Below are 72,089 nucleotides of genomic sequence, written 5' to 3'. Positions count from 1 at the left end.
CAAACCCATGTTTTCTGACTTAAAAAAAACAATTTTTCAACGAAAACCCTTGTTTTCCAAACACACATAAATCTATTTTTTTCTTCCTCGGAAACAATTTTTCTAACATCACTTTTTTCACCAAATAAATCATACTATTTAAAAACAAAATTTTCAAAACAATTTTCTAAACCCTCTCTCAACATTCTTAAAACTTATGAACATTTTTTAAATTCTTGCGTAACATGTTTTTCTATATAACCCTCTCCCTCAACTCAGCTCTCAACCCCAGCTCTGATACCATGTTGGATTTCATGGATCAAGAGAGGAGTGAGAGAGAGATTTGAACAAAACTCACACAAAGATTACATTGCTTAAATCACTCTACATTTTACATTAACTTGAAAGAACCTTTAAATAGGCATTACATAAAGATATAACCACTAATCCATTACTTATTCCACTAACATTTAATTCCTAACTTGTAGGTCTATATTTCCCACGTCTGTTAGTTCAACAATTACTAACCAATAATTATGTAAAAAACGTCTTATGATACCTAATTAATATGAGATCACATTTACCAAATCTAAACACACGTTTCCTTTTTTTCTTAAGCCTTGTTTGGATTATATCCAACAAGATCAATATTGAGTTTCAGATTCATGACATGACCCTGTGCATAACCTATTACACAACGTTTTAAGGTACCAATGACAATTTCATCTTTATGAAGAATGCCCTTGAGGGCATCATAGAGAGGGATGATCAAGTTTAAACTTTCTCTAAAGATATATGGATTACAGGTAAAGAAGTTGGCAAGTTCAATTCCAGAAAGCCCTTTGGAATTGAAACTTAGAAAAGATTTTTGGTGAATAATTTCCACACCTTAATCGTGTAGATAGCAGATATATTTATAGGCAATGTTTATCTCAATCTGTTACAATATGCTTAACAACCTAAAGAGATTACACGCCATTATTGTAGGCTACAGACTTTGACAGAATACTTGGTCAGGGTCTTTGGTCTTGAGACTTAATAGGCAAGTCTTATGGAGTCTTGCTAACATTCTCCCTCAAGTTGTACCGTAGATCGCGAAGTTTCAACTTGCTTCTTAGTATATGAAACCTTGGCGCCAGTAACCCCTTAGTGAAGATGTCTGCTATCTGATCTCTGGAACTGATGAACCTGACTTGAAGTTGCTTGGATGTTACACGCTCACGAACAAAGTGGTAGTCTATCTCAATGTGCTTTGTACGAGCATGAAAAAAAGGATTTGAGGTTAAATACGTTGCTCCTAAATTGTCACACCAAAGTATAGGTGGTGAGGTTTGAACACCAAGCTCTTGAAGTAACGATTGGATCCAAATTATCTCTGAAGTGGCAATAGCAATGCCACGATATTCTGCTTCTGTGCTGGGCGTCTGTCATCAAGCTAGCCCAATCCGCATCAGAATAGGCTTGTAAGGAAAAATCTCTTGATGGTCGGAGATGCAGGCCATAACCAACTGTGTTTTTGAGATATCGAATGATTCGTTTCACCAATTCCCAGTGCTCTTCATAAGGGTCATGCATATACTGAGAGACCTTGTTGACCGCAACTGAGATGTCCGGTCTTGTTAAATGCAAATACTGCAGCGCACCCACAAAGCTGCGATATAAACTCGAGTCATGAAATTTACTGGTACCTTGCTTCTAGATTTTAACATTTGCAGCCAATGGTGTGTTCACTGGTTTAACCCCATCCAGCTTTGTCTTTCGAAGAAGATCTGTGGCATACTTACGTTGCATGAGAATCAGCTCATCTCCATGCCTGAGCACTTCTACTCCCAGAAATAATGATAATTCACCCAAATCTTTCAGTGCAAAGACCGCACTGAGATCAGCAATTAATGCAGATATTTCATCTGCATGGGATCCCGTAACTATTATGTCATCTACATATACCAGAACATATAGAGCTGACCGTGATGGTTGGCGAATAAATAGTGAGTTGTCTGCAATAGACCCCTTGAAGCCAAATGAATTAGATAAGTGCTGAGCTTCGAAAACCAGGCCCTAGACGCCTGTTTGAGACCATAAAGAGATTTGTGCAACTTGCAGACATGTGTGGGATAGTTTGCATCTACATATCCTCGAGGTTGTTGCATGTATACATCCTCCTCCAATGTGCCACGCAAAAACGCATTTTCAACATCCAACTGCTTGATTGGCCAGTGATGCATAACCGCAATAGATAGCACAATACGGATGGTGCATGGTTTAACCACTGGGGAAAAAGTTTCACTACAATCGATACCCTGTTGTTGGTTGTAACCTTTGGCCACCAGACGGGCTTTCCTTTTGTTGATCGAACCATCTGGGTTCTGTTTAATTCTGTAATCCCATTTGGATCCCACAACATTTATACCTTGCTCATATTTGACAAGAGAGTAAGTTCCATTCTGAATCAGTGCATTAATATGAATATCCATTGCTTCCCTCCAATCTGGATCTTTACGTGCAGCTGAAAAGCAGGTAGGTTCCATGAAGGTTGCATCAGGCAAGGTATGTTTGGAGGCCATGAGACAGAGCTTTTGAATTGGCTTGTGGATGCCAGATTTCGCTCGTTTCATCATTGGGTGCACATGGCCTCCACTGTGGTCCTCCTCAGAAGCAAGAGCAGCTGGAATTGGCAATGTGGATTCATTAGTTGAAGATGGATTGGAATGTGATTCAGCAGTCGATGATGAATCCAGCTCCAAGTCAGGTGTATCAGCAGAGATAGAGGATGTAGCCTGAATTGGTGCAATTTCTGGAATTTGCTGAGCAGGCATTTGTTGTTGATTGACAACCTTTTGGACAGACACACTACTATTGCAAAAAGGATGCTTAAAGAAAATACATGTGCTAGAATGCACTATACCTGGATTTGGCATCGGTGACTGCTGCTTGAGGGATAAAAATGGGAATGTGTTTTCTTCAAATCTAACATGCCTATAAATATATACCCTGTTTGTTTCTTTGTGTAAGCACATGTAACCCTTATGGGAATTATTGTAACCGATGAAGACACAAGGAAGTGACCTAGTGTATAGTTTGTCACTGTTATATTTCCTTAAGCAAGGATATGCCAAGAAGCCAAAGACCTTGAGAAGGGAATGATTAGGTGGCTTGTTGAATAAAAGTTCAAGTGGTGTTTTTGAATCTGACAGTGATTTTGGAAGTCTGTTAATGAGATAGCATGCAGTAAGAAAAGCATCTGCCCAGAATGATTTAGGCATATATGCATGAAAAAGTAGAGCCAAACCAGACTCTGTGACATGTATGATTCGACGCTCAGCCAGTACATTTTGAGGAGACGTGTGAGGACATGAAAAGCGATGTTGGATGCCTGAGTCATTTAGATAAGAAGTGAACTTCTCGTATTCTAAAGCATTATCCGACTGAAAGATCTTTATTTTATTGTCTGTAAGGTTTTCGACCTACTTCCTAAATAGAATAAATGTTTGCAATGCATCAGAACGCTGTACTAGCGGGAAAATCCATGTATAATGGGAGAATACATCCATAAACAAGATATAATATCGAAAGCCAGTTCTTGACAATGATGGAGAGACCCAAATATCTGAGACAACTAAGCTCAAAGGTTTATTATAAGCAGTGTTACTAAGTGAGAAAGATAACTTCTTGCTTTTACTCACATGACAAGAGTGACAGAACTCAAATTTTTTATTGCTAACTGGAAGGGAAAACTGATGACAAATTTTCGACACAGTGTTAAGCATAGGATGACCTAAACGTTGATGCCATATTGGAAGAGTTGACGAAACCATTGTGGTTGGTTTTATTGAACACTCTGGCAAACTGACTCCATCAAACACATACAACCCATTTTTGTTGATCCGTTTTAGCAGCAGGGTCCCCGTGCACTTGTCCTTTACAACAAAAAAACCAGAGTGAAACTCAAAATATACATTGTTGTCTTTACAAAATTGTGAAACTGATAGGAGATTAGTTTTAATCTGAGGAACATGATAGATATTGTTCAACGAAAAAATACGGGAGTTTAGTGTAAAGGAACCATTACCAACTTTGGAAATATCCAGTGCATTACCATTTCCCACATGAACTTTCTCAGTACCATGGTATTCATGGGGAATGGACAAGTTGCGCATGTCAGCTGTAAGGTGGTGAGTTGCTCCTGTGTCTGTCACCCATTCATTGTTTAGATGACCACCAGGGAAGGCAACATAGGCAGCTGGAGAACGATTGGAGTTGTTACTGGATTTCTCATAACGAAACCAACATTTGTCTCTCAGATGTCCTTTCTTCTTACAAATCTGGCACTTCTCTACGATCTGTTGATTGTGTGGATACTGCTACGATCGAGTGTTTGATGAGTTGTTGTTATACTGATACCCCTGATTGTTAAATCTCCTTGGATCTCCTCTGCTGGATGACCCTGTGTGGGTTACAACCACATTTGCAACTGGGGTCTGCAATAATGATAACTGTTACTCTTGACGCATGTCAAAGGTAACTAGATGAGAGTAGAAGGTGTCGATATCCATGTCTTCTACAGTGCTTAAAGCTGTGACAATGGTATTATAACTCTGATTGAGGCCATTATTAATGGCTTGTTTTTTTTCATTTGTGGTAACAGCGCAGCCAGACTCTGCTAACTGAGCAAATAAGGATTTAGCATCATTCAAATAGGTTTTGAGTGTTTTGTTACCTTTGGACATGCTGTGAAGTTGTTTCATTAGATTCATCTGATGATGAAACGTCTTAGGTGCATACTCCGATTCGAGTTTCTCCAAAACCTCCATTGAAAATGTGATATGGGCGACATTGCTGAGAACTTCTGGAGTTAATGTTGAATTCAACCATCCAACAATTAAAGAGTCCTGATGTTCATATGCTGTAAACTCAGGATTAACAACATCACTGTTTGGTAATGTTCTTGCAGGAACTGGTTTGGTTCCATCTACAAATCCATTTAGGTCATACCCCTTTAGGATGGGTTTGAGATGTGCTTTCCACAGAATATGATTAGTTTCTGTATGTTTTAATGTTACTAGATGATGGATCTGGACCTGTCTGAGGGTATTTGTGGTGCCTGCCATTGATGGATTTCTGGGTTTTTTTTGTGTTTCTGGTTCTGTTGCGGAAGATGGCTTGGATCGCGAAGGCTGATACCAACTTAGAAAAGATTTTTGGTGAATAATTTCCACACCTTAATCGTGTAGATATCAGATATATTTATAGGCAATGTTTATCTCAATCTGTTACAATATGCTTAACAACCTAAAGAGATTACACGCCATTATTGTAGGATACAGACTTTGACAGAATACTTGGTCAGGGTCTTTGGTCTTGAGACTTAATAGGCAAGTCTTATGGAGTCTTGCTAACATTGAAAATTCCAATTTGGGTTTTAGGGTTTTGTATGGATTGATTAAGAGAATAGATGGAACTTTGGTAATGAGTTTAGAGATTTGAGATTTGTCAAATCCATAAGTTTGTAGTAAGGTTAGGGCATCATCTTGTTGTGATGAGAGTTTAAGTTTGATTTTCTTATTAGTAGTGATGGCTTTTTCTTTTGACAATCCACATGAATTTATCAAGTATGAAACCACATCTGAGGATGAAGAAGATGGAGAATCTTGATTTGTGACAGAAGAAATGAATCTAATGCCCTTAATTGGAACAACAAGGAGGAGGAGAGATTGATTTTTTTGAATGAATGAGTGATTAATTAAAGAAAAAGATCCATTGATGTTTACAGTGTGAAGAATTACAGTGTTGAGCAGGGAACGAAACCCCATTGCTGCAGAGAGTAGTTGGTAGAGACGAGTGAAAATGGAGACGACAAATGAACTTGACCTAGGAGGTTCCTCAGATATACTGGGAAAGGCCCAATATCTGATTTTGGAGCACAAAAGCGGTATACGAGGCCCATGTGGAATCCAATATTTAATCGGCCAATTTGCTAGCTAAGCTAGTAGTGAATTTACAAGTTAACAACTTAGAAGTCACACATCAAGGGCATCTTGGTAGTGAGCAAGACAATTTCCACAGTAGATTCCTGGAAATTAACTAGTGCTAAACAGGTTTGGTGTAGTGCTGCTTTGAGTTTGCAAGCCAAAAAAAATATTACTACTTTATACTTGCAACCCAAAAATAAAATTTGATTTGACTTGTGTTACGCAATAGAGCGTATAATGCATAAGAATGGTTCAGGAAAGAGAAAATATTATTCATTAGAAGAAACAAAAGTATGGACACGCAGTTTATACTAGACAGAGTATACGGTAAAACAAAAGGAAAAGAAACTGTTATAGCAAGCGTGACCAACACATGTGGTCAGTTACTTTTGTAAAGAACAACGACTTCTAACAACTCCGGATAATAAGGCATGTTTGGTTAATACCCCCAAAATATAAAGACGAGAGTAAAGTCGAAGCTTATGCTTGAAAAAATCAAAACGAGGTGTGGCAAGGCGTTTAGTGAAAAGATCTGCAGATTGATGAAGAGAAGATGTATAGACCACCTGAAGATGCCTGAACTGAACCAGTTCACGAAAAAAATGATAATCAATAGCCAAGTGCTTTATCCGGCTATGAAAAAGGATTAGAAGCTAAAGTAATAACAATTTTGTTGTCACAAGATATAGATACAGGATTAGGTAGAAACACATGAAGATCTTTGAACACTTGACAAATCCATAAAAATATTGTTGCAGTGGAAGTAAGAGATCTATATTATTCTTCAGTGCTTGATCGAGACACAGTTGGTTGTTTCTTGGATGACTAAGAAATAAGAGTATCCCCAAAAAAATACACAGTACCCACTGGTGTATCTTCTATCATCAGGAAACCCTTCCCAATCAGCATTAGTGAACCCTTGTAGATCTGTAAAACCTTTAATGAAGTAAAAACCATGTCTTATAGTGCCATTGACATCTCTGAGAACTCTCTTGGCTGCAGTGAGGTGATCAGATTTAGGAGCATGAATAAACTGACATATCTGGTTAATAACAAAATTAGTAGTATCATGAGGAGGTAAACTGGTGGAAATAGAAACTGTAGTTATGGAAGCGGATGAGGTGGAAATGACATGTGGAAAGCCATAAGTAATGACTGGATTAGTGGAGGATAGAGTATCAAGTAGAGCGACAAACATGTCAAAATTACAAGTGGAAAAACAGACTCATTAAATATGACATGTCTGGAAACAAGAATTTTTCCAGTTGAGGGATTGAAACATCTGTACCCCTTTTGAGCAACACTATTTCCTAAGAAGATACATTGAGCACTTCTAGGATCCAACTTAGTAGATGTAGAACGCCTAAGCCATGGGAAGCACAAACAACCAAAATTTTTATGAAAAGAGTAATTAGGTATCTTATTAAAAAGTTTCCCAAAAAAATATAAAGAAAGAAGTTGATTTTATACGAAGTTTGTTGATAGTGTAATTGGCAGTAGTTAAATCTTCATACCAAAAGAGATAGTTAGAGAAGGTTCTAGTTACATCTAAAATGTGTCTGTACATGGATTCAACAACACCCTTCTTTTTTGGTGTACGTAGACAAATAATTTCATAAGAAATACCAAAAAATGAGAGAAAGGATTTCAATTCATTGTTGAAAAATTCACCACCTCCACCGGTCCTAATTGTTTTGATAGTGCAAGACAATAGATTCTCACCATAGATTTGAGGTTAACAAAATTGACTTGAACTCAGACATCAAGTCAGACTTAGCTGTAAAAGGAAAAACTCAACAAAATTTTGAAAAATTATGAATGATCTTCACATAAAACTTGAAACCAGTTACAAAAGTGACAAGAACAGGACCTTGAACATCCACATGAAGAAGTTGTAAAGGTAAAGTAGACATAGAATTAGACATACTAAATGGTAATTTGTGACTCTTGCCTAATTGACAAGCAGAGTACAATGTATTGGCTTTGAGTGAGAAGTATCAAGCATTATAGACTTATAGACTCTACTAAAAGATTCAAAAGAAGGATATGCCAATATCCTCTGCGACACTTCAGATGAAATTTTAACACAAGATAGCTAGGGATGAAGCTGATGTAAGAGTTGTAGCTAAATTGCTAGGATAAACGCCCTGGAAAAGGATCCTCCCTAATTTTCGATCCTTGAAACAAAAATAAGTTGAGGTAAAGGTTGGAGAACAGTTGTTGTCTTTAGCAAATTTTTGAAATGGATCAAGGTATGAGAGGCTTTAAGAATAGACATACCTTCTCAACACTTTATTCTCATCGAGCTGAGATGAATCTTGATTTGTGGTGGAAGAAATGAATCTAGTACCTTTAATTGCAGGAGGAGGAGGAGGACGATGTTGATTTTGTTGAATTAGTGAGTGATGAAGGAAGGGTATGGTTGTAGAAGAAGAAGTTTCATTGATGTTTTCAGTGTGAAGAATTACAGTGTTGAGTAGAGAACGAAACCCCATTGTTGCACAGAGGAGGAACATGAGTGAAAATGGAATCGGCAACTGAACTTATGCCCTAGGAGGTGCCTCAGCTATACTGGGCAAGGCCCAATAGCTGATTTTGGGAGCACAAAAGTGGTATACTAGGCCCATGTAGAATCCAAAATTTAATTGGTGTATCTGATAGCGAAGCTAGTATAGTTAACTTACAAGTTACAACTTGCGGGTCACTCATCCGATGGAGCTAGAAGTGCACCAGTTAAAGCACTAGAGCCTGAAGAAGCGGAAGCATTGGCAGCTTTGGAAGGGATCAGATGGGCAGCAGATAAAGGGTTTAGGAAAATCCAGCTAGAGGGAGAAAACCAAAACGTAGTCAATGCCATTAATGAAAGGAAAGAGCAGTTGCTTGGTTAAACAATAATATTATTCAAGATTGTCAATTTTGTTAAAGAACTTTGAAGTTTTGAAATATAGTTTTGTTCATAGAGATGCAAACAATGTAGCTGACCTGCTAGCTAAGCATGCTCTATCTATATCAGAAGCTGAAGAATGGTTAGATATAAAACCATTTTGGTTGGAAACAGCCTTGGATGATGATAGACTATCTATGTAGTTTTTTCCAGATTAATAAAACTCCTTTCGTATTTAAAAATAAAAATAAAAAAATCTAGGGCATGTTGGTAGTGAGAAAGTCGATATCCACATTAGAATCCTGGAAATGAACTAATGCGAAACATGTCTGGTGTAGTGGTTGCTTTGATTCCTTTGAGTTTGCAAGCCAAAAAATCAATTTTGTTACTTCTTTGGGTTTGCAACCCAAAAATAAAGTTTGATTTGACTTGTGCTATTACGTAGTAGAGTGTATGATAATGATCTCTATATGGCGTCATTTTGCTATTTATCCTTTAGAGATGTGAACTATAACAACTTAGAAGTTCATACTAGATGTATGCAGTCGAGTGCCTGAGAGCATGATGCGCTAGATTGCTGTCACTGAAACGTTTACAGAAATTATCGACTTGCTAGGTAAGATTGGCTTGTTGGTGGCTGTTGTGCACGTCAAAGAGCTAGTTGTGAAGCATTGCCATTAGTTCATTCTTACTCTTCTTTTAAGCTCCCAGACAAAAGACCTGTCCAAGACTATAATCTTTAAATAGTATAAATTTGGCAGTTGGTCTTTTGGCTACTTGAAGAGTACATATTGATATTCCACGCTCTGCTATTCTCCGTTGAATAGAGCCTGTCGGTGTCCCATCTTTTTCTGTCAATTTATAATGATACTCTTAGTTTTACTTGCGTCGCCATTCAATTAAAAACGAGTTCACCAGCGACAGTAGCTCAATTAGTCTGATGAATGATATAGTGCTGATTTGAATTTGGTTATAATAATCACACATCAAACTAATCATGAAAAAGACATACTTCGAATCTTTGATTATGACTTAGCAGTGTAGAAAAAAATTCGTCCCTGATTCAGTCACTTACCCAAGAAGTTAATGTGTTTATACCAGAAAACCCAAGTCACTGTTTCGTTAGTTTATTGTTGTTCAAGCAAATTACTAAAAGCAGGCATACTGCCACCTTGACCACCTGTCGTTAGAAATTAACATACTTGACCACCTTGAGATCTTTCTGCTTCTGGGGTGGCCTTTGTAATCGAAAGAGAAAAGTAGAAGCATGAATGAAGTATTGATTTATGATCGATTTTCTTTTTCTTATTCAATGGCTTGTGCTTGGAAGAGAAGAAGAAAACGAGAATTCATAGATAAAAATTTATTTATTAATCGGAATATATGAATTCGTTATCTAGAAATGTACGACCAATATGCGCCGAGTACTAGACTATGTCTTTGTTGAAAGTCCTAAACAATCAAATATAGACCGATTCAAAGCCGGTTCGTAGGATCCTTTTCCCATTGAGACGGTGTCTAATTTTGAATAAAAAAATTTCCGAGTCAACCCATTTTAACTTTCCCTTTTGCAACTCGGTGTGTTGGTTTGAAACTCGTTCTACCTTGCGCCAGCATGACGTCGCCTTTATACTCACACGATTGACCAGTCAATCTTTTCTCCATGGTAGTAAGTACATTGCATTTGATATTGCATTTGATTTTTCGTGTTCCATAAATGCAACAGCACCGACCTCACCATCCACATGCATTGTGCTCACACCAGTCACCAAGATCAGCCAGTAGACAGCAGCAACGTGAAGTGTCATTCCCGGCTCCTCATTGGCCATTTTTCATGCTAATATCTCCACTTTCCTGTCATACGCGGTTAATCTCGAGGAAAATCTTAATTTTTGTATTTTAAATTATCCCAAATGGAATGTTTAGTTGGAGGTTTCATGATAATTTAAGGGAATATCTCGTTTTAGTAATCCTTATCCGTGACTCAGTACTTAGAGTTCGTAATCAAATTGAATAGTGTTAAGTGTGAAGGCTCTTTAAGGAGTAAAAAACGCGTAACATGATGATACTAGCACGTAGCTTGTAGCAATGTACTAGTTGAAAATATGCGTTTGTTCCCCCTAATATCTTCCTTGTTAGGTTAAGTCATCAAAATATATCACTGCAATCAGTAATATTGGAATGTGTCTGTTGGTAACATCTTAAAATAAAAGAAATATATTATTGTATAACTACAACGCATGCACACTGCACACGGACTACCTAAAATAAAAGTATTTTTCCTTTTACCAAATGAGGTGAAGTCAGTTATTTATTCATGAAGGTAAGATAAAATCAACAGCAACAGCAACGGAAACGCAAGATAATTGATTAATGCGATAATAACAGCTGTTCTTAAATTTCAATGAAGCAGTAATCACTCTAAAGTACAATCCCCACTTATATGGAACAGATTTTGCCACGAATAGTTCGAGTAAGTAAAACACTGTCATATGTCTATCTCAAATTGTACTTCGTTTACTTTGTTTGTAGTCATCCACATTTTGTTCATACTAGACAAGACAAGCTCAAACATGGAATCTTCTAGAAACAAGGACAAAAGATGCATTGAGTGGAAAAGAAGTTAGCAGCAAGTGTACTAGTTGCATCTTTCTCGCTACTCCATTAGTCACAGCCTTATCTTCAATAAAGTTACGTACACCATTACATCAATTGAATCAGTACTTGGCCAGAAAATCCCCACATGTTATTATAACTTTACACAAACCCTTTAAGGAACAGGGCCAACAAGCCACGTTAGTCATCATTGCCTAGTCAACACAAATATCTTCTTATTCCTTAGTCGACTATAACCACTTTCTCAAGTTTGAACATCCACAGCCGCAACCACTCTATAAATACACCTTCTCCTCTTTCTTTTCTCCATTCACAACAGCAACAGAAATTTCACACTTAGATTCGTTCTCTGCAAATACATTAGTTTCCAAAAAAAAAAAAGAAAACTCACCTTCATAATCACTTGAAACATACTATATTTTTCTAGTACTATACAAAAAAGTCATATATGATGATGAATGGTAAGAGATGTAGAGAAGAAATGGAAGATAACATGGCGACATGTTTGATGTTATTATCACGAAACGGAGGAGGAGATCAGATCGACTATCGACCGTTCATTCAGGCACAGACGATATCGACAAGTTCAAAAAGCCGTGTTTACGAGTGTAAAACATGCAGTAGACAGTTTCCGTCATTTCAAGCACTTGGGGGACATAGAGCGAGTCACAAGAAACCTAAATTGGCAGACCAAGTATCATCTGATGATCTAAGGAGCCAACAACAAGTGACGAAACCGAAGATTCATGAATGTTCAATTTGCGGGTTAGAGTTTGCGATTGGACAAGCTTTGGGTGGGCATATGAGAAGACATAGAGCTGCCATGCTTGAATCTTCATTGGCAACTACAAAAACAGCAGTATTATCACCCTCTTCATCAAATATTACAACTGATACCAGTGAAAAACAACAAGTACCTGTACCTGTATTCAAGAGGTCGAATAGTAGCAGGAGAATTTTGGGTCTGAACTTGGATCTGAATATATCTGATCCTCTGCCTACAACAACAACAAAAGATTGCAATGATTTTGAGTTCTCATCTCTTGTATCAGCAACCAAACAGATGTCGACGACACCCGTTATTTACAGTTTTATTTGATTATTATGTACACTATACCTCCTAGGTAAGTAGGTAGCTCTAGATTTTACATAGAATTCATCCTTGTACTGTTCCCACCAAATTCTCTGTATAAACGGTGTAACTATTTGATTTTGGTTAAAAAGAGAATTTTTATACTTTCATCTAGGATCTGATTTGACTGAATTTGTCCATACTTTAAACGTTTAATCCTCTAATGCATCAATCTCTAAAGCTGGTAAAATCAATAAATGGCGAAATCCACAATCTGAGTCTGAGTGTTAGATAACCAGCATCTAGTTACATTAGGGTAACAGTTATATTAAGTTGTGTTCGGTAGCTGTAAATTTTATGAAACGAATCGATTTTTTACAGAATACTAGCTTATGTTACCCTTTTTTTGTTCAACGAAGATTTAGGAAAAAATCAGCATCTATTAAAATATAGATGACCAAACATTTTAGGTTAATTTTCGAAGACCATTAAACTTGATCTTCCACACTTCTAACTGGTTTTTTTCATAGTTTGGATTCTTAAGTAAGACATATTCTATGAATTTTTTTCCAAAGAGATGTCGCATGACGTTACTGAATAATCTAGTACCGAATACAACCTTAGCAGAGTAAATACCGTGTACAACAAAATACAAAAATATTCTTTCATTTAATCTCACTTAGTTTGTCATGACATCGAAATGAGTTTCTTAATTATCAAATTAGTAGATATGATTATATAAAGGTCATAAAATATTAATAAGATTAGTATGATCTTAAATAGTCTTAATGTTAGCTTAGCAAGTGAACTGATCAGCGCGTTACGCAGATTGATTATCTAGAAACCTTAGACTGATACGAAGTCAACTAATACATAGCTAGCACTCTTCAGTGACCAAATCATACAATATTGCTCATGTCACGTAATTTGACTTAAGATTAGCCACCTATTCTAGCTCATGGTTTCCTTCACTAAAACTTTTAAATAAAGGCAACTTGGATAGAGATTCCGTACACAAAGGTTGACTCAGACCACAGTACTGAAATAGACTGCTGCAATTTGTCAAGTAAACTTGTGAATGTCTTGATGACTTTTAGACTTAATGGACTGCTCTGTGATTGGTTTTCCTAAAGAATACTGAAAAAAATAGTCTATACTTGTCTAAATCGGGTTGCCCAATTTGGGGACTACCTTTATTTAAGATAAAAACAAAGGAAGAATCTAGTTTTGAAAATGCAACCAACGGGGCATTAGTTGTTACTTGTCACTTGCTTGTTACTGCAAGTTACATTAACACAAAATTGGTCGATTAATTCAATAACGATAATTTCTGGGTGAAAAAGACATGTAAAATTTGAAATTGTTTAAATGGACGAGAATGTAAAAATATTTAGGATGTAACCAGTTTCATACTATCCATTTTTAAATATTTTTTCTTATTTTTAATTTACATCACGATGCATCCAGTTTCACCCTTGATATTTTTTAAGTTTGAGCCAGGATGAATTCAGATTCATTCCTACTATTTTTTTGTGTCCATTTCACCCATACTATTTTTACTCATCTATTAAAACCATATTTTGAAAATATTTGGACAATTCACCCAATTTCTCTTACATTAAAAGTTGAAGCAAGTTATAGTTCCCGTGATTAGTCCAAAGAAATTTCTAATTCAAACACTGTAAGTTACCACAATAGCATATATATATATATATTCACAGTTTCAGACAAGCAGTTGTTTGCAAGTTCACGTTTTTGCGGTACTTCACACTTATCATCTTACTGTGCAGCGGTCATATTAATTCATTAATGATATCAAATTTTTATAACTTGCCTGACTGTATTTAGGTTAGCGATTTCTTTTTTCTGTTACTCCTTGTAAGACCAAAGTTTGCAAAAATTTCAAAATTTCCATAAAAAAACCAGAATACAGATACAAAGATTGAGGTCATGCGAAAATCCGACTAATATGAAGTATGAACACTCTGCTGGAGAGTATCTTAATGGATAGCTTTTCAAAAATAATGAATTAACGCATTATAATGATAGAGGTGACACATGATATTTTGGAATCATTTTTCCATTTAGACTGGGGTTTAGTATTCAAACAAATTTGGATTTAAATCACTCAGTTTAACTTAGTTAAGTTAGGTATCACTTGCTTTGACTTTTGACTATTTCAAAAATAAACTGATTTTGTGAGACATCTGGAGCAAAAGATTGAAGTTCTTTACTTCATTTTGTTTCCAGAATATTAGTATAACTTTCCCATTTGTAACACATTGAATTCTAACATAGGTAGCTAGTTGCGCCAGCATGGCGTCGCCATTATATACTCACACACCAGTCAATCTTCAGAAATTGACCATCCAAACTTTTTATTTCCTCATGGATAAAAGCGCATTGCATTTGATTTTTCATGATCCATAAATGCAGCATCACCGACCTCCACATCCGTACAAGCATTATGCTCACACCAGTCACTAAGATAAATGTATCAAAGACATAAAGAAAGAACACAAAACTAAACTCAAACAAACTTTTTTTAATTGATGTGTTTCGACTCATGGCTCAACAATCTATTTATATGACTAATAAACTCGACTCTCAAGCAAAAAGACCTTCCTAACATAATCAAACTCTAACAAAGAAACTTCTAGACAATTCTCACGTAAACAAACTCTTAAAACCAGTAATACTTGCAACCCAAGTAAATTTCTAAATACCGTACCACCGTATCAGCAATACCAGTTGATCCATTCACATCGTGACAACTGTACCAGTTGATCGAACCTCATTCTGTCAACTTTCATAGTTCATCCATACTACTTATCAACAACACTTGTTGATCCCTTTTGTCTTCTTCATAGTATCTTGGTTTATTCTTCAATAATAAACACGCAGCCTGCCGCATTGTGAAGCGTCATCCCTGATTCCTGATTGGCTCTAATACCTCTATTTGCCTATCATACGTGTTCATGTTCAAGAAAGACCTTAGTTTTTGTATTTTCTAAATTATCCCAAATGGTGTTGGAAAACGACTAATAAAAAAATAATCTTTTAAAGTTTTAATAAAAAATTATAATTTATTGTTTTCTTTTGTGAATGAAACTTTTTAGTCCCACATTGTGGAGTTTCCAATTTTTAGTAGTTTTAAGAAACTATATAAACTTTTTAATTCCACATCGGGGAGTTTTTTTTCTTAAGTTGTATTTGTCAATTATATAAACAAATTCACTACTTTTGTAAAATTTATGGGAAAGGGGTTGCTCTATATTTAGAGGGACCCCAAGGGAAAAAAAATATTTTATATTGTTTTCTCAAGCGTTCGAGATTTTCCTTTATGGTTTTTTCGGAGTTGCCAAGCTCAAGTTGAGCATCTACTACATATGCTAGTAGTAGGTGTATTAGAGTGTTTTATCTTGGAGATATCCGTCCTGTGAGGGCTATAGCATCACTCTTGAGTGTATCCGGGCGCTAAAGTCTTAAGGGCAACGTGTTGAACACGTGACTCACTCTGTTTTTTCCAAAGTTTTGCCTTGTTGCTGTTGCGGAGATATGGGGAGCGCTCATTCTTTTCATCAAATCGATCACTTCCATTATAAAGGAGCTAAGTATCAATAACTTTTGATTATTTTATTTTTCCTTGTTTTTGATTATTGCACCCAACAATCTTAAGACATTAGTATTTGTAATAATCAAAAATGGTTGGTTGGTTTGTGAATCATGGATGTTAATTGTGGAGTGAAAAAAAAAAAACTTTTGGTCAGCTGTAGAGTTTCAAGTTTATCTCTTAACCTAGAAGGAATTTCGATGAACCCTTTTGACACAACGTAATAGACATCCTGATAGTTACCCACGTAAAATTTCAAAATTTTTAGAGTTGTAAAAGTATTTTTTTTATATTTTACAAAACTGAGAAACGTTCCTGAAAAAATCTGACGGGAAGAATTTTGTTGTTAACTAAAGTAGTTTTTATGGGGTAACCATGAGTTTTTTGATATGGTGGTTCAAACGAAGTTTATAAGTCTAGATATTATCTTCAAAACTCATATTTTATTTGAACTAAGGTTTGTGAGATATGGTGTATTAGGTGATTGGGAAATTACCGTGTCCGTGGCCAGAGTATAAACAAAGTTTGTGACATGAAATTGAAAAGGAACATGGCTACCAGGCGCATGTGGATGAACACAAGTCTTCCAAAGATAACAAAGGCGAGAATATCAAACACAAGTCTAAGCGTAGTCTTCATAAGAAAGGTATGTTTCGTAAAACTGAATCCGGCATTACTTTAATTAAGGGTGATTGTTATGTTTGCAAAATTCCTGGCCATATGGCAGTAAAGTGTAGACAACATAAAACCTTAATAAGTAGAATTAATGCTAATTTAGTTGAAACAAATATGAACGAGTTCATTGACATGATGTCGGAATTTATTTTAATAACCAATGTGAGAGACTGGTGGGTGGACTCTGGAGCCACTAAGTATGTTTGTTGAAACAAAGACATGTTCACCTCTTATCAGAGAATAAGGGATGTCGAGAAACTCTATATGAGTAACTCATCTGCGACATAGGTTGCATAAAAGAGAAAGTTCGAGCATAAGCTTATATCTGTAATATTCTCACACTGAATGAAGTTTTCATGTTCCGAGCATATGAAAGAATCTTGTATCTTGTTCTCTTGAAGATGGTAAAAGATTGAAGATCTTAATTAAATGTGGAAAACTTGTTATAACTAAGGGTATTGATTTTTTAGGAAAAAGTTATAGGACTTAGAGTCTATAAAAGTTTAAAGGAAAATATGATGAAGTGAACATAGTTGATTCTTGTGCTTTCCTTTGTGTGTGTTTGAATGTTTTGCATGGTATACTTGGAACCGTAAAATTATAAGTCAATGCATAGACTTCCTAGCATAGGCTTCGTACCCAAATTTAGTTTGGATCTTGAACACAAAAGTGAAATGAATATGCTATAAAATCTTTTAACACAAATATTCATAGTAATTTTAATCCCTTAGAATTAATTCAGTTAGGCCTAGTTGACATGAGTTCAACTCAAAACCACTATGGTAAAAGATGGTTTATAACTTCCGTAGATGATTGTACGAGGTACTATCTTGTATACTTGCTTAGGGATAAGGATGATGCCTTAGAAGCCTTAAGATGTATAAACTTGAAGTTGAAAACCAATTAGAAGCCTTGAACATAATAATTGTATCTTTAAGGAGATAATAATTTCCATGTTGATTAGTTCAGGATTACCTGCGGTCTTGTGAGAGGAGGCATCCCTTTTAACTAGTATATCCTGAATATAATACCCTTAAGGATCGGATTAAACTCCATATGATTTATGGAAAGGTAGATGACCTTATTATGAATATGTCAAAGTGTGGGGGTGTTTGACTAAGATTTTCATTCCTCTTTCTAAAAGAACTAGATAGAAAACAAAAATGTTGATTGTGTCTTCATATACTGAGTATACTTCTACATATAGATTTTTGGTTGTGTGCTCTGATTTTTCATACTTTAGTGTGATTTTTATGACTTTGTTGTGAATACTATTACATAATATACGGATTTTGAGTTCTTTGAACATGTTTATTCTTAAACCTGTACCTCATTAGAGATGTGTTGTTGATCCCCTAGATTTATTTTCAAATAGTCAGAACTTATCTTAATGGAAGATGAAGTTAAGGTTGATCCTAAGAGAAATAAAAGAATTAGACTTGACACTTCTTATGAAGACGACTTCATAACATACCTATCTTAGTCTAAGCCCTGGACTTGTAAAGAAGCCTTGATATCTACTGAAACCCCATTCTGGTAAGAAGCTTCATTCAGTGAAATGGACTCAGTCCGTCGAAACCTGACTTGGGAGGTTTATAGTTTACCTCCAGAGAGTAAGACCATGAGATGTAAATGAGTCTTTAAGAGGAAACATTAGGTACATGGAACTGTATAAAAATATTAGGCTAAGTTGGTAGCTAAAGGCTATAAACTAAAAGAAGGTGTATATTTCCTTGATTCTTATTCACATGTGACGAGATTTACTTCCGTTGAGATGCTAATTATTATTGTTGTCATACACAAATTAGAGATACATTAGATGGATGTTAAGACAACTTTTCTAAAATCGTGAATTAGATAAAGAAATTTACATCTACCAACCTGAGGACTTTGTAGTGAAAGGTTATGATGACAAAGTTTGTAACTTGAACAAAATTTTGTATGGTTTATAAAATAAGCACGTAAACAGTGACATGGAAAATTTGATCATGTAATAATGTGTAGTGGATTTAAGTTGATGAATCTGACAAGTATATTTACAAGTAACTTGTTAAGGATGCCTGTGTGATTGTATGCTTGTATGTCGATGATATGCTTATACTTGATAGAAACATAGATGTGATTAATTCCACTAAAAACATGCGCTGAATGAGAACGTTGACTTGAAAGACTTAGGCTCTGTTGACGTAATCTTAGAGATGAGGATTAGAAAATAATCTAACATATGTAGTCTTAGTCATTCTCATTATTTTGAATTTGTGCTTAAGAGATACAATCAGTGTGATTGTAAGCCTGCTTGTACTCCGTACCATTATTTTTGTAGACTCAACAAAAAAGGGTAATGGATTATCTTAACTTGAATATTCAAGAGTCATAGGATGTCTGATGAATTTAATGAACTGTAAGAGTCCAGAGCAATAGCATTCAGATGCACTGAGTAGAGTATTATGGTACCTAAAATACTCTATTACCTTTTATTTGATTAATCAAAGGTATCTTGCTGTCCTTGAGGGACTTTGTGATGTAAACTGGATAGTTGATTCAGAGGAGTCTAAGTCTATGAGTGGATATGTTTCACTCTAGCATCAGGGTTTGTTTTTGGAAGATTTACAAACAAACATATATTGCTCAATTCATTATGGAATCTGACAGTATTGAGTTAGATAAAGCACGAGAGGAGGCCGAGTGCCTAAGATGCTTTTTAGAAGACATTCCTCTCTGGCATAGGCCTGTGCCAGCTATATCTATACATTGTGTTATCCAAGCTATAATAGCTAATGCTTAAAATAACTAATCTCAATCGGCGTTATTTCCATTGATTGGATAAAGTCCAGGGAGAATATCGGCACAATATTTGACGAAAGGTTTATCCCAAGAGATAATTAGAAATGCATCGAAGGGGAAGGGTCTTAAGCTCATAAATTAAACCTTCCATGAAGGATACTCAACCTTGCTGACTGGAGATCCCAAGATCAAGGTTTCGAATGAGACAACTAATTTGTGATGGGTAAAGGTAAACACTATCAGAGAATTTTATTCTCTGTCCCTTCCCTATGGTGTAGACGTGATCGTGAGACTGTATGTGACGGATGACTTTTAAGAAGTCTTAATGAGTTTTATAGTTTTAATTTAAGATGGAAGTGGGTTGTAGCAGTAACACTCTTTATGGAAACTCACCTATCTGAATGAGGAAGTGGGCTGCTTCCTATGAGAATATGAGCTTTGATTCTCTAGAGCATTCTGAGAAACAGGATATGTCCAGGGCCAAATTGGACAAAACGACACGAGCTTGGCAACAATCTTGGAGATATCACCCGTGGTTGTTATCGCGAATTACATCAAATGCTAGCAGTTCAAGACATAGTTCACTGTCTTAGCAAGTAATTCCGGTAATATCTCACTAAGCAAAGGTTCAAGACCTCATGGACACCTCTGCCTAAAATGGTATTTCCTGCGCTTTTTATGTGATTTTCGCTTTGATCGTTTTGGTATTACTGGAACTTAGGACCTAAAGGTCACTAAGGGTTCACTAGTTCATGCTTTTTCACTTTGGTGAAAGATACCTATAGTTTCACCATGTGAGAACTAAAGATGAAAGCTCTCAATACTATTATGATTTATGCAATCCATAGTATGACCCTGGGGACAACACACTTTTGTGTGAGGCAGAGGACGTAGAAATGACTAGTATGATTTTAACACTTTCACGATTAGTCTGTTTGGATCGTGAGGTTGGGATGTTGATTTACCAAGATCTATCTGTGTTTTCATGTTTTATTGAGTTTTCATTCATGTGGGGAATTGTTGGGAAACGATTAATAAAAAAATAATTTTATAAAGTTTTAATAAAAAATTATAATTTATTGTTTTCTTTTGTGAATGAAACTTTTTAGTCCCACATTGTGGAGTTTCCATTTTTTAGTAGTTTTAAGAAACTATATAAACTTTTTAGTCCCACATCGGGGAGTTTTTCTCCTTAAGTTGTATTTGTCAATTATATAAACAAATTCACTACTTTTGTAAAATCTATGGGAAAGGGGTTGCTCTATATTTAGAGGGACCCCAAGGGAAAAAAAATATTTTATATTGTTTTCTCAAGCGTTCGAGATTTTCCTTTATGGTTTTTTCGGAGTTGCCAAGCTCAAGTTGAGCATCTACTACATATGCTAGTAGTAGGTGTATTAGAGTGTTTTATCCTGGAGATATCCGTCCTGTGAGGGCTATAGCATCACTCTTGAGTGTAGCCGGGCGCTAAAGTCTTAAGGGAAACGTGTTGAACACGTGACTCACTCTGTTTTTTCCAAAGTTTTGCCTTGTTGATGTTGCGGAGATATGGGGAGCTCATTCGTTTCATCAAATCGATCACTTCCATTATAAAGGAGCTAAGTATCAATAACTTTTTGCTTATTTGATTTTTCCTTGTTTTTGATTATTGCATTCAACAAATGGAAACTTTAGTTAGAGGTTTAATAAATAATACAAGGGAATATCTTGCAAGCTTAGTGATTTTTATCGGTGATTTAGTAAGTACGTAGAGTTCGTATCCAAATTGAATAATGTTCAGTGTGAAGGCTGTTTAATTAAAGAGTGAAAAACGCGTAAGCTGATACCTGCTCATAGTAGTGTGCTGAAATAGTTCAACAGGTGTGCGTCTGTTCCACCTAGTTTCTTCCATGTTAAGTTAAGTAGATCAGAATACTTAACAACTTTGCAATATCCGCCAGTGCAATCTGTCATAGTGGACGTTATCGGTTGTTGATAACATCTTAGAATAAAAAATATATTATACATTTTTATAACGTACGAACTTATTCAACTGACAATACCACTCTAAAACAACAAGTACCAGTATTCAAGAGATCAAACTTATCTCCTCTGCCTACCACAACTAAAGATAGCAATGATTTTGAATTCTCCACTCTTGTTACAGAATCCAATCAGATGTCCGTACCACCCATGATTTATAATTTTATTTGATTGGTACATTTAACCAATTCTTAGCTAGCTAGATTTACATAGAATTCATTCTTGTATCGTTCTCACTTATCATCTAATTCGATGTATATAAACGGTTAATGACTAATTTATTTTCTGCTGAAGGAGAATTTATTAATTTGCTCATTACTTATACTGTTGGTATCGACTCCGTATAGCTAGTTCAGTCTGATTGTTTTTTTTTGTTTTGTTTTTTCTTTTGGTAATCTAGAAAGCTTTAATGGCGAAGTCCATAATTTGAAGTCTGAACTTAATATTACCAGAGTTTGATACTCAAGAAGAACGTGTAAAGGGCCGGAAATTCGATACTAGTTAGAAATTGTGTTTGAAAACTAATTCTATGGAATCAATTGATTTTCGATGGAAGTATTTTGTATTACAAGATCAACCACAAAACCAATAGTTAGAAAGTTATTGAACGCTTTGAAACCATCATATTAAGGGTTGCTTATCGTCTGGAGAAAAACTTATTTAAAACCCAACTTGGAGCTATTTGACATGACATTTTACTCTCTTTTTTTCCTTTCAATGTTTAGATTCTACAATACGAGTTATTCTAATAGTTCTAAGGGCAACTGCAATGGTGCGATCAAAACCAAAGACCAAATACCAAAAAAAAGATCAAATTTTAGGTTTAGTCCGTGGCAACAAGCAACGGTACCCGACTAAAATTTGATCGAGCGTAACTCAAATATCCGTCCCACATAACTTTCATCAGGCGAACACTATATGTTCGTCCCTCTTTTTTTTATAAAATTTTTTTTCATGGGACGAACTAAGTATGTCCGCCTCATTTTTATTAAAATTTTTTTTAAAACAACTTTTCAAGGGGCGGACTCTAGTATGTCCGCCCCATTTTCTCTATTTTAATAAAAAAAAAAAAATTCAAAGAGCGGACATATAATGTCCGCCTCATTTTTTTTTCTTTTTTTAATTCAAAAATTTTCGTGAGGCGCATTTTATACTTACGCCCCACTCCCGACGAACTTTTAATCTCCGCTCGACCAAATTTGGTTTTGGTCTTGGTCCCAGACCAAATATAGTCTGAAATTTGGGTTTTGGTCCAGATTTTAGTCTTTAGTCCGTACCACTGTGTCTCGTTCCTCGACCAAATAAATGGGTTTGATCGCCCACTGTGGATGCTCTAAGAGAATAATATGCATTTATCTTATAGAATTATTTTTCTACTACCAAATGCAACCTTATACGAGTGAACACCGTGTGCAACTAAATACAGAATTCTTTAATGTAGTCTCACTTAGCTTGTCATGACATGACATCGGAATGAGTTTCTTAATCTATCAAATTAGTAGATATGACGATATAAATCATAAAAAATTAATAAGATTAGTACGACTTAAAATTGTCCTAATGTTAGCTTAGCTAGTGCATTAATCAGCACTTTTAGATACACGCATTATCTAGAAACCTTAGACTGCTACGACGGCAACTAATACATGCCTAACACTCTATCAGTGACCAAATCATACAACATTGCTCCAGTCACATGATTTGACTTATGATCAGAATACTTACCTGTTGGAACAAGTTCATGGTTTTACGTGGATATGGATGCCGTACACCAAGGTTGATTCATACCCCAAGTACTGAATTAGACCGCTGCAAATTGTCAAATAAACTTGTGTGCGCCTTGACTTTTACTTAATACTGCTTTGTGATTGGTGTTCCATAAGAATCTTGAATTGTAAGTCTATACCTGTCTAAATCAGCCAGGGTTACCCATTTTGGAGACTACCTTGTATAAGATAAAAACAAAGGAAAAATCTAACTATGAATATATATGCAACCATTAATAGTTATCACTTGCTTGTCACTTGAAGTTACATACCCGTGATTGGTCCAAAGAAAATCGTAATTCAAACACTGCATGTCATCCATAATATAGAGAATCAGAGATACTCACAGTTTCACACAAACAACTGTATCGTTCAAAGCTAGACTAATATGAACAGTTAACTAAGGAGCATCTTAATGGAAAGCTTCCAAAGCTAAAGAAATAATTAATTACAGCGACGGGGTGACGCATAACCATTTTTCCTTTTCGACTGTTCAAACTTCGTACTTCCAGAAGAGCTTTCAAAACACAAAGGGCTTATTCATGGATAGTTCCTTAGAGTATTGAATAGATACTCGTCTACGGTGTTGTGTTGATCATGTTCGTTCTTCTACTCAGCGGAATGACTTATCATGATAATCTTTTTTCTATTCCGATTAGTGGTGGTGTTGCTAATTATTTAAAGAGTAAAAAATTATTTTAGACAATCAAATGATTCTGTTAAACTCCAATTTCCATATAAGGTATTGAAAAAGTAGAGTAATAAAGATGAAGCTTCGTTGTAAACTAACGCTTTCATTACTTTCAAAAAAAACGGAAAATGGGTCATTTGTTCAAATATTTTTAAAACATGGTTCTAATGGACGAGTAAAAATTAGTATGGGTGAAATGGACACCAAATAAATAGCAACAATGAAACTGGATTCATCCAGGCTTAAACTTAAAAATGAGCGAGGATGAAACTGGATGCATTCTAATGTAAATTAAAAATACGAAAAAGTATTTGAAAATGGGGAGGATGAAACTGTTTACATTCTGACTATTTTTAAAATTTCGTCCATTTAAAAACTGTATCAAATTTTACATGTCTTTTTCACCCAAAAATTATTGATTTTGTCTTTTTAACCAAATTTGTGAAAAAAATACTACGGAAATCTACTAACTTACCCAGAAAGTTCCCAGCTGCCTTTATGCATACCATTTGAGACTAAGGTTATTTTAGACATTTTTCAGTCAACAGAACTTTCTTATTCCTTAGTCGGCTGTAACTATATCTGAAGTTTGAATACATCTACAGCCGCTCTATATATATACGCCTTCTCCCGATTGTTTTCTCCATTCAAAACAGAAGCAATTAATTACACACTTCAACTCCCCCGAAAACCCCTTTATATTTTCTTTTCTAAGAACCAAATCATAGTTTCGAAACTAAAAAAAAATCTTGATATATCCTTCTATTTAAGTAAATCACTACAAAGTCATGATGATGAGTAACAAGAGAAGTAGAGGAGAAATGGAAGATATCAGCATAGCAAACATGGCAAAGTTCTTGATGTTATTATCACGTGAGCAAGGAGATCATGTCGATTATCGATCCGTGGTTCAGGCACAGAGGATATCAATGAGTACTCAGAGTCGTGTTTTCGAGTGCAAAACATGCAATAGACAGTTTCCGTCATTTCAAGCATTAGGAGGACATAGAGCGAGCCACAAGAAACCTAAGTTAATGGATCCATCAACATTAGATGATCAGCAACAAGAAGCAAAACCAAAGATTCACGAGTGTTCGATTTGTGGGTTACAGTTTGCTATTGGACAGGCCTTAGGTGGGCATATGAGAAGGCATAGAACTGCCATGCTTGAATCTTCATTCACAACAGCAGCAGGATTGTCATCCTCTTCATCTGATGTTACAACTGATGATACTACTCCAAAACAAGTACCCGTATTCAAGAGATCGAATAGCAGCAGGAGAATTCTGGGTCTGAACTTGGATTTGAATTTATCTGATCCTCTGCCAACAACAAAAGATAGCAATGATTTTGAGTTCTCCACTCTAGTAGCAGCAACCAAAAAGATGTACACACCACCCATGTTGTATAGTTTTATTTGATTAATATGTAGAGTTCCTTCTAGGCAGCTAGATTTTACATAGAATTCATTCTTTTATTGTTCTCATCAAATTCCATGTACTGAAAAGATCGATGATACCTGTTTTTATATATATTAATTTACATTAAAAAAAGAGAGATTTTTTTTCCTTTATCAAATCATTTGATTGCACTTCCATCCATCTAACTTGTAAATTACCAACTGATTATAAAAATTAGACTCTAAATTCCCACGTAATCCAGCTCAGACCAGCAACATATACTTATGATAAGCAAACACTCATTGTTCATTGATATTAATAGCTTATTTACGCGTTATGGAATTTACTCATCGATCATTAGGTAGTTAGATATTGTTATTGTTTGTACCAGTACCAAAATATTGAAGCAAAACGGCAGAAAGATACCGAAAGCTAATAAAGAAGGAGGGTCGGAGCTAGATATTTTTCTTTTTTTTTTTTGTAAGCGTGACCAATGCCAAATAGGTCATTTAATTGTATTGGAAATGGAAAGTTCTCAAACGTTAAATGCATGAATGCAGTAAATCAGGAACAATAGGGTGACCTCGCTTGGCCACTCCTGGCCTAAGGAATTATGGATAGCTCCGTCCCTAAAAGCAAAGACCACAAAAAACTAGATCGAACTCCAGATCATCTAGAAACCTTAGAAACTAATACCACATGAATCACGTTCCTTCCGCTTAGTTGTTCGAATCGTACACACTTGAATGAATGTCTGTAACTAAAGATGTATAGTTTATCCTTACGATTTCAAACAAACATTTGCTAACTCAAGTACCAAAATACACGGTTTTCTCCTCTCTTTTTTTCCCCTAAGTAAATAGACGGGTTTCTCATTGGCAACTAAATGTAATCCAACTGACTGGGTTAACTCGGACTATTTAACTCGTCGAACCAGTCTAGAATCTCAAGTTGGTGGGTTGGTTTGACTAAAGGACCCAACTGCCAACAGCCAACATCTGAGTGTATAATTAATGAGTCAAGAAATCTCCGTTCTATTTTTATTTCATTTTCACACATTATGTACGAATTATAGTCTCAAACCGAGCAACCAACCCAAAGACTAGGCCAATGCTGCAAATTACACATGCCGTTATAGCACCAACTATGGACCCCCATCTCTCAGCAACCCATTCAATTAAAAGCTTAGCATGATGAAATACAGGCAAAACTAACAGGAAGCTTCATCCTTTATATACTCAGACCGAGTCGTTTTTATATAAGAAGTAGGTTTGATTCCGTATTTCATCCTTTATATATACACACACTGAGTCGTTTTCATATAAGAATTATAAACTCACACCGAGTCGTTTTTATATAAAAAGGTCTGATTCCGTATGGTTGTATGTTGACTCAGAGACTCAGGCAGAGGCGTTTTAATATTCTTTGAGTTGCTAATTGCTGTACTTTCCAAAGCCACCGGCCAACATTAATTGAACTATAATAGTTTGGAGTCTCTAAACCACGTTAAAAACACGAACGAGATTCTATTTGATCCTTTTACACAGATTTAAATATTTTTGAAAGGTTGTTATGGGACAGGGGGGCACTTGTACACTTTAACTCTTTAAGGAAAAAGGGTACACTACAATTGTTGTTGTGCAAAATCGTATCTTCCATGTTAGATTCTGACAACATGGTCTCATTTTTAATTCACTTCCTCCTCGAGAGTCTCTGTTTCTTTCTTTGTTTATGAATTTCCACGGCAAGGAGTTTCCAAGCTAGCATTGTTAGTTGAGTTCTTTCACAAATCTGACACTAACTTGTCAATTTAATGATCACTTACCAAGAAAATCCCCAACTAAACTTCATATAAAGCAACACGTTGTTTTGCATTCTCCACAAAGCAACACGTTATTATAGTCGGCTATGAAGACATGATGAGTAACTAGAGAAGTAGATGAGAAATGGAAGAAAGCAACGCATCAACCATGCATGGCTAAGTGTTTAATGCTATTATCACGTGACCATGGAGAGAGTGACTCCTCGTTTCAGCAACAGACGAGTGCTAAAAAACGGTTTTTACGAGTGCAAAACATGTAGTAAACAGTTTCCGTCGTTTCAAGCATTAGGAGGACATAGAGCTTCCCATGATTGAAACTTCGTCAACAACGGCAAAAGCAGCAGTAACAACAACAGTATTGTCATCTGATATCACTGACATAACTCGTCAAAAAGAAGTACTATTGAAGAGATCAAATAGTAGCAGGAGAGCAGTTTTGAGTTTGAGTTTGAATGTGAGCTTATATGCTAATGATTAAGAATTCTCTACGGCTAATGTAAAAACAGACAAATATATTTCTATACCATATCCATGATTTATAGTTCAATTTAATAATTATGATCAGAATCGTCTAGCTAGATTTTACACGAATTCTTGTATTATCCTCAATAAATCTATCTATATAAATGAATGGTGAGAATTGACTCCAAAGTTTCGCCAAGAGTGGTTTTATCCCTTCTCACTTCATACTTTGGTCACCATTCCATCCTATAGTTGTAGTGCATGTGCATCACACCAAAAGCATCTTCCCAAAGAATCTGTTTTAGCTCTTGTGGAAAATCATCTGGTTTAATCTCATCTGTTCCATCATTCCCAGGGCTAAAGGAAATGCTTTCTTTCTTGTTCTCAACTTTTTTAAGTCTATTCTTTTTTTCCATTTTTGCAAGATAATATGCAGCCTCATTCAAAGCTCTTGAATAGTCATTCAAATTACCTAGCTTTTGGCCGGATTTAAGTGTCCGAACTTTAATTTCCCGCAATACAGGCACCAAACTCAGATCACAGCCCTCAGAACTAGAAAAATAATCAAAGCACTACTTGCAAATATCACCATCTAGATCAACTGTGTTCCTACTGTTGAGATTATTAGTCACACATTATTTGGGCATCTAGGATCCTGCGGTTTATAATCTCTTAGGCCTCTCCACTCATTGCCAATTGGTTTTGAGTTGGATGCCCGTATTCTAACATGGTATCACAGCAGGCTATTTGCGATGAGTCATTTGACCGCGCCTTTACTCCGCGTCACCCGATTTGATTGTCCACGTGTTAGACCCAACGAGGCTACACGTGAGGGGGAGTGTTGAAATTATTAGTCTCACATTATCCAGGCATCTAAGATCTTGTGGTTTATATAATCTCTTAGGGCCTCTCCACTCATTGCCAATTGGTTTTGTGTTGGATGCCCGTATTCTAACACCTACATTCAACAATATGACAGTTATTCGATCAATAAGATATGCAACTTTAATCGAATTGCACCTGACACGAAGTTCACCAGGAAGCTGATGCTTCTGAGCTAGTGTTATACCAGCCTTTACCACTGACGGACCTACAGCTGGGCTAAAGAGGGTTTTAGCCCGGGTAGTCCTCCCAGTCCATAAGTCAAAAAAAAAAAATCATACTCCACCAAGGCTTCTAGCCCGGGCCTTAAAATCATGCTAAACAAAGACAGTGCGGCTAGAAGGGTTTCCGCGCGTGAGCACATATGGAAAAATCTAGGATTGTAGGATGATGTATCAAAAGAGCAACTGATTATGATAACATTAAAAGTTTCTTTGCAAATGTATATTGGAATATAGGTTTTCTGACAACTTGTTTGTAGCATGTATTATTTTGTATTGTAATTACTTATATGAAGTTTTAATACAATACAATCTTCGTACAAAAGATTAAAACATTAAATTTCTGCCTGATAGTACTAGATGTTTCTTGATTACTACCAGATTTGTATTGCAGAACAATGTGGTGGGTTGGGGAAAGTCAGTGTACGTATCCAAAACAAGGTGGGGGAAAATAAAACTTTTTCTTGATTACTACCAAATTTATTACACTAATATATGTAAGAGATTTGAGATACTTTTTAGTGTGATTTGAATTAATTATAGTCACACTTATTAGTGTGGCTACTAATGTGTAACAAAAGAATAACACCATATTATGATATTATTATGAAACTTATATGTGTGATATTAAATAAGAGGTTACACTTATTTGTGTAACAAAATGTCTAATTTGGTGTAGTGTCTTCAGGAAAAAATCTCGACTAACTGTAATCTAAAACATGTTGTGGAAAAAAAATTTAATACAACAGATTCCGTGAACTTTGAATGTGATTAAGTTGTAGACCATAATCGACACAACAATTAACACAAACTTTGTTAAACGATCATGTTGTGGACTTGAAGATGATACAGAGTTTTCACTTGACGGTGGTTGGCGACCTTTTTTGATGCAGCCCCACCATGCCTCAAATTAAACTTTCAAACATATAACAATTTTGGACTGCATATTCGTGAGAATTGAAAGATGAACGCAATGAACCAGCAATCGGCGAGTGAATCGACTTTATTGCTAATGTAAAGTGGATGACTAGAGAAGATGTTGATGTTACAGAAGATTTTCTACTGATTTACATTGACAGTGTGCTGACTTGACTAGTTAGATTAGTTTGGCCCAAATCCTAAATCATTTGTTGAACCATATCCAATTAGTCAGGTAAGGTGAAATTATTTGTAGTTAAAATTGAATAAGTTGAAAAAATCCAAGAGCTTATGGCTATGTACATGAGGCTCAGACGTGGCGATTCTTCTAAGGTACATGCGGCTCGGTCGGAAAAAACGGCGTGGATGTTCGCTTGAGCTTGATATAACAGTTTGGATTCACTTAAGGGCAATTGGACGGCCACTTTAAAAGTCTGTCGGCCTTGGTAGCCGAAGATGGCGAATATCGATGGAGAATAGGTGATTGTCGATGTCGAAGATGACTTGGAAGTCTCGTTGACTTTATGATATTGTATTAGATACGAAGTCATGCTGTGAGTGGGAGGTGGCATTACACTGATGACGTAATGTTGAAGAAGATGGCTCGACCATATCGGCTATGCATGGTGAAGTTGGCTCGGCATATCGGCTTGGTGATTGTGGGTTGCGGATTGCAGCCTTACTGGACTTAGACAATTGACTAGAGTCCAAAAACTGGACTGTAATAGTTATTACGAAAGTAGGCTACAGTCGTTCGATCAACTGGACGTAGCAGTTGAGAGGATAACTAGTCTGCTACGGTTGCGGTCAACTATAGTGCAGTAGGTGCTGGAAAACTGGACTACTGTAGTTCGATCAACTAGACTGTAACAATTTTGAGATAAAACTGGATTGCTTCAATTGCGATAAACTGGATTGCAACAATGGCTGAGAAACTAGACTATCTTAGTTTGATCAAGTGGATTGTACCAGTTGTTAGAAAAACTATACTGCAGTAGTTGCGATATACTGAAGTACAACAGTTGCTGAGAAACTGGACTACAGTAGTTCGATCAATTATATTGTAGTAGTTGTGAGAAAAACTAGATTGCAGCAGTTGCGATCAATTGGACAGCAAGAGTTGTTGAGAAACTGTATTTCAACAGTTCAATCAACTGAACTGTAGGATTTGTGAGAAAAACTGGGTTGTAGCAGTTGCAATCAACTGGACTACAACGGTTGCTGAGAAACTGGATTACAACAGTTCGATCAATTGGACTGTAGCATTTGTGAGGAAAATTGGACTGTACTAGTTTTGATCAACTGGACTGCAACAATTTCTGAGAAACTGGACTACAACAGTTCGATCAACTGGATTGTAGCAATTGTGAGAAAAACTGGATTGCAGCAGGACTGCAGCATTTGCTGAGAAATTGGGCTACAACAGTTCCATCAACTGGACTGTAGTAGTTGTGAGAAAAAATAGATTGCAGCAGTTGCGATCAACTGAACTGCAACAGTTTGTACTGTTCTCAGTACTAATTGCAATCTAGATACAGAAATTAGAGAAGAATCAAAGACGACATGAAAGAATAGAAGGGAATTGAAGAAGAATAAGACGAATTAGAAAAGGAGAAGAAGAAGACGATCTGGTTCAGGTGAACACAGTCAAAGGGGTTAGAGATTCATTCATTCATTTATTACCTTCTCCAGGAAGCCGCCTAAATAGCTAGGCTAGACCATCAAATCCAACGACCATAAATAGCTGATCTGGCTACAACCAAACCAACCCTTACAAATGATAAAGACACCCTATCACATGCTAAATACTACAAACTACAGCTAATAGTAATACACATTGACACTCCACACGATAGGGGGAACTCCTCTCCATTGCAGGTACATGACATTCCCCACTCCTTCAAAACATCCTTGTCCTCAAGGATAAGAGTTGAGTTGCGACACCCTTAGCCATTGCATGTACATGACATTCCCGATAGTGTGCAGTAGCCAGTAGTAAATAATGTGACACAAATAACCACAATTTTTCCTTGCAAGTCCCATAAACATCATAACGCCAAGCCTAGTAAACCACTAACTTGGTAGTTGTTATGAACTCCTAGCAGCACCTCCTGTTGTTGTATTCTAGAAATGACTAATTCTTCTCTTTTCCATAGCTTCTGCAACTTGTGGTGGTATATAAACCGAGACGTATTACTTTGCAAAGTCCTCCCTCCACCACAAGCTGAGGTCTGAAAAAATTCCATGTATGACAGTATGAAGATTGCAGCCTCCTTTGATGTCTTTTGTAGCACCAACACATCTTGTTGAGTGTAGTACCAAGAACCTTTTGGTTTCCAGTAGTTGACTCTCTCAAGGTAGAAATGAACTGCCATACAGGTAGCAGTAGTTGCTGCACAACAATGCTTTATAGCCCATTTAGATCTCCATACCACTACTTGGTTGCAACAAGAAGTAACGTGCTGAGTATAGCAAAAAAAATTCCCACCGCTCCAGGTGGAATACGATACTGTCATTATAACTCTCTCATAACTCGAAAATCTCTCATAGATGTCAGATGTAAGCAAATAAGAGTGTAGAAATGAACCCATTCTCGAGAGGTAAACATGGTTCCTTATGATTGTGGATTTGTGGGAACTGAAGGAAGATGCATTAAAGGATATTTAAACTTTATTCTAAGAATCAAAACATTACCTTCAACGTCTTTTTAGATATTTTTTTTCCATCACTGTCATATCATAGAGTGAAGTAGTATTCAGATTTTGAAGTATGCACATCCCGTAACCACGGTGTTGTATGAACCTGAACCTTGACGTCTGTCGGCTTTCGTTACCAACCATATAAAAACCTGAACTGAACAATCTAATATCACCACAGCTAATCAAGCCAGTTGCTCCAATTCGGAAATCAGTGAAAACATAACTACTCCCAGTTTCTATACTCCACAATCCGAAAGAAAACACGGTGAAATCAAACTTAGATGAGAAAATAGAAATGTTTGACTCTCTTAGAATTATCAGCTTCTATACTAAAAGCATAATACTGGATTTTAAGGGTATTTCCATCTTCATGAATCCCTCTCCATCTTTGATCATTCGAGCAACACTAGTGACGTTGACAAGTAACTGAACATACAATCCTGGTACACTTTGAAACTCATCCTTCCTGGCCATCTGCAGTATCAAACTAGACCAGATGATATAATGTGGCAGCGGTATTTCATTAACCAGGTCAGACCCTTCTCCAATTATAAAAAAATTAAACACATTCGAGATTCCAAAGAAGAGAACAATTTGGTACCCAAGATACAAAACCAGCTCATGATCAGATTTGCCATCACAAGGATCCATGAAAATCAACCCACTGCTAACGAACAAACAAGAAGTAATGCAGAATATGGAAATATATCGATCACAAGAATAACCCCTCTCAACATGTTCAATTTTCTTACCACAATCAGATATGAGTCGAGTATACTTTGCAATTGGTAAAATAGCACATATAGAAGTAATCAGTCTTACGTATATGAAGAAATATACCTTGGTGAAGTCGATTGTGTAAGGAAGAAATTGTCTAAGTAGCATATATTTGAAAATATGATTTCCTGTGTCACAGTACTTCAGGACATAATATGCAACTCTTTCACTAATCGAAATTCTCTCATAGACCTTAGATGTAAGCACACCCAACATGATATAATCATCATTCCAAACAAGTAGGTTCATTCCCATTGTAAGAGACTCTATCCATCTAGAACTTATTGTAGGTGAGAACCATAAATTTAACAGTTGAGTTAAGAGAATCCTCACACTCCAGAAAATTTCCAAAACCAATTCACAACTCAATGGAGTCACCACTAGCAGCACATATGGAGTATAATTCACAGTTAACAAGCTTTGACTTCCCACTGCTCCGACATAGAACTCAAGCTTTATATAGCCTCCCATGGTTTGGTAAAGTAAACCCAGTAGTCGATAGAATTCGTAAGGTTTAAGTCCAGCACAATACATAGAGTGAAGAAAAGTTGGATATCGATATAACTGTATTTACCATTAACACTTCCATAATTCACAGATGCAGGAAATAGATATTCATTCTTAGAAGCCTAAAACTATCTCCAATAATTGCAAGGATGAACATGTGAAAATAAACATGGAACCACACCAAATTGCCAGCTGAGTTAGAGCACTTTATCACTTGAACAGACAAGTCAGTTACTGGCATATTAATGTAAAAACAAACACTACCTGTAATCAAACTCCATAGTACAGTCCAAGTAATTATACCCTGAGGTTCTAGTACCTTCTCCATTTCAATTGCTATACCCATCAAGAGTAACAGAGGTCTAGTTCTACCAATCATTTTAACAAGCAACATCCTCTCATCAATACTTGCAGCATCATTAACATAAAAACTAACAATCAAATGCATACACCACAAATCTGACTGGTATCCCAAGCCATAAGAAATCGATAAGATAATAGCATACTTACCTCGGTAAAATAGTGATCGAACATAATCCAGATGAAGATAAAAATAATTCATACCGTTTTCTTTGTTGTCTAGAATGAAAAACTCCTTCAAGTATCGACAATATTGTTCATCAATTGTACCCTGGTTTCGATTGATGAAGTCCCTTACTATTTTACTCTCAACGTCTTCGCAACATCAATCGAATTACTCCCAATAGTGAGGGACTTTTCTTATTGTCGTTCTGAATTTATTGAATCTTCTTTTTCCTCAAATAAAAATGACGGAACCACTTCGAAATCGAGAGATTCATCTTCAATACCCCTGGAAATTGATTTGAACATTTGAGATCCAACATTATTTGGAATTAGAGTTTGAGAATTAGAATAAAAAATTAGGTTGGAAACTCGAGTTGAATTTGTAGAATCCCCTTCCTCACTCTTCATTTCCTCCTTAACCCCAACTTCTTTAACTAACTGTTGTCTAGATGATTGTGATTTTTCGATTCGAAGAGTGCCATCATTGATTTCAACCTCATCTCTGTAATGGTAATCATCATATATGTTATCCGAAGGTTAAATTCTCAATTTGGTGAGTGTATATCCAAGGAAAACCTAATATACTTCAACTGAAGAACCATTAATTCGCTCCTTACAGCCAAATCCGCCATGGATAAAAACGACTCTGATGCCAAATGTACTGTTCGCAGTACAAATTTGTTATCAAGATCCGGAAATTAGAGAAGAAACATAGAAGAATCAGAGACGACATGGAAGAATAGAGGGGAACTGAAGAAGAATAAGACGAATTAGAAAAGGAGAAGAAGAATAAGAAGAAGATGATGATCTGGTTCAGGTGAACACAACCAAAGGGGTTAGAGATTCATTCATTCATTGATTACCTTCTCCAGACACAGAAGCCGCCTAATATAGCTAGGCTAGACCATCAAATCTAACGACCATAAATAGCCGATCTGGCTACAACCAAGCCAACCCTTACAAATGATAAAGACAGCCTATCACATGCTAAATACTAATAACTACAGCTAATAGTGATACACATTGACACTCCACACGATAGGGGGAACTCCTCTCCATTGCATGTACATGACACAGTTACTGAGAAACTGGACTATAATAATTTGATCAACTAGACGGTGGTGGTTGTGAGAGCATTGCAGTATTTTTAATCAACTGGACTGCAGCAGTTGCTTAGAAACTGGATTACAACAGTTAAATCACTGGACTATAGCATTTGTGAGGAAAACTGGACTGCAACAATTGCGATCAACTGGAATTCAGAAGTTCCTGAGAAACTGAACTACAACAGTTCGGTCAACTGAACTGCAGCAGTTATGTTCAACACCAAACATGAGCGTGTTGGGTTTGAGAATCAACACGGAATTCACGAACTTCGATCCAAGACATGACGTGGATACAAATTGACACAACATCATTCACTAACTTTGAGAACTTCGAAATGGCTTCATTTGGTGATGGAATCAGACCGTTTTTAGTGTCCCTGCTCAAATTTCAAAAATAATTTTCTCCAAGGGTTGAAATTATACCTCCATGATATTGGAATTTGATATACGATTGTAACGACGAAGAAGTTATCGAAGAAACAAAATTGAGAGTCATGTGGAGTAAGTCGAAGTGAATGGATTACTGACATGGTGCAATTTCTATTGATGTGGCTCATTGCATGGTCGCAAGTTACTAACATGGAAAATATGGCAAGATGCTAGATGATGTGGCACCCGGTTGATGACACGACATTGACATGTTGATGGCATGATCCATATTTTAATGGCTTCGTTTGTTTAGGGAACACGATCATTTTCGATGACATTGCTCCGAATATTTTTTTTTTATCTAAATGTAGATTTTTTTTTCCTTCATAATGTAGGAAATTGAAATACGATCGCAACGAACCTAAAATCGCTCAATTTTGACGTCAGACGAAGAAAAGTCTAACTCCCCAAACTCGAAGTAAAAAATAGAAAAGCCCAAACCCGACAGTAGGGTGGAGACATCTCAGAAAGAAGGCTGTTTTTAGGCATACTTAAACCTTTCTAGGAATACTGAATAAAGACAAAAGAGGATGTCAAATAACAAAATCAGAAACCCCCTTAACCAAAACTTTTTATAATAGCAAATCTTCCCTTTGTGAGAAATTTTTTTTCTTGATTCAATGGAGGATGAGGAGGGTCATTCTTCATCTAAAAAACCTAGGAAAATACATATCAACTACAACAATGATCCAGAAATGGCTGATTTCTCAGATTATGAGAATGATTTTACACAAACTCAAGATGATGATTTTTATGAGCCAAATCCAGATGATAAATATGTAGATGAGGAACCCAATGCTTCTAACACACATGTACTTCTATTTTATGTTTAATCTCACTTTTGTAGCTTGAAATCATCAAAAAATTGTATTTTTCATCATGGTTCGGCGAACCAGGACTATGTTCATCTTAAAAATATAAGCCGAACCCACTAAATTGATGAACAGTTCGGCTAGCTGAATTTGTTAACGTTATACGCCGAACCTTCATTTTCCAACTTCCAACCTATTTGCAAGATCCTAGTTCGGCTTATATTAAAGTCTAATAACAAGCCGAACCTATTCCTGAGAGTTAGGTTCGGTTTTCACTCTAAATATCGTATCAGCCGAACTATATATTTTTCCAAGTTCGGCTCATATTCAAAAAATCGCATCAGCCGAACAAGATACTGATTTTCCATGAAACACTTAAATTCATACACATTTAGCGGTTAGGCTTTTTATTACATATGTTTTCTATTGTGCAGCCTTTTCATAGGATGAACCAAACAAAAAAAGTGGAAATTACTAAAAGTGTTAAGAAAGTGAAGTCTAATGATGGAGAATACCAAGGTCCGTATTAAACTCATTAAAATCAATGAGCTCATTCCGACATCGGACGAAAAAGTTATGGCGAAAACAAGATCGAAAAACTTGAGTGTGCAAAGAGAAGGTTCGGCTGATAACTCAACAACACGAGCTAGCCGAACCTAGAGCCTGCAAATCAATATTTTTCGAAGTGTTTACAGAGAGAGGTTCGGCTTGAAAGTGATCTAATCGAGTCAGAAGAACCTGACAACCACCTGGGGTAAATTTCACTTCTCATGTTCGGCCGGGAAGGTTTGCAAGGTATTAGCCGAACCTGACACACTGTTCTGGGACGTATTCAATACACATTTTTGGGTTCGGCTAAAAATTGACATTTACTGTTTAGCCGAACTTTTCATAGACACTTTCAGGGTGAAATTTTAAGAACAGTTCGGCTCAAACCTCAACTCAATTATCAGCCGAACCCGCTACTGTAACCGTCAAAACCCTAAGTTTTTAGCAATTTAACCCATTCAATCCATAAAAAACAACAAATAAAAGATTGGGTTTGTAGGGAATACCTTCTTATCCTCATTTCAGTATTTGGAGCTTCAAATGGTTGAATTTCCGATTCAATTTCTGGTTCAATTATAGTTTTTACACCTTCATCTTCAATTGATTCTTCTTCTTTAATTCATGGATTGGAAGAGGATTTAGAACACCTGACGTTTGTTTTTTTCTTTGTACGATCCATTATATAGTTCAGTTTAACCGATGATCGAATTTTCACGAATCGATAATTAATTACGGTGATGAAAAAAAAATTCTGAGAGAAAAGGAAGGTGGTTTGGCTGGAGGAAGAAGAAGAGATGTTTAGGATAGTTTATTTTTTGATTTTAGGTTCAAGGGTATATAGGTAATTGAACTACCCAATAGACACTCCATATAAGGTCACCTAAGATGGAAAAACTATTTTGTATGCCTTGAAAGTTTTTGGTATGCCTAAAAACAGCCTTCCTCAGAAAAGTAAAGTTGAGTTGGGTTCACATCTTGTCGCAGGCCCATTGAATAAAAGTCCGAGTATTAAAGCCCAATATAAATGTGCTATGACTAGTGTATATCTATCTTGTTTTAAGCATCTTCATTGGATCTCCACTCATCGAGTGTGCACCTTACTAGTGCATCATCGGAAACGCATTTGAACGACTGAAAAGTAACTACCGTAATGACAATCATAAGGAGCAGGACTCGTTCCTTCGTAGTTGTATATTGACTGATCAGCCTAGCCCGAGAGGTTTTAAGACTCTGAGTTGCCACCCGCCAGCACTAATTGAACTTCATTATAAGATCTTATTCCACGTTCAAAGGATTTAATAACTTAGCTGTAGAATCCGTCGTTTTTTAGCGGCCAATCTAGCAAAAGTACATTTTTTTTTTTGGAGGTATCTAGCAAAACTGTTGAATGATAGTTTGAAGGCCAGGATTTGGTTTTGGTGGTTTACCAATAACACTAGCAAAAGGATAATATTAGTGTTATCGTTGTTAGAGAAGTGTGGCAGCAAAAATAACGCGTCAAGTGGTGGCGATCCAACAGTGTCTTCCATGTTAAGTTATGCTTATAATTTGTTTATGCAGTCCCAACTAAATTATCCCCTTTTCTTCGTAATTCTAGGAATAGTATTTGGCAATCGAAGCTTCCAAGCGAATGACTAACTAGTTGGTTCTCACAGTACTACTAATTTAATATTCACAACTGAAATTTGTACAAACCTTTAGGGAAATTTGGTTTAGCCATTCGCAACTCTCAGGTCAACAAAGCAAAACGTTGTATTCATTATGTCACAATAAACACGTTTTCGGATAGTCCGCTCGCGTCCACTATATATATATTCCTCCAACAATGGTTCCATTTTCATTCACTGTAATAACAATTTCACATTTCTTCAGCAGCGAAACAATTTCCCATTCCTCCAACCAGTGTTTTTACATTCAAACATCCGTTCTTTTTAGTACTACAAAGAAGACATGATGATGAGTAACAAGAGAAGTAGAGGAGAAATTGAAGAAAGCATGGCAGCAACCATGGCGAAGTGTTTAAGCTTATTATCACATGATAATGGAGATATCAACTATCAATCTGTGATTCAGCAGCAGAGGATGCCAACAAGTACTCGAAGTCGTATGTACGAATGCAAAACATGTAATAAACAGTTACCATCGTTTCAAGCGCTGGGAGGACATAGGGCAAGTCACAAGAAACCTCGGTTGATGGAACTGTACTCATTAGATAATCAAAGTATCAGTGGTAACCAGCAGCTAGCGAAGAAACAAAACATTCATGAGTGTTCTATTTGTGGTTTGAAGTTTTCAATTGGACAAGCTTTGGGTGGGCATATGAGAAGACATCGAGCATCCATGACTGGATCCTCACCATCTAATAATACTGACGTTACTCATCAAAAAGAAGTCTTACCACAGTTCCGGTACTGATGAGATCAAATAGTTGCAGGAGAGTTTTGAGTTTGAACTTGGATTTGAGCTTATCTCTTCTTCCTTTAGATAATAATGATTTTGAATTCTCCACTATTTTAAAATCAGACAGACATATGCCATCTACTCCACCCTTGATTTATAGTTTTATTTGATTCTGATTATGATTAAAAATGTAACTAGATTTAACATTTTACATAGAATCCATTCCTGTATTATGTTCTCAAATGTATATTTTAATGATGACAATTGACTCGTAAAGTTTCCTCAAGTTTAAATTTGTGATTCTCCCTTCCACCCATTTTTATTATATCTTGTTTGCTCTTACAAAGTAGATATTCTTTGTCTACTTTTAACCTAATTTCCCGACTCGCATAGAACAATGACGCAATTAGCGAAAAAGGTGATTAACGCAAAATAACCTTTTCTGCTTTAAGGGCCAAAAATCATATCATTAACACAACATTACCAGTTCTATATAGTCTCGCAGAGTCTAGGGCTAACTGCCCGAAGTGAGAAGCAAATATTTGATGCCATTTGAATCAAGTTAATAGGAAGGGAGTAGGTTTCATGCCAGAAAATCCCCAGTTGGAAGTGCTTTGTCTGTCTCAGTGTCTCACACTCCAAATCAGCTTAATCATTTGTGAAGAAAATGCCGAACTTCAAGCTTATAACACCAAAGTAAAATATATTTTGGTCATTATCAGGTTTACCAAGCAACACGTTCGTGAATCACCCGACCGTATATATTCCTTCCTGGGGTGAAAATTGTTGTCCAATCCACCAACCCGACCGAATCCATCCTCATTTTGGTGGACGGACATCTAGCTCGTGGGGACTGGGGATGATATGGGTCGACTCACACCACCTAATAATAAGTAGGGATGAGGAAGAACACCCAAATCCGCAGATTTTACCCAAACAACTTATGGGTTTACCCAAATCCGCAGATTTTACCCAAACCACTTATGGGTTTAGCGACAGGTAAACCGTCCAGTAGTAATCTGTTCAAACAGTCAAATAATCTAACCCGTTATAAATCACTCCTTGAAGAACAGAATTACGCCGTTTGATATATAAACCCTAAGATACATCCATATCTGCTATTACTTTATACTCGTTTCCTCTTAATTGCAAAGAAAGAACAATCATTTGTCTGCGTTGCTCCAGAAATGGATGACACCGATGAAGTAATTGCTTTTGTAAAACAAGAATGCTGTAGGGTACTTCAGTCCCTTAAATTAATAAAGGTCATGGTTAAGGGTGTACACGGTACGGTTCGGCTCGGTTCCTGCCCAGGCCGAGTACCTGTACCTCCCTAGGCTCGGTTCCAAAATTTTGGACCGGTACCTGTACCTTGTACCTCGGTTCCGGTACCGATCGGTACACGTACGGTACCAGGTACGGTTCCGGTATCAATCGGTACTTTCTGTCAGAATTCAAAGACAGATTTTCCTGTCATTTTTCCAGACAAATTGAGTACCTGTTTTACCTATTTTTCAATATATTAACCAATATCTCAATCAAAGAACAAATTAACAATTAACACGTAACAATAATACTAGCAAACCAAAGTTCCAAACAACCAAAGTCTTGAAAATCTGAAAAAAGAAAAAGTAGCAGTAGCACACAAACACACACAATAGTCTTAATTCTTAACCACAATGCATTGGTGGTGGCATTATCAAGTAGCAGTAGCAACGACAGAATGATTGGACAGTGGTGGCAAACTGGCAATGACAAATACAAAGTCTTGAGTCTTGATCTTCTATTCCATTCCATGGCAGCATCACTTGTGGTGGCATTGTTGTTGATAGGACCAAGTAACGCTACAAAAACAAGTAATAGCAGTTAGTAACTATTAGTCTATGTATAATACTGCCAAACATAAGTAAATAGATAGTGCTCTTTAAGTGTATTCTAAGATTCAAATGACTACATACATTTGAAGATTCAATTGACTACATGAATCCGAAATTAAACATGTATTCTAAGCATGTTCTCTGCATATCAAATGGCAGCATAAAGAAAAGGGATGAGATTGTGTGTGGAGATTAAGCATAGGCCAGCAGGTATTTATAATTTTATATAGGCTTGATTTTGGGATGACTTGTGATACTCTAATCGGATTCAGAATTCTAGTTCCAACAATAATAGGTTACTTGTTGTACTCTGAAACGGATTCAAGTTGTAGTAAAAAACAGAATTGCAAAATCGGCACCTCAAGTAGTATTTTAGTTAAACAAATTATACCCAGTTTAGTAGGATGATTTACCTTTGAATTACTTCATTTTGCTTAACAGTACAGTAATTAACTTTACATTTGACATATAACAAAAGAAATAAGAAACATGTTCTAATCATTGTATTCATGAATCAGAAATTAGATTCAATTATAGCTTCTTTCTGCAAAAACTCCATCAACAAGCATATAACAGACTGGAGACCCTAACTAACTCCTAGAATAGACCCAAAAACTCTATCAACAGGAAACATACATAAACTCCATCATTTCTAGTATCTTTCAAACATAAATATCTCCACAAAGTTGATATTTAGAAACCCATCTAAAATTTACAGTCCAATAAATAAACAGAGGAAGAAAGAAATGATTTATCTTTGGCTGAGAATTTGAGATTAAGGGTGCAGAGAGATAGCAGAAAATTCCAAAACCCTAGAATTGGTCATGCAAATCATTATGTTATAAACTTATAATCAAACTAATGAAGCTCAAATTAAATGATACAGATGACAGATCTAGATTGCATCTTACCTAATCAAATGATTAAGGAATCAGAAGATTCAGAACAAATAGATCGTGATTCCGGGTCCCCAATTCACTCCTCAGTCTAAATTTAACTGAACACACACACAAAAGGAAGATAATAATCAAAATCAAAATTAAAAAAAAATAATAAAAACATCACATATTCACAATAATAATCATAATCAAAGAAATTTCGGTTACCTGTTATAGACTTCTAGTTAACTTATTGAATTAATCAAACAAACAGTGATGGATTTGGTGTTGTTTAACGTGTGTTCTTATGAACACAGTGATGGAGGAGGAGACTCAGGACAGGAGAGCCGCGAAGAAGAAGAAGAAGAAGGAAAAAGAAAATGAATCACTTTTGTTTCTAACCCTAACTTCATTCCTATATATACTAGATATCTACCACCGTTAGATTAGATAGAAATCTGACGATCACAAATGATCGGTACACTCGGTATAGTTCGGCACGGGATATGGGTAGGGCCGAGTACCTGTACCTCCCTATCCTCGGTTCCTATTTTTTGGACCAGTACCTGTACCCCCTTCCTCGATTCGGGACAAAAATAGGTACGGCTCCACCGGTTCCGGGACGGTCCGTCGGTCCGGCTCGGTTCCTGTGCACCCTTAGACATGGTCGTCTGGTTTACATGAATTCAAGTAGTGTCGCATGTTTTATTTCAAATGCTTGTGTAGCTTATCACTTGGATGGAGCTTTAGTTATCTTGATAGCCAGGGTCCTCCTTTAGATGATGATTTTTAGTTGCAACGAAATGATATAGTGACTATGTCTTGTAATGAATCAGAAGATTAGACATACATACCACTGCCTTAATTCTGTCTATACTTTCAACCAGCTGATTTCCAGAATCTCTTCTTAGTGAGTTCATGCTCAATTGGAGGACTGGGGTCTTTGAAGTTTTAACCACCTTGTATGTAGCTTAGCTTGTAAGTCTCACTTGTTCTTTTACCTGTTCTTTTGCAGCTGGTATAATTGTTCTTTTTCGTGTCATTTCTAGGAGGGAAGTTGTATCCTTGTTAGGGAATTTGTAATTTGTAACTTCCTTTGCAGTAGGTTCTGTCCCTCCCAATAAAATCCCTTATTTAAGGATCAAAATAAGTAAAACAAAAAAATGTTTTGCGATGAACCACGTATCATTAATGTTGTCCTAAGATTGGTGGCTTAGCAGAAGATGGCAATTATACTGAATATATCTTCTTAACAGTTGGAATGTTTTGCGCTGCTACATCAAAAAGGCTGGAGTAGTACGCCAACTACTCTAGTATGACATAGCCCTTGATCAACAGGATGAAAAACACTGCTAAAAACATAAACGTTGGTTCATTCATGGATAGGAGTTAGGTCCTATAAAAACTAGCATCTATACATATGTACCATGTAGTCTCACAGAGCGAATTTCAATTTAATCGCTTTCTTACTCTGTGTCACACCTTCTCCCGTCGATCTTACTTGGAAACTACCCATTCCTTGCCATGTGCTGGTTGCATCCCTGATGATGAGCGATCTAATAGTATTATTGCCTAGAATGGATGGACTAACGCCAAATTTAACGGAGCTAATCAGATGTTTCTTTTATTCCAGCAAGTTTTGATTTTTTATTTTTTTTGAAGCATGAAATTTATTAGATTAGACTGAGATTACACGGGGTACGTAATACCCATAGAGTCTGCTATTACAGTAGAACTGATAGATTGTGGAATTGTATGTTCCCATATTGCTGTCATGAGTCTTCCTATGGAGCAATCATCCGCTTCTCGGTTTTCTAAACCATCTGCCGCTTGATTTGCTTCTCTATAGACGTGGCTAACGGTATATTGCTGGATTTAGGCGAGCCTTTGTTTGATCTCTGCAACCAGGTCAAATATATACCAAGGGGGGTCTGTATCTGAGGTTATAAATCTCATTAAATTTTGTGAATCCTTTTGAAATTGGACTTTTGACCATCCTCGTTTAATCGCCGTTTTAGAGGTTGTGTTATTGCTAGCATAGTGTTGGTTTCCTCATTTCTACAAATAATACCTGCTCCCGCTATTTCGGGGTTTCCTCTTGTTGCGTCGTCCATGTTGATTTTCATCCAATCTGATTCAGGCTTGAGGCATCCTACAAAGATGGTTAAAGTTGTTACTGTTCTTTGTTCTGGGTTTGGATATGGTTGCATCCCAGGGAGCACCGGTGGGAGGTGTGTCTGGGCCCAAGAATATTCCTGCGGGAGTTTGATGGACATTTGCATTACATTTATCAGATTTTGTTGTTGTTGCCGATACATCACAGCGTTCCTGATTAACCATAAGGACCAAAAAAGGAATCAGAAGGTTGTGGTTATCGGTGCAGGTACTTTTCTTTGAAGGATTTTAGATATGGTTGCTTGGTTAAGTAGTGAAATGGGTATGCCTTGTGAGGCGACGTGAAGGTTTTTGAGGTGGTTTAGTAAGAGGTTCCAAGAATTTATATAGCTGTCTGACAGTGTAGCAGAATGTGAATGGATGTTTCGGGATTAGAACTGCATTGAGGGCATAGGTTGGAGTTGGTGAGATGGATGCGATGAAGGATGTTGAGGGTTGGTAAACCCTCATTAATTGCTTTCCACAAGAAAAACTGTACTTTTGGGGGACATGGGAGTGTCCAAAGGAAGTTGGATGGTGGAAGGGGGTTTTGGTGAGTTTGCGTAGAAGCGCTAATGAGGCAGATGTATCCTGAAGCAGTAGTATATTGTCCGCTTTTTGTAAAAGGCCATATGATCCTATCGGGTTAATTGCTCTGTGGGATTTGGATGTTGATAATTCGTTGAATTATAGGGTGGCGAAGTAGGCTTAATATTTCATGATCCCAATTCCTGGTTGATGAGTCGATGATGTCCGTTACTGATTGTATTGGACAACAAGAAGCTCGGTTAATGGTATTTTCAAATTGTGGTTTCCAATTTGCTTGTTTGGGGTGTGTAATCCATCTCCTACTTGATAGAAGAGATGTTGTTTGAAAAATGGTATGAGCGAGGTCATATGCCTCCACTGAGGGCTAGGGGAAGACGGGAGTGGTGGGATGCTTTCGAAAATGGGGGTGTGATCAAGGTATTTTTCATTATATAGTCTGGCTAAGATAGAGTTAGGGTTTTTGTGAATGTGCCAAACTCGTTTCATAAGTAGGGCTTTGTTGTGTTCCTTGCTAGTTCGGATACCGAGCCCTCCTTGTGATTTGGGTTTGTGGAGCTTGTCTTTTCCCAGTGTGTGGAGTTTTCTTGAAGAATCGTGACCCCATAAAAAGTTTGTCGTGACACGATCCATTTTTTGGTGGATATGAGAAGGAAGGATTTCGGTTTGCATGAGGTGGTTGGAAATAGGGGTTAGTGATGATTTTATGATCTCGAATATTCCCGATTGGTTTAGGCATTTGGTCATCCATCCTTTTGCATTTCGTGCCAGCCGTTGAAGCAGAGGGGCAAAAATGTGGCTAGAGGATTTACCATGTTTAAATTGTACTCCTAAATAGGTAGGGGGGTTCGATGTTGTTGGCATGTTGAAATCTTGGGTTAACTTATCTATCTTGGGTTGTTCTAGCTTTGGGTGATGTATTAGTGTGGATTTAGAATCGTTGATGTATTGACCCGCCGAGGTGCCGTATGCCTGTAGTAGAAATTTGAGGTGATTGGTGCCTTCTGGAGTTTCTTTATATATTATCAAGAGATCATATGCGTACATAAGATGCAGTATTGGTGGAGCTTTTTGAGAAATGCGGAGCCCCTCTATCTTATTTTGTGCTTCAAGTATGGTGGACAATATTTCCGCACAAATAATAAATATATAAGAAGAGAGAGGGTCTCCCTGTCGTATTCCCCTGGTTGGGGTGATGTATCCGTGCGATGTGCCGTTGATATTGATTGAGTAGGTTACCGTAAATATGCATAGCATAATATAATTTACAAAGTTTGAGGGGAAGCCTAAGTGGTGAAAGCCTGTTTGATGAATCCCCAGTCCACGGAGTCAAAGGCCTTTTGAATGTCTAGCTTCAGTGTTATTTTAGGATCCTTCATACGGTATGATTTTCTGATGTGGTAAAAAAGTTCAGCTGCAATAGCTATGTTATCATGAATGGATCGTTGAGGCATAAAGGCACTTTGGTATGGGCTTATCAAAAATGGAAGTAGAGGTCCTATGCGATTGACCAAGATCTTTTATATTATTTTGTAAGTGACATTACATAACCCTATCGGTCTAAATTGAGATGGTTTTGAGGATGTTCAGTCTTTGGGATTAGAGTGATGTTAGTGTGGTTCATGAGAGGGTGAATGCTGAATGACTAGAAGAAACTTCGGACCATTGCAATAAGTTGTGGTTGGGTAGTTTCCCAGAAAACTTTAAAAAACTTACTGGTGAATCCATCTGGTCCTGGAGCGCGATCTGATCCTATGGAGAAAAGTGCCTATTTGACCTCCTCATTGGTGACTTCCGCTGTTAGTTTCTCACATTGTCGGGGGGTTAACCTTGGTGTTATTGCCTCGAACAAATTTTCATCAACTACTGTATTTGGAGTCGTATACTGGTATGTGAAGTGTTCAAGCATGATCCTAATAATTTGTTTTTTGTCGTTAATCCAATTGTTTTGATGATCCTGAATTTGTTTTATATTGTTGCAGCTTCTATGAATTGTGGCCTTTGTATGGAAGAATAAGGTGTTACGGTCGCCTGACTGAAGCCATTTTATTATAGATCTCTGCTTCCAATATGTTGCGTGGAAATCCAATAAATTCAGGTGTTCAATTCGGAGTTGCTTTTCTTGTTGATTCCAGTTTTCCAGTGCAGCTCCAGTTTGCGTAGCACATTGTTGTGGGGCAGCTTTAATTTTCGCAGTTGACTTTTTGATTAAAGTGGGTATATGGAAAAAATTAATCTTATTCCATTCTGTTAGAGCATCACTGGTTGAATGAGTTTTATCTGGATGTTCAAAGGTGGATCCGAATCCTGTAGTTTATCCCATGCCGAGGTAACCACTTGATGAAGTTGAGGGTGAGATAGCCATAGATGCTCAAATTTATAATTCTTACTCCCTTGCAAGTCCAAGGCTTTCATTTGAAGAAGGATAGGAACATGATTCGAGGTTATTCATGCCAGGTGTGTGATTCCAGCATGGGGGTTGGCTGTTCTCTAATGCTGATTTGTTACTTCTCTTCAAGTCTTTGTTGGATGTTGTCATGACCTTGTTGGTTGTTTATCCAAGTGAACGGGCCTCCTCTGAATCCTAAATCAATATATCCCATTTGATCCATTAGATTGAGAAACAATTGCGTTTGTGCATACGTTACCGGTATGCCTCCTTTTTTTTCGGATTGGTCCAGACCTTCGTTGAAATCTCCCAGTAGCATCCAAGGTGTTGAGGTGCTAGGAAAAATTGTTGGAAGATTTTCCCACAGATTTTTCTTGGGTCTGGATGTGGTGGGCCATATATACCCGTGAAAAACCGAGGTTGGGATGGAGGAGCAGGTGTGACGAGAGCATGAATATAACTTTGGGACTTAGGATGATTTGGATGTTGACCTCATTTTTCCATAATAGACATAAGACCCCCTTATGCCGATTTTAGGAACTGTGCAGTGATTTGGAAATTGCAAAGTCTGTGCAATTTGCAGCATTTGAAAGTCTTTGGCCAAAGTTTCGGATAGAAATAATATAGTTGGTTTGTACATTGATACAAGTCCAATAAGATGTTGAATTGTTGGTGGCTGGTTTAAACCTTGACAGTTCCATGCGATAATAGACATGTCTTACCAAATGAAATGCTAGGGTGAGAGGTGAATTAGGTTGGAGAGGGTTGACAATTGGGAAGTTGTACAGGTGATATCAATTGTGATTGAATGGTAAATATGGCGGATAGTGAGTTTGGGCTAAGGTGATTGGTTAAAAAACCGCTAGATAATAGGAATGGATTTGCTAATATAACAAAATATAAAACCCTTGACTGAAACGTAAAACAAAACTATTAAAGAAATTAATTAGGAACGATGAGGTGTCATACCTGAGCCAAGAACAAGAACGAGACCAAAGACAGTTTTGTAATAATTAAATTATATCGAAATGTGCAAATAGATGGATAAGGCACCAAAAATTAGACCCCGCTCAGAAAAAAATAGAAATAGATTGATTCTTTGCATGGACAATAAATTACCCCTTCAAAATAAAATTTCAGTGTAAATTCCCTCACTCAAAATACGCCAATTAAATAAGATCATGGAAACTTCGACTGAAAAATCTAAGGACTAAAAAGGTTTTTCTTTTATTTTTATTTAGGTTAAAATATAACAAGGTTTTATATTTTTATCAAAACACGAAAACACAAAATGACTAAAAGGGACAGGGCATTAGGAACCTAGCTGGAAATTTCCACTCGAAAATTGGAGGGGCTAAATATCGCTCACACCATAATTATGCGAAGTAGTGATGTCACAAAGGAGCGAATTTATCTCGCACGTAGCATATCCCATATGACGGAGTCAATGACGTCACGAATAACGCATGAGAGTTGTGCGAAGTTCAGGAGCTCGTGCGAGAAGATTCAATATAAGCGTGCGATTTCATCGCACGTCAGATCCGAAAATAGGGGCTTTATTAGCTGTCCTCCACTATGTAAACTCCTATATGTAGGACCAACCACCATTGTATAGGGAGAGATCTTTTTGGAGAGTTGAGATAGAACCTTAAGAGAGAGAAAGTTATTTGTTTCCCAAGTTAGGGTTTTACTTTACTTCTTTGTATTGATTTCCAAACCTAATAAAATTCTTCTACGTGTTCTTCACAATGGTTTCCTAGTTTGTTATATAGATTATTGAAAGGGTGTAGTAGTGGGATTTTTCGCTACTACATTTTGGCACTAGAACACATCTCGGGGAAAAGATTACACCTGTTTATGAAAATCTTAAACTGATTTTTCGAAGATTTCTTATATTCTTGTTTTTGTGAAATATTTTTGATTGTTTTCGTTGAGTTTCGGCTTACAAAACAAATAGGTTCATACGTTCCTTCTTGAGTATTCGTTGATTTCGAACTTATGGAGTAATCCTAAGGGTTATATTCTTCAAATGTTTCTTGTTGTTCTTGTTTTCGTGAAAGATTTCGATCGTTTTCTCAGAATCTCAACATTTGGATTCAATCATTCAAAACATAGTTTTCATTTAGGAATGAGGTTTTGGGTTTGCATAAGTTTAGGGTTTGTTATTTCAGGAACACAAAATGGCGAGGCGAACATCTGCAGTAGAAAATGCAACACCAATTAGGAGGAGTAGAAGAATTGCAGGTAGAAGGAGAGGCGAAATCGCAGAGATATCTAGAATGGGAGATAGGAACAACAGATCTCAGCCGATCAGATCTCAGATGCAACAGGAAGGGAGAACGGTCAAAGAAACCATGATGAAGTAAGTGTTCACACTACAGATACAGATACAACAGAAGAAAATTAAGAAAGGACATATGAAGAAGGAGCAGTAGGAGAAAATGAAGACAATATGACCATAGAAAAACTAAGGAAGCGATTAGCAGACGAAAGAATAAGATAAGAGGAACTATGTGCGACCTTGACGCGACAAACGATGAACTACGAGAGGAAAATCAACGATTACAGGAGCAAAGGTCACAGTCACGATCCAGAACAACATGTGCAAGATCGAGATCGAGATCGAAAATGAGCAGTAGTACCTCTATGAGAAGTAGATCTGAGCACAGAGATAATACACGGGGACAACTGTTAAATAACAATTTGAATAACACTTTTCAGGTGAAAGAAAACTCGCATAGAAGATCGGTATGTCCAAGTGGGTGAGGATGAAACCAGGAAAAGACATCGTAGAGAAGGTAGGTTGGAACGTAACAGAGAATACAACCGCACGCATGATGAATCGGAGAAAGAGAATGACCCAGAGCAGGAAAGAATGATACTTCATGGAAGAGAGATGCTGAGACAACAAAATGAAATGGAAAGGCGAAGAGAAAGAAGAGACGAAGAAGAACGACAAGAACTAGAAGAGGACATACGACAAAGCAGGCACGAAAACAGACTGAGGCAAGAACGCATGAAAATACCTAGGAAACAAGAATAAAACATATTCCCAAACGATGAAATTCGTAGAGAAATAGCAGATCTAAGAGAATTAGTAACAAAAGGGAAAGATAGAGGAATAAGACAGCTAAAAGAAGCGATAGAAGAAGCAGTATGAACACCCTTCGCATGACGAATACAATTGGTAACCATACCAATAAAGTGCACGCTACCCACGTTTCCTAGAATCTTTGATGGATCTACGTGCGCTATTCAGCATATAAAGACATATAGCTTAGCTTTGTTATAATAGGAAGATAACGACGCGGTCTTATGCAAGTATTTTCCGGCGAGCCTTGCAGGAGAAACCTTGAAGTGGTTTGATGGATTGCCAGTAGGTGTAATAAAATCGTTCGAGCACTTGCAGAGTTTGTTCTTGGGACAATACATCAGCAGTAGCATGCAAAGACCAGGAATTGAGAAAGCATTCAGCTTAAGAAGGAGAACGAATGAAAGTCTGCGAGATATCACTAAAATGTGGAGGACAATGAGTAGTGAAATGGCAGGGAGAGTGGATGAATGGAATCTCATTTTAGAATTCATCAATGCATTATTTCCAACTGACTTGTTGTTTACACAGATATTCAGAATGAAAGACAGAATAACGATGACGGAGCTGCGCGAATACCAAGAAGAATATATCTCCCTTGAAGAAATGAAGAGAGATATGGAGTCCTACCCGGTTGCAGTCACGAGTGAAAGAGTAGGAAATGCAAGTCTATTACCAAGGATGACGAACACTGTTGCGAGCACTTCGCATGGTAGTAAAGAGAAGTTAATCGTAGAAGACCAACAAAAGCAGGTAGCCATGAGTAGCAGAAACCAAGAAATGTATGATCAAGAATACAGAGAGAGGAAATACAATAATCATTAGGGAAACAAAAAAGTCTCAAGATACAACAATTCTGGAGACGGATATGGAGGAAATAGGAGGTATCACAATCAAGGCGCGAACTATACAACCCATGAGGAGGTGAAGATGCCACCTCTTAACACAACAATGGACAAAGTCTAGTAAGCTGTTATATTAATGGAGGAGATAACACCACCACCTAATCTAGGACAAGAACCACCATATGTAAGAAGAAGTAAAGAATTATGGGCTTATCATCGTTTCCATGGCCACACAAGGAATAACTACAATAACATACAACGAATCATATTAAGAATGATTGGGCAAGGAAAGCTTAACCACTTCCTAGCTACACCATTACCTTCTCCACCACCACCGCAACCAACAACAACTGGACAAAAGGAAAAAATACCTTTCTCATAGAAGTGGGAGTGAGTGCCAAGAATCTACACTGTAACTCAATAATACACTCATTCAAAAGTATAGAAGACTTCCATGACATGTGTTAAGCCGCGTATTTGCAAGGGATGCTGAAGGGAAGTAAATAATAAACCTAGCAAAGATACCAAAACTCAAAGAATGACAGAAGCAACCAGTCACATTTAGCGAAGAAGAAGTCTCTGGAGGAGGAGAACTCCATGAGAGTCCACTGGTGGTGAAGTTGGAGATAATATCAAAAGAAAGGCTGGACAAAGGAGAAGGTGAAGAGGATTTCACATGGGAGATAAATAAGATACTAATTGACTCTAGGAGCTCGGTGGATATTTTGTTTTATCATACATATAAGACAATGGGAGGAAAAAATGAATATTTGATTCCTTCAACTAATTAAATATACGGCTTCAATGGGTCAGCCAACAAGCCAAAGGAATAGGTTACCATGCGAATCCCTCTTAAGACAATCTCTACAGAAATAACCTTTTGTGTCGTGGACGTCGAATCTCCATACAATGCATTAATTGGAAGACCGTGGTTACATAGAATTTTGGGTGTGGCTTCCACATATCATCAATGTATCAAGTTTCTGTTACTACAAGGCGTTGGAATCATCGGAGGAGATGTTAATGAAGAGAAAACATGCAATGAAATTGATGTTGAGAAAAGTGAAGTGCGTGCGAATAATAGAAGAAATTGGAAGCGTGACGCAGAAGAAAGTAAATGGTGCGAAAGATTGATGGTGAATTTCATAGAAAAAGAAGGAGAAGTTGATGACTATCATGAAGGTGAGGAATCATAAAGGAAAGCAGATACTGAGATCGAAAAAGATAACAAGGTAGGAACTAGTACAGGACAAATTCAGATGAAGATGGTCAAGATAGCAAAAAGGCACGAATACGCGAAGAAATTTGAAAGGGCAAAGTTCCAACCTGGAGAGTTAGTCATGAGCGAAATACCACCATATCACAAGCAAGAGAAATAAGAAGAAAGAAAAAGTAGCATGGACTGAACCTTATGTGGTGAGAAATATGTTGGTAATGGGATGTACAAGTTAATGGAAAGAGATGAAAGAAATATGGAAAAAAATGGAGAATACGCTTTATAACAAGAAACATTTAAAGCAGTTTTACGGTTAGGGCGAGTGAAAAATCAGTTCAAAAGTACTACTTAAATGCGAAGTGGGTGAAGAAATGAAATGGGTGAAGTAGTTAATAGATTATTATAAAATATTAGTAAGATATTCCTATTTGCGCGAATAAAGAAGATAAAGGAAAATCATAATTGTACGAGAAAAGATTATTAATAGAAAAGTTTTATTCCGTCTACAACAAAATAAGACCTCATTAGGGGGCAACAAAATTTAAAACCTCTAACTAGGGAGGATAGGTATCCAATTGTGGTGTGCACCCTAGTTCGCACTTGTGCAAGAGGAAATATAAATAAGCCCTAACGCGCGTCATAATTAGGGAAAACCTAGTAATGCATGGCTCAGGCGAAAGCCATACCAACCCTGGAACCCGAGTCATGGATATTGGGGGAGAAATAAAAGCCTATCCGGTAGGGACTCCTTAGTCGAAATACTAAGGTACTAAGTTCTTTATCATGGAGTATAGAAACTCGATCAGGGTGTCGCGGTACACGGTTGAGACAAGGGTGTCGGGGGCGTCTGGATCATACCTCGCCGCTCTTGGCAAGTCCTGGCTATGATACACTACACTAGTGGAAAACAGAAGTTCCGCGACCGTCAGGACAAGTCATTTATACGAGTTATACGACCGAATTTAACCGTCTCTGTCGAGGTCTCTGATAAAGCGTTGCTGTTTCGTACGACCCTTATCCGTGGGTCTCAAAACAACGACCGATTCTAAGGGTAACGGTGTACAGACTCTTACTCGTGGGTCTCAGATTTAAATTATAATATAAAAAAAAAATAAGAGATTCAAATTTGCTGAAATGCCTGAATGGCTAAATCTGAAATAATCTGACTGTATCAGAGTCAAGTCAGGTCAAATGGAACTCAAGATAAAGTCAAGTCAAATGGAACTCAAATTAAATTCAAATGGAACCAAATCTTAAACTCAAATTCAAACTCAAACTGAAAATTCAACATTCATTAATTTAATCTATTGGGTTTAAAATTACAAAAAAGGATGGAAATCCTGAGTTCGGAGCAATACATATGTTCGAGCTAGCTAGTAAGTTCTAAGATTAAACAACATGATTAACTAATAGACAATTGACTAAACAACAAAATGTTAAAATTCCCAACTCCCCAACTGAGCAGATACTTCATAATGGTGTATCTGTGTATCTGTAGCAAAAGTAAGTTATAATTCTGAAAAATAGTAGAAGTAAAGGGACATAAATGTGCATAGCCAAAGAAATTAGATATGGTGAGTATGACTTACCAGTAAATAAGTGATGGGTATGGTCACTTCCTTCAAATTAGACTTAAAACCATGCCTACAGCAGATGATACATTGATTAGTCGAGAAATTGGATGGTACAAGCACAAGGTAAACACCAAGAGAAGAGACAACAAGAAAAGAACACCAAAACTTATACTTATGCATCTAACTGATATGTTATGGATATTAATCATACAAACAAAACCATTGTTCATGCCTCCACTTTATAGTCTTTATCAATCAAAGAAATAAATGAAAGAAAATGTAATGGTACTAACAATTAGAGAACTTATCAAAGCCAAAAGAACAAAATCATGCATTTGTACGCAAAAATTTTATTAGGGCCACCCAGTTTGAGTTTTTCTACAAGATCAGGGACTAGAAAATTAGAATATAAGTTAGGTATAAATTTAGTTCCTGTTACCACTATTTCCAATAGCAGTTCCGTAGACAAATTTAAAACATCCGGTTTTAACAATAATACGATCATACCTCAATCAAATGTTCAAGTAAGCATCCACTACACAATAATTATTGTACACAAGTGCAGTAGGCTAAAAGAATAGACGCCCAATGCTTAAAAATGACCGACACTTGATGATACTAACTGTGGGTGGGGGCTTAATGTTTAAACAAAAAGGACATATGTAAGACTATTAAGAAGCAAATAAATTGAAAGAATAACAAGAGAACATTCATGTTATCACAAGAGTGAAATTATGCACTTCGTAATTCTAAAGTATATAATCCAACAGTCTAAATTGAATTCCATCATTTGAACATAAAGTTTTAGAATAAAGTTTGAGCCTAGTTAGCTTTAGGGAAAGTATGAATACCTAGTAAGGAAAACGAGAGCCAGTGCGACTGCTAAAGATTTTAATAGACGGTTGACCCAACTGCACCTATGATAATACCTGAAGAATTCATTTTAGAAATTACATATTAAGCATCACATTCTTAATTCCTAAATGTGACAGTAAAACACATGTGTAAAATGTAAAACAATCATACAAGAAACCAGTATTATTATCTGAGTTTCTCTATAACAAAGACTAAATTGGTTAATAAAATCTTAGTATAAGATTATCGGCTACTCTAATTCATCGTCAGTTGGTTAATTAAGACGCTAAAGAGGGACTTTTGCCTCCACTCGTGCCGGATAAGAGCGCTTGCCTTACCATGGTTGTTGATCCTAGCCTTGACATAAGTCAATTGGTCCAAAGCTTTCTTGGTACCGATGGTCAAGGTGTTCTCATTTGTACTGAAACTATGGGAAAGCTTGGCACCAACATCTGTATAGGTCAAGGGACTGTCAATGTGCCAGTAAGAAGCATTGAAAATAACACACACATCGACAAAAGAAACACAAGGAGCCTGGCAATCAAAAAAAGAAAAACACTCAACTAAAAACAAAGAGTCAGTCATCCATGTGAAAGAGCTCAAAAGAAAATACTCACAAAGTGACAACACCAATCATGTCAGCATTTGTGAAGCTCACTCCAGCATTCCATTTGGTGAGGTTACCGGATGCAGTGTCGTAAGAAATATCAGTACCAAGAGAAAGAAGGGGTGTTCCTACAACCCAGAAAAATTGACCATGGGGTTTGCTGTCAAGCCAATGCTAGTACTGATGCTGCTGTACTCATGTTGATACTGAAGCTCGAGCTGTTTCCAGGAAAAACACTCAGAGATGTGATTAATCACTAACATAACCCTCATGTTACGATCATCAGAAACACAATACAGCAAAACACAATACATACCTATTCCCTTAGATGGATATCTTCAATGCTTCCTTAAACAAAAAGATACCATGAACCCTCCGACTACCTCTGTGAATCTCCACCCTCTATAAACCGTACACTACCTTGCTTTCTGTTACACTCATCTTCTCGTCGAGATGTGTGGTCCACCATGAGAGCTTCAGCAAACCACCTCTACGCAAAATAGCCACTTCCTAAAGCCTGTAATTATATCTCGCTAACATAAGTAGCTTGGCTCACATGAGGTGATGGATTTGTAGATTTAATCAGAGAGCCCCCACTCTGCAATCGGACATATTTATACAAAAAAATCAGGAATTTATATAATAAACATTTAACAAATGATTATAAATAGAAGTATGCAGCTATAACGGAAAACATAAAAAAGAAAACAGTATAAAGCCTTTTCAAGGAGATAATGTAAAAAAATTAAATTAACATTACATCAAAACATACTGGTGGGCCAAGAAACAACAGATGTAGGAGGCATATTTTCTAAAGCATGAACTAGTTACAGAGTTATACACGACTAAAAGTGTAGAAACAGAACTCTCTACTCTTAATTTTTTAAGGTCATGAGAGAAAAAAAACTGAATGAGCTAGGCATATATGCTTAGGAACTCTTGTGCTCTCTACTGACTAGTTTGGCCAGTGACCATATAACAGAACATAGACATTTGAGTACATAAAACACACACACACACACATGTGAATATCTATAGGCAACCAAAAGATACAAACTACCAGTATAAAATAATGGTGCGAGTCTCCTTCCCAGACCATGTGTAGACAGAACCAAGCACACCCAATAGAGTAGCAAATTCCATTACCAGAGCGACAGAATCTGATATAGTTAACACTCCGCTAAAATTTCTTGGAGAACATACATGTCATGTATAATGAGCTTACAATGCAGATCATTCCCAAAATCAAAAGTGCACACACCTTAGACTTGTACTTGTCACCTGTGTTACCCTAATATCGCATGGGTAATATGTGCACATAAACCGTCATGGGTGATAGCTACATGGATCAGAATCCCCTTGTATTGCTAAAGAGAAAACGTCAAAAATTCATAAACCAGCAGTCCATAGTATACATGAACACTGAACACGAGTTTAACCTTCAAAAGGTAGTTGTCATCCAAATGAGTGAACGACGACTCTGGTTCTGACACTGGAAGGATTCTGTAGCTATATGAGTTTCGGCTTTGATAAGATCAAGAAATTGACTTATCATTTGCACAACCTTGATCAATGACAGTGTCCCATCTGGAGCTTTTGGTTCTTTAAGATACCCAACAAGATAAGTTGGAAGAACTACGCACCTTTGCGTTCAGGTTTATAAACATCAAGCTGTAACATGTATTAAGTGCATACCTCTTGAGGAGACTGACCAGCCTGCGAGGATAATAATGCCATATTTTCATTAAACTTGGTTGCAACAGATGGTATGAGTAAGGGAGAGAAGCGGCCATCGCCTTCAGTACCAGCTCGATACACTTGGACGTAATAACTTGCAGGATCAAATGAGTGGTCCACCATGAGAGCTTCAGCCAAACCACCTCTACGCAGAATAGCCACTTCCTAAAGCCTGTAATTATACCTCGCTGACATAAGGAGCTTCCTTAATAAATGTATGATAAACTGAAGGGACACTACAATCAACATCTAGTGGTACCATTTGCATATACCTCGAACTAAAATTCACATTAATCCTTCGAAACAACCCCAAATAATAAAAAATATACACACTCCTAATGTATCAATCTTACCTAATCACCTGGATGTTCAATTTCTAGCATCTTCATAAGAAAATCATGGAGCAAATGTTCATCAACACTAAATTTTGATTGCAAGTTTATTACATGGCCAATGACAAACTACCACATGGGGAACCTCATCTCTAAAACTTAAGAATTTTTAAAATGCATCATGCTTAATGTGCAGACGAACTTTTTAGTTTTTAGTGATTCACCCTATGTATAACTTCCCAATTTGATGGCTTCCCCACCAATGTCCCAAGAAAATGCTTAAACTGCAAGTTGGGAAATTTCTTGAAGGATTGACGAAAATCCAGAAAAATATGAACAAATAAACAAATAACTTTCATGGCATATTGAACATTTCCTTTTAAGGTGGGTAATGAGGATGATTCTATACCTTACCTAAAAATTACGAGAACCCATTACTCAAAAACATAAACCCACCTACATACAAACAACAACAACATCAAACACAACAAATCTTAGAATCCTGAAATCAAGAGAACACTGTTAACTAAAGAAACACCATGAGAATCATGAAATAAATACCAAACTATGATGGGGTTAAATCCAAGAGTCATGAATCAATGTAACGATTATTAACATGAGGAATCAATAATCATGTACTTATGTAATACAATATAGTTATGAATCAATCTAACTCAAGGATTGAAATCTTAGAATTTAAATCTTCTCAGATTGAAGAACGAGAAGTAAAAACTAAAAACCTTAAAAAATATATGAAAAGCTAAATCTGAAGAGATCGAAAAAATCAAAGCTAGTTCTGAATAGATCGGCAGGAACATACTTCAGCTTGGCATCGCTGACCTCATTTAACAGACGAATCTCGCCTCGAGGAGCAGGAAGATTCCGAAGGCTGACACTCCACGGCTTGCGATTCCTACTATTGACGTAATCCCCAAAGGAGTTATTAAAATTCTCAGGCGTATACCATTCCTTCTCCATGGGATTGGGAACGTAACAAGTCATCGACGTTTCCCCCTTACTCCGCAGATAGCATTCCTTCAGGGCGCGGAGATAATTCCCCGATAGTTGGGATACGGAACGGCTATGAGTATTGGTGGAAGAACCCTCACGACTAGCCAGCACGTCGTAGTAGAAGGAATCACCGGATTTGTACAACGGCAGCATCAGACCAGCCTCGAATGCCCCAACCGTCGTTAACAAATGAAACTTATCGAATTCGTACTTGGAGATAAGCTCATACGTAATATCATCCTCAGGTGCATAGAAACGAACCCCGAAGGCTTGAAGCTCATGCTTTTCCTTGAATATTTCAAGATCGATGTGCTTGAAGGTTACTTTTTTCCTGCTAACAGAGACACTGCGTATCAAGGGAGCAGCCTCATCCTCCTCGGCAGGGCCGGATGAACTAACGAACGCTTCCAAAGCTTTTCTCTTCACGGGGGGATTCTTTGAAGATTCAACCCTAGGAGCTACGCTCTTCGTATTCTTCCCTTTAAAAGTTGGAGAAGACCGTAGATGATGCTCGGGCACTAACGAACGCAGAGGAGGAATGTCAAAAGCAACAGCGCGGGGCGGAGCCTGCGTACTCCTAGTATCATCACGAGGACGAGCCACTGAGCGATCAAAGACTCTTCGAGAACCAGACGGAATTATCGGGGGAATATCTTCCCTAGAGGACGAGGCTTTCGCTCCAGAAGAAACTCGACCCCGACGAACATCATCTTGAGACTCTCGACGCGGAGGAGATCTCGATAACCCAGAATCCGGAGTCTGATAAGTAGGCCGCGGACGGTCAGACATGGCTGCGGAAAGAATAAAATCAAGAACAAGTTACACACCAAAAGCACCAAAATCACCAAAATCAAAAAACACATCCATAGTAATACAACCACGATAACGTAGCAACCCTAAAAGTAGTATACATGCTCAATATTTCACCCTCGAAGTAATGGCTTCCTTAATTTAAGATGAAGAACAGGGGCAAACTAGTATGCAAGCATCAGAAGAAGTTCTTCATCACAAACAAGGAACAACAGTAGCAGAAAATTCACAAGTCAACACAGCATAAAACGGTGGAAATAAAGAAAAGGAAAACTTACCGGTAAAAACAGCAGTAGAAGAAACAAACAGGAGAAGAGGGCGTGGTTAATGCTAAGGTGGAGAGAATTTAAGATCACTGGGGCAATGAAGACTGACAGAAAATTTAAGATCACAAGTGCAATGAAGACTGACAGAGAATTTAAGGTCATAGGTTCAATGAAGACAGACAGAAAATTTAAAGGAAGAATGAAAACTAGTGTTTAGGAAGAATGAAATTAAATTTTCCTTCTATCCTTAAAATACCCGAAAGAAAGAGAAGGAAATTAAGGGAGGAATGGGAAAACGTGTCCGTTACATAAGCAGTTAATGCACGAATAAAAGACGTGCCCAAGTATCTAGGAGAAGTTATTAGGAGTGAGAAGAATATGCGACGATAGTTTTTCTTCAAGGCACCCGTTAGCCATTCAAGCCCGAAGAAAAGGGGCAAATTGTGTACACATATATCTCACTATCAGACACGTGTATATAAAGAGGCACGTGGAAAGCATGCAGGCCAAAAACATCGAAACATGATGGGTCACGAAACACCAAATAAACCCCGAGGAGTTACTTTATCTCATCCCCAAAAGAGAAGCCAAGATCAACGGTGGAGAGAAAGTTAGCTGACACGGACTGACAGGGGCAGAAGACACTTGTCTGACACGAGCAGACCCCTCAACTACCCACATTAAACACTCCGAGCAGTGTACGTGTCGAACTACCTGTGGAACGAGCGAGGATGCCTCTGCGGGATCAAGGGGGAAACGCAGACCTCCGCGCGATGGACGCAAGGACACAAGAAGATAAGGTTCCAACGGTCTTCAGAGATGGGACCCACGTTCTAACCTTATAAATACCCAATCTCCACCAAGAGGAAAGGGGATCGGGAGAGATCAGGAAGGGAAGGAGAGAGAGAGAGAGAAATATCAAAGGTAGGTTAATCCCTGAGAGGAAAGAAACATGTAAACCACAAAAATCATTCAACTGTTCGTGTAACCGTGAAGAACATAGTAGAACAACAAATCCCGTGGATGTAGGCCTTAGTGCTGAACCACGTAAACCTTGGTCTTATTTACATTTCAGCACTTTACATTCATTTAGCTCCGCACGTGTTTGTTTATGTGTTTTGTTTTCCTTAATACTTTTATCCCATGCACAAATGCCACGCCTGGAGTGGTTGGAGGAGGCCATGATAAACCCGAAGGTTTTGAGCCAATGAATCAACACCAGGGTACCATCATCATAATCTCCTTAGATGTTAAAGATTGATTGTGAGAGTTCGGACGCGCACGTGATTCGTGTGCTCACAATTTGGCGCTAGAAACAGGGACTTCGTCCCGGTAAAAGATTTATCTTGTCCTGTGATTTCATTTTAATTTGGCATATGATTGCTCTGATTTTATCAGCTCGGACCGTATAGATCATTCGTCAACTGTATTATGTTCAAAAACCCACCTTTGGTCTTCGATAAGAGTTATTGTTCTAAGCGGGTTATTGTTCTAATCCATCGGGTTTACAATTTTCGTAGTTTTTATACTAAGGATCGCTTTTAATAAAACTCTAACCCGTAGTTTATAGCCTGCGGGTATTAATTCCCTCTTGAAAAATTGTATTTCGCTAACTAACCCGCTTCACGCGGATATTCCCGTTTCTGTTGTTTAAAATAACTTATGCAGAGAGAACGTGTTGTGAGTAAAGAAGGCAAGTTTACGCGAGATTTCAGTATCAACAAAAGGGCACGTGATGGAAAAGACGCAGGAAGCAGGAAAATCCAAAGCTTTGTCAAAAGAAACGCCCAGGACAACCCCGATCATCACCCGAAGCAAGCAGAAAGGAGATAAAGCTAAAGTGACCAATCGAAGGCAAGATAATGTAGAAATCACTTCACCCATGAACGCTAATTCAGTTGCAGCGGCGGCTCTCAGAGCAGCAACGATAAAATACGGGGAGGCTGCGGTAGTTCCGAAGGCTGCGGAGGCTAGCAATACCTTCGCCATAAGTCAACTTAATCAACCAATAGAAAGGGTGGATGAATCCCGAACATTCCAACCCGCGCACCTGCTAACCTTTGGAATGCCGCTAACAAATAATCAGAATCAAACCATACCGGCTGCTCTGGCACCGCAGAGGGGCGCTCACTCTAATTTGGAAACACCAGCAACCGAAGCTGAACCCCTGCCACCTTTAGTACAGACCATGGAGGAGGGCGGTACCACGGCTGTAGCGGCACGCGCTGGGACTCCCAATCAGGGGTCCAACCAATCACACCGACTAATGGCTGAGCTTGAGGAACTGAGGAAGAACCAGCAGGTTTACGCAGAAGCTGTAACTCTGTTGGCCAGAGAAAATCAAGATTTAAAGGAGCGGATTGCTCTAAGCATGAAGACCAGCCAACAACTTGATGAAGCAAGCTCCAAAGCACCAGAGCCAAACCAAGACTGTAGAGTCGTCCTAGCGTCTAATGAAGACGTGACAAGGAGACGTAGCGTATCCGAACCGGATTATGACGATGGAGAGTCAGACGGTGATGAGCGGAAGAATTTAGAGCACCAACGCGCAATGGAGGAACTACGAGATGAGATGATGGCAGAGATCAGGCAATTAAAAAATAAACAAGGTGGGGGAAGGTTAGAGGAGGTCATGAGAGAAGCTAACTCCACGCCCTTAACGCATCGCTTGGCCAACACCCCTATTCCACTGAAATGCCCTGTCCCGACGTTCGAATACTATGATGGATCCAGCGACCCTGCTGCACATATTCGGTACTACAACCGTGTCTTAGATAGATGGGGTCAGAAAGACGCCGTACTCTGTAGATACTTCCCGTCAAGCTTGAAGGGATCAGCGTTATCATGGTTTGATAATCTGCCACCAAACTCCATCCACTCATATGACCAACTCGCAGAGAAATTCTTAAGAACATACATGTACAACAAGACTGTAAACACCGGGATGGATAAGCTCTTTTCACTAGCAATTGGCTACAAGGAAACCACGAGGGAATACACAAACAGATGGCATAAGATCTGCCAAGCCATAGGGAGCGTGGACCCAGTGGTAAGCATCAACTGCTATAAATGGGGCTTAGACCGAATGAGTCCCCTATTTGTTGAAATTCACGGGAGCGTGCCCAAGACAGAAGGAGATCTTCGAATAATTATCGAGAAGCACGCTCGACTTGAAGAAATTCAACGGGAAAACCCGAGGGCATATCCGCAGAGGTCTCACCGCACCAATTCAGCGGAACAAACCAATGGGGCCAAAAGGGGTTGCTCAGATGAGAGACCTCACGAAGATAGGAAGGAACGGAGGGATGAACGAAGTACAGGCGACCGAAAATTCTAAGATCAAGTTTACACGAAACTCAACGCTAGCTATGCTCGTATGCTACGAGAAATCAAAGGGAGGGAAAACTTAGAGTGGCCATGGTCTAAGGGAAAGCAGCCCCTGAGATCCGAGAAGTCTAAAGATTACTGTGAGTATCACTGTTTCAACGGACACCAGACCGAAAAATGCAAGAACCTTAAAATAATGATCCAGAAATTAATTGATGCGGGAGAGTTCAAACATTACATACGAAAGGAGGTTACCGAGGACAGATCCAAACGAACCAAACCAGTCCAACTTCCGGAAGAAAACCGAACAATCAACACCATCTCGTGTTCCGAAGCCACAGGACCCTCACTCACAGCGCAGATTGGAAAAAGGTTACGGAAGCAATTCGAAGACCGCTGCGAGTTATATAAGGTCGATGGGATAGCAGTGGACGAACACGAAGAATGGATGGAATCTCCTGTCATCTTCGATGCCGAGGATATCGAAGAAGATATGGAAGACCATAATGATCCCTTGGTCCTAACATTACCAGTAGCTGGATGTAACCTCAAAAAGATCCTCATAGACGGGGGAAGCTCTGTAAATGTCATATTCTATGATGCATTCAAACGGATGAATCTCCAGGATGAACAGTTGATGACCTCTTATCACACCATCTACGGATTCAATGGAGCAGCCACGAAGCCCTTGGGAGACATCGTGTTACAGGTCAACGCATGGCCCATGAAACTGGATACCCGATTCAGTGTGGTGGACACCCCTTCCCCCTACAACGCCATTATTGGACGACAATGGGTACACAAGCTCAAAGGAGTTGCGGCAACATACCACCAATACCTCAGATTTCCAACACCTGAGGGAATAATGGAGATCAAGGGAGATCGAATCGCTACGCGAGAATGCCAGGCCACTCAGGATCATATCAACAATGAGCAAGAAGAGCAGCGAAAAATCCGAAGAGTAAGAAATCAAGAAACCGCGAAAGAAAAAGCCGTAGACCTATTCCTTAAGGAAACTACAGGAAAAGGCTTGACGAAAGATCGTAATGACCAAGGCTCGGAAACAAGTACCTCAACAACCAGCGAAGAGCAGAAACACGCTAAATAGCAATTAAAGAGCGCCCCAGTTCTCGGAAACCCGAAGCCTGTGTTCACACCAGTAGAACCCATAAAGGAAATCAACATAGGAACGGAAGAAGACCCGAAGATGGTCAAAATTGGGACCATCATGAACGAAGGAAGAGAACATTCCTTAACCAAATTACTTAAGGAATATGCGGATGTGTTCGCCTGGAAGTTAGGAGATATGCCGGGGATTGACCCAAAAGTAATCCAACATGAACTACGCATCAAACCGGGCACACCCCCGTTCAGGCAGAAAATACGAAAAGTGGCTCCAGAATATCATAAGGCGGTAGAAACAGAACTTCGGAAGCTACTAGAGGCAGGATTTATCAAGGAAGTCAAATACCCTACCTGGATCTCCAACATGGTCATTGTTCCTAAGAAAAATGGAGGGGTTAGAATATGCATCGACTTTACTAATCTCAACAAGGCATGTCCAAAGGATAGCTATCCCCTGCCGAGCATAGATCAACTGGTTGAAGCAGTTGAAGGGTACGAAGAGCTGTCATTCATGGACGGATATTCTGGTTACAACCAAGTAGCCCTAGCAGAAGAAGATCAGCCACACACAGCGTTCTATACCCCACATGGCCTTTATTGCTATACCAGAATGCCTTTCGGGCTCCGAAACGCAGGGGCAACATACCAAAGGATGGTCGATGCTATCTTCAAGCCATGGATTGGAGGAACCCTAGAAGTCTACGTGGACGACATGCTCGTCAAAAGCAAGCTGCATAAAAATCACCACCAGGACCTGAGGAATATCTTCGAAGCAATGAGACAGCATCACATGAAAGTGAATCCGGAGAAATGTACTTTCGGTGTCACCTCGGGGAAGTTCCTCGGGTATCTAGTGACGAAAAGGGGCATCGAGGTAGACCCAGCTAAGATTCAAGCCATAGTAGAGATGCCGTCACCAAAGAATCTGAAGGAAGTGCAGAAGCTCAATGGGTCCATAGCAGCGTTGGGCAGATTTATTGCACGATCCTCGGACAAATGCAAACATTTCTTCAATATTCTTAAAAAAGGGAGCAGGTTCGAATGAACTGCTGAATGCGAGGAAGCATTCCAAAAAATCAAAGAACATCTAGCTTCAATCCCAATCCTGCAGAAACCAGACCCTGATGAAGTTTTGGCACTGTACATAGCAGCAACAGAGGACGCAGTCAGCGCGGTATTAGTCAAGACCAATACAAAGGTAGAACAGCCTATCTACTACGTCAGCAAGACACTCAATTCCGCGGAAAGAAATTATACTAAGATTGAACAACTCATCCTCGCACTGGTATGGGCTACCCAAAAACTGAGAACCTACTTCCTAACTCACCTCGTCAGGGTACCATGAAAAGCACCATTGGAAGCAGTCCTCAAAAGCACGGGAAAAGTGGGCCGAATAGCCAAATGGAATACCCATCTGGACCAATTCAACATCATTCATGAAATTCAACATTCTCAGAAGTCCCTAGTGTTGGCAGATTTCTTAGCAGACCTCCCCCAAGACAACGACGAAGAGATTAAGGGAATACCAGAAGCCGAGGAAGAAATCAAGGATCCAATGGATATCCTCGAACCTGCGAGTCATAGACAATGGGAAGTCTTTGTCGACGGATCTAAAAATAAGGAAGGAGCAGGAATAGGTATTGTCATTATCACCCCAACTGGAGAAAGGATGATACAAGCACTTATATTGGAATTCAAAGAGCATACCAATAACATTGTTGAATACGAAGCTGTCGTACATGCCCTACGTATAATAATAGAGATGGGGGTAACCGATGTAAGGCTGACAAGTGATTCGCAGCTTGTCATACGGCAAATTGGGCTCGAGTATAATGTGTACGATGACACTCTTTCAGCTTACATGGCCTTGGTCCAAACATTGGCATCACAAATCCCGAACATTAAGTTTCGGCACTTATGCAGAAGGGACCTCAGGCACGCGGATGCCCTAGCATATATATCATCCATGCTGAGGGATAAAAATGCCGAAGCTATTAAAATAGCAAGGGTATACGAGCCTTCGATTGCATCTCAATTCTCCTTCGCTACCAATCAAGATGTGATGGAAGAAAATATCGAAGACCAGGTAGGAGAAGACATCCATAATGAATTTGATGAAGAAGACATCCTGTCGAGAGCAAATCAAGACGAAGACTTCAGCAACGAAGATGACTGGAGGGTGACAATACAGGCCTTTCTCGAAAAAGGAAGCTTACCTGCGGATCGGAAACTAGTTAGGAAGATGCTCTCCAAAGTGGGAAGATATGATCTTCGGGAGGGGGTCCTGTATAGAAAATCCTTCCTTGGACCATTACTACGCTACTTGTCCCGGAAAGAGGGGCATCGAATTCTAAATGATATCCACTATGGTGACGCGGGGAATCATAGCGGCATGAGATCACTGGCTGACAAGGCAAAAACGCAAGGATATTACTGGCCGACCATGATACAAGATGCTGCGAGGATGTCCCGACGATGTGAAGAATGTCAGCGCTTCGCGAAAAAAATCCACGCGCCGGCAACAATGTTAAACTCTGTCGATAGCCCGTGGCCATTTGCAAAATGGGGCGTAGACATCGTCGGGCCTTTCATCGAAGGATCAGGGAAGAGACGATTTTTGATAGTAGCCACGGACTACTTCAGTAAATGGGTGGAGGCTAAGGCCTTGGCCAGGATCAGAGACGCGGATGTGTTCACTTTCATATTCCAGAACATCATTTGCAGATTTGGTATACCTGCGGAAATTGTATCTGATAACGGTAAGCAATTACAGGGAAAAAATGTAGACATGCTCTTCGACACCTTCAAAATAAGAAAGAACAAGTCCACCCACTTATACCCTCAAAGCAACGGACAAGCGGAAGCTACCAACAAGACCCTCGCCCTTATACTCAAAAAACAATTAGACGAGCATAAGGGAAGATGGTGCGAACAACTGCACAATGTCTTATGGGCATACAGGACAACACGAAGATCCGCTACCGGGGAATCCCCGTTCCTTCTAACTTATGGAGCTGAAGCAGTCATACCTACGGAAATCCTCATGCCAACCACGAAGACCGAAGCTTGGGAGAAAAACCTCACAACAGATATGATGTTAGAAAGGTTGGACGACTTGGAAGGAAGAAGGGAAGTAACATTGCAAAAGATGGAAAATTATCAACGAAGACTAGCAAGGGAGTACAACAAAAAGGTAAAGCTACGAAATTTTGTAGAGGGACAGTATGTGTTGAGAACAATCCCACGGTATCAGCAAGAAAAGAAATGGGGAAAGTTAGCACCTACATGGGGAGGACCTTTTATGATCCACGACATTGCGGGTAACGGTTCCTACTACCTTCGTAATCTAAAAGGCGAGGTCCTCCGGCATCCTTGGAATGCTAAATGGCTCAAACCATACTTCCCATAGAAGCAACGCAGATTTGAATCTGCTTGGAGTGTACCAGAAGAAGAAGGGAGCCTGACCGCTCCACATGTTTCTATCTCTGGAAGAGGAATTGCAGACCTCAACTTATCAATCAAACAAGCTTTCAAATTATCAAGTCAGTGCAATCTACCTACAATATTGGGGAAAGTAGTTAATCTACAATCTCTCAGGGCTCCCCCATCAGTGTCCATAAGTGTAAGACCAGGGGGAAGGCACCCAGCAGAAATAGATACCCAACCAATCTTAAGGCAACGGGTCGACGGAATGGGTGCGTAAATATTTTAATCCCATATCCTAGAACGTTTCCCCGGCCCCCACCGTCTGGGAATCCTCTGGCCCAGGATTCGCCAGCGGGGTGACAGGTCTCAAGACGATCACGAAGGTACCTTCCTTCAGGATCGCACTCAAAAAACACTTAAAAACTTTTGTTTTGATTTTTCACGAATACTTAAAATAAAAACAAAACGACATTGTAGGTATATCAAGAGAGGATTCATTTCATAAAGGGTGATTACAAGAAGTGAAAAGCCAAAGCCAAGGATACACAATCAAAAAATATTCCTTTTACAGGATCATCAGCAAAAAATATCCTTGTTACATGATTACAAAAAGTATAATGATGCCGCGGATCCTACAAAACGCTGCGATCTCTATCTAAGTGGCGGCCCCATCGGCAGGATTATTCCGAAGACTTGATGGGACGCTCCCACCAGAAGAAGGGCCCGAGGAGCTGGGCAAGGCAGAAGGAACGGGACGACGAGGATAGTTCTTCACGAGACCATGTTCATTCCTTAGGCCAAGTTCTATCCTCTCCAGCATCTTGTTCGTCTCCTCAGCCAATTGACAACGAGCCCTGTGTTTAATAACTGTTGTCCGCTGTTGGGCTTGGGATAATAACGAAGATAGCCGATTCACTTCTCCAGAAGCAGCACCAACGGCCTCCTCGCGGGTTGCTGCTAAATTCTTGAAGTGATTGGTCTGTTCTTCCTGCTGCGCTAAGGACGATTGAGCCTTTTCAAGTTTTTCATTTGTAACGCGAAGGCGTCCCTCGAGCTCTGAAAAAGACAACACCACGGAGTTAGCGTAGAAAAAAGACAAGGTCACACTCGATGAAATGGGATTATACCTTCGACACAAGCCGAAGCCTCTTCATACTCATTAACAACCGCATCTCGCGCTTCATCAAGATGATCATATTCCGCGGATAATTTCTTATAGACTAGTTGAAGGTTGGTGAGAGTAAATTGACAGGCATCTAATTCTACCTGCTTCATTGAGTCCATATGACGAAGGTGGTCGACCTCTTTATTTATCTCTGAGACCCCTTTGCTGAGTCTGTACATGCACACTTCGAGATTCCTCTCAGACTCAGCATGACGAGCTACGTCGGAACGAGACGCGGAAAGAGCATTGCTGAGAGCGTAGACTTCAGCACGAGCGTCATCTCTTTCTCTGACAAGACAGAGCATATTATCCTGGACCCCTGAAAGAGGAATGGATCGAGCCGTCTGTAATTTTTCTTCCAACCGCTGAATCCTAGATTCCAACAAGGAAGTGCGCTCACGGGCTTCTCGCAGACTATCACGGGTCCACAGCAGTGTGCCATTAAATAAAGCACGATCATGGTTGTACAGATTTTGCATGTCGACCATCTGAACATGCCGCGCGCGCCATACCTCAGCCCGAGCATCCCATTTCTTAGCTTCACTCTTAATTTTCTCAACCAAATCTCTAATACGAGATTTTTGCCGAACTCTTTCGTTTCGAAGCCATATCAGCTCGGGGACGCCACCCACTGGAGATAGGGTGGGGAGACTCAGACAGAACAACTAAGAGATAAAAGAATGACGACATTCGGCGAGGGAAAAGAACCAAACCTGTGAAAGCGGAAACTTGGCTACGAGTTTGCTCTAACTCCGCGCGCACTGCAACAAGTTCTGACCGAAGATCAGCCTCTGCTTCACCCAGCTTTTCTTTTTCCTTAAGGCTTTTCTTCAGCTCTTCAATTTTCACCTCAGCCGCAGATAATTCCTTTTCTCGATGACGAAGCTTAGCCTCGAGCTTCAGAGATTTCGCTTTGAAGAACTGATACATCACGTGGTTACAATGCTCGCTCCTCATCATCTACACATCAAGATAACAACATTATTTCACCGAAGCGTCTGATCGTCACGTAGAAGTGTGTACAAAAATTTTCCTCAAGCACACGCTGCTGCGGAAAGCCATATTGATACCCGTCGGTGATGGCCATCATATCGGCTACGGAAGTAGGAGGCTCCGGCACGAGGGTAGCTTCGGGAACAGTCAACCTTTTTCCCCAGGCTTCAGACACCTGCGCCTTTGAAGACATCTCCATCATGCGACGAGTATACGCGGTGGATTCCTTTTCCCCAGCGACCACAGGAGCGGGATGAGAGACAAACAGAAGATTCTTTTCCTTAAACCAATCCATGATGGCGTCCTCACCCTCAGACGTCGGCGACTGGGGAAGACTATCGGCGGGCGCGTCAACGACAGATTTTCCCATCTCTGACTCGACCCCCTCAGCACGCTCCTCCGCGCCTACATGCACAGCAGGCTCCTCCGCACCAACATCTTCTACAGTAGCATCCCCATTACCATCACCACCAAGAACATCCCAATCATCATTGGGGGAAAGTAAAGAGAAGTCCTCGGGAAAATCGAGGGCTTCGTCAAAAAACTCCCCCGTGGAATACATCCGATCAAAAGAAAATTCTTGAGAAGTGGGAAGGGTATCCGCGACATCACCAGCAGGGACGGAAACATCCGCGATGACAACGTCATCATCCATCACAACTTTGTTCCTTCCTTCATCACCAGCGTGACCAGCGAAGACCTCTTCTCCGACATTGATAGGGGAAGTACCAGTACGTTCCTCCCCATCTGTAATCTCGTCCTCAGCAAACTCTTCGTTCACTGGACTAGTAACTTCTTCTTGGGACTCAACCTCGCCCATCACCGTAGTAGAAGACTGCTTCGGCCTAATCTTTTTCTTCTTCAATACCTGAAACCAACACCACAAAAAGAATTATTTTTCCCGTCTGATGGAAGTTCTAAAAAAAGAAGCGCAGCTAGAATCTGCATACCTGAGCAGCTGAGATATTCTTCGGTGGGAGTATAGCGCCGGAACCATCCTCCTCGTCTCCCTCTATGACGTCCAGGGCATAAGGAAAATTCATGCCCGCAAAGTTCAGACGCCAGGGGAAGAAATCTCCATAGCGAACAGGAGGAGATTCGCGCGGCTTACTATTCTCGGTAGGCCGCCAACCGTGGGGACCGGGAATCCAACCGTAAGCCCACGGACCAACTATCTCGATAACGGTGGCGTGCCACTCGTAATCATGATCGCGCTTGATCCTCTCTCGCGCGGGGAAGAGTTTCCGACGACTGGACGCCTCCGTGCCAGGAACATACTTCAGCTTGGCATCGCTGACCTCATTTAACAGACGAATCTCGCCTCGAGGAGCAGGAAGATTCCGAAGGCTGACACTCCACGGCTTGCGATTCCTACTATTGACGTAATCCCCAAAGGAGTTATTAAAATTCTCAGGCGTATACCATTCCTTCTCCATGGGATTGGGAACGTAACAAGTCATCGACGTTTCCCCCTTACTCCGCAGATAGCATTCCTTCAGGGCGCGGAGATAATTCCCCGATAGTTGGGATACGGAACGGCTATGAGTATTGGTGGAAGAACCCTCACGACTAGCCAGCACGTCGTAGTAGAAGGAATCACCGGATTTGTACAACGGCAGCATCAGACCAGCCTCGAATGCCCCAACCGTCGTTAACAAATGAAACTTATCGAATTCGTACTTGGAGATAAGCTCATACGTAATATCATCCTCAGGGGCATAGAAACAAACCCCGAAGGCTTGAAGCTCATGCTTTTCCTTGAATATTTCAAGATCGATGTGCTTGAAGGTTACTTTTTTCCTGCTAACAGAGACACTGCGTATCAAGGGAGCAGCCTCATCCTCCTCGGCAGGGCCGGATGAACTAACGAACGCTTCCAAAGCTTTTCTCTTCACGGGGGGATTCTTTGAAGATTCAACCCTAGGAGCTACGCTCTTCGTATTCTTCCCTTTAAAAGTTGGAGAAGACCGTAGATGATGCTCGGGCACTAACGAACGCAGAGGAGGAATGTCAAAAGCAACAGCGCGGGGCGGAGCCTGCGTACTCCTAGTATCATCACGAGGACGAGCCACTGAGCGATCAAAGACTCTTCGAGAACCAGACGGAATTATCGGGGGAATATCTTCCCTAGAGGACGAGGCTTTCGCTCCAGAAGAAACTCGACCCCGACGAACATCATCTTGAGACTCTCGACGCGGAGGAGATCTCGATAACCCAGAATCCGGAGTCTGATAAGTAGGCCGCGGACGGTCAGACATGGCTGCGGAAAGAATAAAATCAAGAAC

General features: G+C 38.6%; 3 protein-coding genes and 1 pseudogene across 3 annotated transcripts; 3 read left to right on the top strand and 1 right to left on the bottom strand.

Moving 5' to 3' along the window:
- Positions 1 to 11,752: 11,752 nt before the first annotated feature.
- On the top strand, positions 11,753 to 12,694 carry LOC113343549 (zinc finger protein ZAT8-like). The gene has a single exon (XM_026587705.1). The coding sequence runs from the start codon at positions 11,897 to 11,899 to the stop codon at positions 12,545 to 12,547; it is 651 nt and encodes a 216-aa protein (XP_026443490.1). The 5' UTR covers positions 11,753 to 11,896; the 3' UTR covers positions 12,548 to 12,694.
- Positions 12,695 to 24,735: 12,041 nt separating this feature from the next.
- Positions 24,736 to 25,618, top strand: LOC113343571 (zinc finger protein ZAT12-like). The gene has a single exon (XM_026587721.1). The coding sequence runs from the start codon at positions 24,860 to 24,862 to the stop codon at positions 25,490 to 25,492; it is 633 nt and encodes a 210-aa protein (XP_026443506.1). The 5' UTR covers positions 24,736 to 24,859; the 3' UTR covers positions 25,493 to 25,618.
- A 13,424-nt stretch (positions 25,619 to 39,042) lies between these two features.
- LOC113343444 (zinc finger protein ZAT11-like) lies at positions 39,043 to 39,716 on the top strand. Its single transcript, XM_026587621.1, has one exon. The coding sequence runs from the start codon at positions 39,131 to 39,133 to the stop codon at positions 39,593 to 39,595; it is 465 nt and encodes a 154-aa protein (XP_026443406.1). The 5' UTR covers positions 39,043 to 39,130; the 3' UTR covers positions 39,596 to 39,716.
- Positions 39,717 to 55,011: 15,295 nt separating this feature from the next.
- LOC113343487 lies at positions 55,012 to 57,472 on the bottom strand (annotated as a pseudogene).
- Between the last annotated feature and the right edge of the window lie 14,617 nt (positions 57,473 to 72,089).

Source organism: Papaver somniferum, unplaced genomic scaffold (assembly GCF_003573695.1).
Source record: "Papaver somniferum cultivar HN1 unplaced genomic scaffold, ASM357369v1 unplaced-scaffold_6, whole genome shotgun sequence".
In the NCBI taxonomy this organism is placed as follows: Eukaryota; Viridiplantae; Streptophyta; class Magnoliopsida; order Ranunculales; family Papaveraceae; genus Papaver; species Papaver somniferum.
The sequence above is the reverse complement of the archived record's forward strand: the minus strand, read 5'-3'. Positions and strand labels throughout refer to the sequence as shown.

Excerpts from the sequence above, each read along its gene's own strand:
- LOC113343549 (XM_026587705.1), top strand. The coding sequence starts at position 11,897 with ATGATGATGAATGGTAAGAGATGTAGAGAAGAAATGGAAGATAACATG.
- LOC113343571 (XM_026587721.1), top strand. The coding sequence starts at position 24,860 with ATGATGATGAGTAACAAGAGAAGTAGAGGAGAAATGGAAGATATCAGC.
- LOC113343444 (XM_026587621.1), top strand. The coding sequence starts at position 39,131 with ATGATGATGAGTAACAAGAGAAGTAGAGGAGAAATTGAAGAAAGCATG.